The sequence below is a fragment of the Ischnura elegans genome, assembly GCF_921293095.1.
Source record: "Ischnura elegans chromosome 13 unlocalized genomic scaffold, ioIscEleg1.1 SUPER_13_unloc_1, whole genome shotgun sequence".
Classification (NCBI taxonomy): Eukaryota; Metazoa; Arthropoda; class Insecta; order Odonata; family Coenagrionidae; genus Ischnura; species Ischnura elegans.
In genome coordinates, this window is record NW_025791657.1 from 11,057,681 (window position 1) to 11,129,769 (window position 72,089).

The 72,089-nt window shown below is 36.7% G+C and overlaps 2 protein-coding genes across 4 annotated transcripts; one reads left to right on the forward strand and one right to left on the reverse strand.

Annotated features, from left to right (window-relative positions):
- Positions 1-12,665: 12,665 nt before the first annotated feature.
- LOC124172036 (zinc finger protein 2 homolog) lies at positions 12,666-31,375 on the reverse strand. Its single transcript, XM_046551438.1, has 6 exons — positions 31,282-31,375; positions 27,759-27,923; positions 26,690-26,809; positions 20,338-20,463; positions 17,976-18,039; positions 12,666-14,599 (listed from the first exon to the last, which is right to left on the reverse strand). The coding sequence occupies exons 2-6, from the start codon at positions 27,813-27,815 to the stop codon at positions 12,915-12,917; spliced, it is 2,052 nt and encodes a 683-aa protein (XP_046407394.1). The 5' UTR covers positions 27,816-27,923; positions 31,282-31,375; the 3' UTR covers positions 12,666-12,914.
- Positions 31,376-38,260: 6,885 nt separating this feature from the next.
- LOC124172037 (zinc finger protein 501-like) lies at positions 38,261-56,026 on the forward strand. Of its 3 annotated transcripts, none has more exons than XM_046551439.1 (3): positions 38,262-38,380; positions 39,897-40,034; positions 53,465-56,026. In XM_046551439.1, exon 3 carries the CDS (start codon positions 53,656-53,658, stop codon positions 55,126-55,128), a length of 1,473 nt encoding a protein of 490 aa, XP_046407395.1. In that variant the 5' UTR covers positions 38,262-38,380; positions 39,897-40,034; positions 53,465-53,655; the 3' UTR covers positions 55,129-56,026. The 3 variants fall into 3 exon arrangements, with proteins under 3 accessions (XP_046407397.1, XP_046407395.1, XP_046407396.1); XM_046551440.1 differs by lacking the exon at positions 38,262-38,380 and adding an exon at positions 39,131-39,780; XM_046551441.1 differs by lacking the exon at positions 39,897-40,034 and having other exon boundaries at positions 38,261-38,380.
- Positions 56,027-72,089: the final 16,063 nt, after the last annotated feature.

Here is a 72,089-nt window from a genome sequence, read left to right on the forward strand (position 1 = left end):
AGCGTTCTTGCCATCTTCTCGCGGTCACCTTCATATAACCATTCTATCGATGATCCAAAACATTCGTAATATTTAATTAACGGAGTCATAATATACCAAATATACATTTAGGACTTTTTTCGATGCAAAAACTTCAAAATTCTCTACTTAACTGGTAACAAAACCTGAGGAAGTATTATCGCCCTAGCCGACGAAAAATCATCTGAATTATTCTAAATTCATCTCCTTCCGTAGAAGTACCACAGATATTTACTCGGGTATACACTGATCTGCCAAAATAAATCCGTTAATTATCTGCTTTGCTAGACATTTTTCCATGAAATACTTCAGCCTCCTGCTGGTAGCACTTGGCTCGCCGATTCTCAAGTGTTCTTAGACTTTCAGCCATTCCCATCAGATGGCGAGGGGTCGACTTAAGCCTCTCGTTAAGAATGGGTTCGCGCTGAGCGATTAGGTTGAGCCAAGCCGGATGAGCTGATCCGAGCGTGTAGAACAGGCATTACTTCCCCAACACAAATAAAACAATTGTGCCAATTAAATGCACCACGCACCAATTGTGCCGCAAAGATTGAAACCGAGGTCGACATAAATTCTTTTATAATCGTGAAACATTGCAAGTGTTAATTTCAATATTTAAACTAAGTTCAACAGATTCAGGCTTCCATAGTGTGGTTTCCTATTATTTTTTATTGCCCTAATCGAAAGATCATTACTCCTGGAGTACGTATTTCACGATTTTAGATTTTTTTTAAATGACGATATCTATTTTTCGCCAATAAATGAAAAGTGAAAATTTTCAAGCGCGCGAAAACGCGACGGCTAAGTATGAACGCTGGGAAAAGTCCGTGTGACGTCGTTCTCGTTTCCGCTGCCGCAAGTGAGGTGACCTTGGGGCGAGGCTTTGAGCGCTGATACGACGCAGGATGCTAGCAAATAGCAGAGTACCCTGCCTGCTGGTAGCACTTGGCTTAAATATGGATTGTTAATACCTAATCAAACGAAGAAATCTTTCCGACCTTAGGCAATTTTAATAGGTGATGATTAAGAGACGTTGCCCTGAGCTCTGTGCCTCATGCATCCATTGGTAATCTTGGACGATGTATAACTCCTAACTACTCGTATGGAAACTAGGTCCGTGTGACGTCACGTGGAGTGCCATCGCATGGGCGCCAATCTGGGCTTTTCAAATGAGGACATAATTGACCATTGCCATTCGTCTAAACCGGTATTTCTAAAACCAAATAATTTGTATATTATGAAGACACTAATGGTGGGTAACGAATCGCAATCAATGCCTTTCGTTTTCTTTGATGAAGTAAACTATCCTATTGGTGGAAGTTGCACTCTCAATGTATGGATAAGCCGTTGCTGGTGATTAATAGTTTCTTCTATTGAGATGATACGGAATAATGTGAGTATAAACTTGCATCTGCTAGGAGGCATTTTTTTACTAGATTTGGATGGATTAAAAGATATTACCAAAGGAGTATATTGAAGTTTGGAAATGGAAATATATTTCCTTCACCCGCGGCGATATTTCTTTAGCTGTTTTTATATATCAATAATCTCGAAGCGTATTAACACACTGGAACACTTCGGTGTTGTCATTAGCCGTGGGATATCGTTTCTGAACTACTTTCATGGCAATCATCTTCGACTTGCAAACCCTACTTAAGGCCGAATGGAAGTCTGACCGCAAGATGAAGTGCCAGATGCTTGAATCTAACAGATGCTTGAATTGAACAGAATTATCTCAACCACAGAACCAATCAATTCGCCCCACATTTTTCGAACTTCGCGCGTAATTTATTTCTTTTATTTCCAATTAGAAGGGTTATTAGGTGTCTTGCTGGTTCATCTCAAAATAATTTCAACCATAACTCTAATTCTTCGCCCTTTTGCGATGGAATGATATATTTTATCATTGCGCTACTTTCAATGAAAAAAATGTCAAAAATAGCGGAATAACTCCTTGATATTTGGGTTAAATATGTATTCCCCTTTAACACTTCGGTTACCGGCTGCTAAAGTTAAAGCCCTACTGAAATATTCAGCCATTTTTTACTATATTCGTACATTTTTTAAAACATTAGCATCAAAAATATGTTTATATCAATGTTCATTTCAATAAGAATGGACTTTGTTCTTATTTACGAATGAGTTGAATAACATGTATTGTTAATTTTGAAATATATAATTTAGCAATGAAAACCTACTGTTTTTGAAAAATAAAAAAGTTGCAACGTATGATGTACCGCCATAACATGCATAATAATATTTTAATACGATCAATTTGAACTATTTAAAGCATAGAAATCATAAAAAAGCATTGTTCCAAGCAAAGCATTATAAATCCTGAATGACAAAAAGGGTCAATGCACCCTCAACGAACGATTCGATTGGCCCAAAGAATTGTCACACAAAGTGGCCAAAGATGAGGATGCCGGTTGCTACAGAGGGCTTTTCGTCCTCAAGACATAAAATGAACTCTTTTTCTATCGAGCAGTTGATTTTTGAAAAAAAAAACAGAACCGTTAAGCAGTAAACTGGGAAAGTACCACGGGGCAAATTTTACGGCTTCACCCATACAAAGCAAATTAAATGGAAAGACGTAATCTTACGTCCATGGCAATCCTCAGAAGGATTAGCAGAACGTAATATTACGTCCATGGCACGTAAAGTGTTAAATTGCACTATTTACCTTTTAATTTCACTTAAAAGTTTCGATTTCTTCATATGTAAGTATATCGACTCCACAAATTTTTCTGTTCTAAACTTCAATAGAAAGTTTAAAAACCCACGAAGCCCATAACTAAACCAAAGAAAGGAAAAATAACATAATCACGCAAAAATATTAAAAATAAAACGTAAGAAGTATGAAAAATGTTTAACAACAATGTTACTTCTAGTATTATCTTTAAAAAAGTTTTGTGAATTGCGTGCCATTACCCATTAACAGATGCCATTAACAATTCTAGTGGTAATAAACTCTCACGTCTGTAATGTATTCATATATTTGGTGCATTTTTGCAAGAGAACAAGTACAGAGAAAGTACTTTATGATACGATTTCTTCTCTCTTTAAAACCCAACTATACCGTTTCTTTAAAGTACTAATTCCTTGATTCATACCTTGAAAGTGCAAAATTTTCGCTCTGATTAACGAGTATTTTTCATTTTCCTTCAATGCGATTTGGCCGGCCTGCACCAAACAAAAGGGGTCGCTGCTTTGACTTTTTATTTTCCTGTGCGCCAGACTTCGCGGCGATACATAAGTGAATTTGTGTGTTGCATATACGGCAGGATGCAAATACATATTATTAACACTCGAGCTATGTAGCTTGTTGGCGAATATGGTTCGCCAGTCTTCGAAAACCAAGGATTTCATCATTGTACTTACATTCTGGTCTAAATTGGCCTCGTGTATTTTACTTCAACTGTCTAGAGTGTGATTTTTTAAAGGTCAAAGTATTGTAGCAGATTTTTTACGATCGGCAATAGGAACTCAACACCTATGGCCTATAAATTATGCCGCACAACCGGCTGTGTATCAAATCTGTACCGACATATCAGTCTCAACTATGAATGTACCAGCTTGAAGTAATTTCTACAAAGAAAGATAAATTTTAACAAAAATCGAGTGTTATCATATAAAATCGTGGTTAATGTACGCCAAGTGCCCAGCCATGTAAAAATATCAGGCTTGCCTGCATGAGGTTTAACGTACAGTCCCTGCATACAAGGACCATGACACTTGGACAATATCTGGATGGATTGTGCATTACACCCAGGTACTATGTTTTTCATTAAAAATATACCAATACTCTGAATATTCTCAGGAATTTCTCCATACGCAGTCTCAAAAAGATAAATCCAAGTTTTCAATAGAGTTACTATCACAATCAGGCAGGGTTGGGCAAAGCAACAGACTTATTTTCAACTTTGATTAGAGAAGTTGCAATCGCTAGAGAACAGACATTTTTGGCTCATGTTTGCTCTTGTACTTCATTCAAATTTTCCCCCTTTTCTGTAGAAGTGGAGGTATCATTTGTGTTGGAAAGAATGCGGTCCTCTTGCATCAATCAATTCGAAATATGCATCTTCATCAGCCTCCTCGTTACCGTTTCCGGGGATAGCATGCTCCATTTGCACGTCCTCGGGCTACATTCTTCATTCTCCTTCAGGAGCTCGAGAATTTCCCTCTTCCTAATCACGGGGCGATCTGGAGATCATGTGATCTCCTGTTACGTGTATTCTATTACCATTATTCTCAAAGGATCTTGCATCATTTTCCAGCTCATGTACTGTCTGTAAAAAAGCAAGATACCCGAGTTTGAGGAGCTCTAGCGTCTAAACAAAGCAATCAACTTCAATGCAACAAAAGGCATACGAAAGAGAATACATTTTTGTGTTGTAACATGTAGTTAAAAAATCTTCGGCTTTAATGTATTTCCTGTTCCTAATTTTTCCACCAAAAGTTCCCGTTTTATGCGCGTAAAATAAAGTTTCCTAAAATTGAGCGCTTGGCATTACCGTAGTTTTTGTTCCAATAACTACAATCTTGATATGAAGAAGCCACAACTATCACTAGTAGTTAGCCGAAAACAAGCTGATTATACCACTAAAATTAACGGAGTTGTTGTATACAACGCAAACCTCTGCTAACTTCTAGACCAGGGGATCAATTGAAAATTGATATGTACAGTTTTCTTCCGTAGAATGTTAGTAATACATATACGTATATCATACACGTTAAATGTCAGCAGTAAAACAAAAGTAATAAACAGGCAGCGAACCGACAGTGCAGTCCCCCACCTGTTGTGATGGGGGAACGTGCTGTCGGTGTGGCTGTGGTCCAACAAGTAAGGAGCGGAGAAAGCCGCTTCCGTAACAGGGAGAGAACAGTCCAAATAATATTAGCCTCTTGGTGCAGCTTGTCTTCCGACTTGCCCTCAGCGCCGATTCCTCTTTCAGCGATAGTTTCGCCAGCGTTGCTGCAGGCGTCTTCAGGTTTGAAATGTCGGATGCAGATGTTTTGCAGTCTTAAATAAGGCTTGATTATGGTAAGGTACGGCAAACTATGGCAATTGGCTGGTTTGGGTAAGAGTTTCTTCGAGACGTTGGAGAGCGAGTAGCTGTCCTCCCTGTTGAAGCTTGGTGTTTTGGCTATTTCGATAGCCTCTTTAATCAGCCGGGGAAATTATTGCTTCTGTCTGGTGATGAGTTTCCGAAGTACACGATGTACATTGGCCTTCCCCATACATGCTCGGTGATGGCGGATAAACGAAACTATCTATTCTTGGTAGCTCTTTGGTGTTCTTTCATTCTGCTTTTCAAGGCTCGTGATGTTTGGCACATGCACGAGTCTACGCAAGATCACTCAACTCGGTGTATTCGCCTTTGTATCTGAATGGCACTTGGCCTTTCATATAGGGTCGGCTGTCTTCTTGACACAGGATTCTTGTAAAACACGACATAGTCACACACTTGTGACTATGCCGTGTTTTGCCAGAACCCTCGCACCTTTTTCCGATGTCTCGGATGCATATATCATTGAAATGCAGAATGGAAACGCACCAAAGGCCCACCAAAATAGACAATTTTGTTTATCCGCCATCGCAAAGCACGCCCAAGATTGACTTCGAAAACGCTAAACACTAGGAAATTTTGGAAAACAAGTGGTTCCTGAACTGGCCGCTTTCAGACGTCACTACTTTTCCGCCACTATACCTATCTTCAAAACTTCATCGCAGGTGGCCATTAGAATCTCTCGGGCAGTCTCCTCCCGGACATCAGAATGGGGGATTTCTTTTACCTCCGTAATGTTTTGCCTTAGGGAATTCCATCGTGAGTGATAATTTAACGTTGGAGAGACGGCGACTCCTCGGTATAATAATGTGGTTGTTTCCCCTTGCCTTCCTCATCGCAGTACTACAGCCGTTCACGTAAATGATCTCAGTGAAATGTGTGTCGTTGTACTGACCACCGTGGCCCCTTCCTTTGCTCATATGAAGATGAGCTGCTTCCTTCTCCTCCAGATATTGCAAGGCACAATTAGAAGCCTCCCATCGCCAAATCGCGGCATTTCCAGAGGCTTTGTGTATCATTTAGTTGGCCTATCTTCCCCAGGGATAGGCTCATATCTGCTCGAATTACTGCCGCCTTTTCTCCACAACTGCTTATTCTACATTTAAACTTGCTTATGTCGCTGCTAAATTTTATGACTAAATATCAACACAATATCTGCATCCCCGGCGGACGCAGTCGGTGGCTGTAAACCTTTAACTGGGGGAGCGTGAAAATTTTTCTGCCACTGTGTGCGGGACATGAGCGGGGAAGATATTTTTCCACGACCCCGGGCGTGTGTCAAGCAGGTGGTGGACCCTCATAATCTGGGACTGCTCACCCTACCCCCTCACGACAGACCACGAATGTAATATGTCCTTGATAATGACGCAAAGACTGACCACCAAAAGTATAAAAAATAGGTACGAATGCGTTCACATACGTTTCCCCGGCTAATGTACCATCGATTTCTAAAGTATGTAGACACCCACGAGTCCCACTTAACTGATGTGTTAGGGTCGGTAAAAACCTGGAAGGTTGGCACATGAGGTAGCCTGCATCTCTGACCAGTACGCCGACAAGAGCCGACGAGGACGAACGCGGGGGCGACCGGGCTAGCGAGACAGGAGTCAAACTACAGGCTCAAATGCCCTAGCGAATAGAATACACTGAGGAAACTCACGTCCACGCACACGTTTTGGTGGTCTAGAGAGTTTTCATTTGGGCTCCGTGGCGAGGTTGTTCCTCTCTTTAGATTCTAATTTGGACTCACCGAGAACACGGAATGTTTATGTTGCTCCGTAGCTGAGGAGTACTTCACGCGCATTGGATGCACTGAAGTTATGGGGGGGATTCGAATCTGAGCTATTTGTATTTTTTTTATTTTGTGAAAGGTCTATTGATAACATCAACATAACAGATATAGAATACTCAATAAAAAAATTAACACCGAAATTTTTTAAATAATGACTCAATCTGCCTTAATACATTTATTTCTAAACATATTTATTCAAAGAGTGGAAATAAGCAGGGGGAGAGGCAGAGGTTGTAATTTGTCCTTGCTACTGTCCGTTGAAGAAATGGATGATATACATCCGGTCATAAATTTATGATTATTTATTGTTGTCCGATCAGTGCGGTGTGGTCAGGTTGGTTGGTCGGCTATCTCCGATGCCCCCGAGGTTATAGGGCCCCCACAACGCTCGCGTCTATCTCGAAGAGTGTATGAAAAGTGTAATAAAAAACTCGGGTTACTTGAACCAAATTCTTTTTAACAGTTATAAATGTCTAAGCTTTGATTATTTTTTATTTACAGCTTAATCAGCATACAAATTTTGTAAAAAATAATGAAATAAAGGCTTGAGAAGATAAAAGAGAACCTTTTGCGTTTTAAAAGGGTTATTCGAAAGTTATTTTGGAAGGTTTTTAGATTTCAGGGCAGTTTTAAGGTAAAAATATTCTAAATAGATAATAGAACCATCACACCTATCTAAATTTTTAAGCTATGTAATTTTCATTTTTCTTAGTATTTTTATTTACGAAATTGCAACCTTTCATTAACTTTAATATGAATCTTAAGAGCCAGAATAGCGTCAAAATCCATTTCTGGACGTGCGATTTGCCAAAATCTTCCAGTGGCGGACCCCCTATCATGGGCCCCAGCCGAAGTCACACAATCACCTCAGGCCGCCCCTTCGTCCGTTTTTAAGGGTGAAAGATTTCATGTACCAATTTACTTCAACTTGATCCTTGGAGATATTTGTATTTCACCCTCCTATTGGAAGCAAAGCGTTGGTGCTTTTATTACATAACTTCCCCCACTGGTGAACAAAGATTTTGTCCTGGAGACGTCGTTGGATGATCTCAGACGTATTTTTTGCTGATTGGATTCTGGGCTTGGATTATTTCCATCACGTCTAGTTTCATTGGGACAGCTGAATGTATGTTTTCCCTTTTACAAAAGTAGTAATTTATTTCATTTATGTATCATAATAGCATGAACAGGTAAAAATAATAATTTCCCGTCATAACATGTTGCCCTACGATGGCATGCCTACCTATCCCAACAAAATATATAATTAAATTTACAGTAACCTATCGTTTTTTTAGATGCAATGCATAATCAGCTTCCACTCCAAATAAGAATGTGACTATCGACGCGTAAAGACATGTGTTTGTCATGTGCAGACGGTTTGAGAATTTTGTTGCTCGCAGGAAATGTCAGCTTATTACATTGTAATCGTTGTGAAGTTTCATAGCTTTCATCGTGGAGTTAATCCCTTCCAAATCACTGAGGCAATGTTGCTCAGCATTTTTAATTGTCATGAATTTTTTAGCATTGGCTCTCTACAAGTAGACAATCACAAAACACCATTTGAAAAAATTTACAAGCCATAATTTTTTTGGTAGACATTTATAAAAGGGCGAATGGGCCTACACAGTGCGTGAACTACCACGATTACTTTTTTTACGTGTGCAGTCAAATTACTTTCAAGGCTCAAAGGCGGAATATAACCTTTTTGAGACAGAGTTTTAGACTTTATTTTGACTGTCCGTTGGGTGACCTGGATACAGGATCGGAGCCTTCTGCGATATGTCGCAGGTGTGAAAGGCTTCTCACTGGTTGGACTGATGGGAATATTCATATTAATTTTTCCGTCCTCATGATTCGGCGGGAAGCTAAGGATAATATTTCTGACTACTATTTTTGTGAAACAGAAATTAAAGAAATAACACCGAAGTCAAAACACACAGTAAAAGATCCAAACGCCTAGAATAAGCCCCAAACTTGAAAAATTTACCAGTGGTGTAACCACACTAAATGTTAATCTTAGCAAATATTCAGAAAGTATGCAAGAATGATGGATTCGAAAACTCGAAAGACTCAATTTTCGGACCAGATATATCTGATAGACCTCATTTTATGACGTAAGAGGATTTAAGTGATCAATTGCGCAATTTAAATTTGTCTAAAAAGCAGAGAGAAACATTAAGATCACAATAGAAGGGTTGGATTTTGCTGGATCCAAATACAAAAATTTCTATGCATCGACCTCTGAATGACGAATTTAAATACTTTTTTCTCATGAAAACAATCTTAATTTTTGCAATGATATTCTCCCTGTTATGGATACTCCTAGTTTTGAGTACAACACAGATGATTAGGTTCATTGATTCCTTTAACGTCAGTTTAAAGGCTGTTTTCTAACATAATGGAATTGAACTCCCTTCGAAAGCATTAGCTCATGGAACTGACATGCAAGAATATTACCAGAATATGCAGTAGATGTTTTATTACGCAATTTGTTTTAAGGAGTTAAAATGTTATAGTAGCTGCATTTTTACTAGGCATACAATTTGGCTGCACAAAATTTTATTTGTTCTTCTGCGATTGGGATAGCAGAGACAGAAAAAATCATTACTTGAAAAAAGATTGGCTATAACGTAAGCACTCATTACTGGACTCTTAAATGTCCTTTTCATCTTTTTTACGATCCTAAAAATATTATTTTGCCAACTGTAAGTATTAAATTAGAGATTTTTAAAAATTTTTATAAAAATATGTGTAACAAGGGTGCAGTTTTTCCTTATTTGAAACAAATGTCCGAAAAATCAGTGAAAACAGATAATAGAAGGATTTTTTAATGGGCCAACGATTGATAATATTTTTAAGAAGCGCTGAAGAATTCGGAATTTTGACCACAAGAGTTCCACAAAAAAGCGCGTGGAAGGCATTAAAAATTTGAAGGTTTTCTAGGAAAGAGAATGGCCAAATATCACCACAATATGGTGGTTAATGTAATTAAATTGCACAAAAAATGGGCTCTCTACCTATTCAAAACAAATCACTTCATTGCCTTGCACCGGGACTCTTTTCCTACAAACCTTGTCGCCGTTAGTGATCAACACGATGGGTGCTTCCTCCAGAATATTTTACTGATACACGAACGGCACCAACTAGTGAGTACCCATTTTTCACATTGTTTTAACTCACAATTTATTCACTTAAACTCCCTTGAATCCCCGCTGAATCCGATTGTCCTAAAAAAAACTTAACGTGATAGAAAACATCTGGGCCCAGTATCGGAATCAGCCCGAAAAATACCAGAGGATCGGCCAAAACATGGCTAGAACAGGAAAAATAATTTTTTGGTTGAAAAGTGTTATCAATTGAGTTGCAAACATCATGATCTACGGCTATCATTCTGATTTCAACAGCGAGTGTATCTGGCTATTTATTGAGTATTGTCCATAATATGAGTAGAGATTTTTATCAATGGAAATTGGACAGTAGCAAGGACAAATTACAACCTCTGCCACTTCCCCTGCTTATTTCCACTCTTTGAATAAACTTGCTTAGAAATAAATGTCTTAAGGCAGATTGATTCATTATTTTAAAAATTATTAGTCGCTAAAAAATTCGGTGTTAATTTTTTTATTGAGTAATCTATATCTCTTATGTTGATGTTATCAATTGACCTTTCACAAAATAAAAAAATACAATTGGTTCATATTCGAATCCCCCCCAATAACTTCAGTGCATCCAATGCGCTTGAAGTATTCCTTCTCAGCTACGGAGCCACACACACATTCTGTGTTCACCGTGAGTCCAAATATGAATCTGACGAGAGGAACAACCTCGCCACGGAGCTCGCAAGAAATCACATCGAAGGCCCAACATGAGCGTGGACGTGAGTTTCCTATCCACTAGGGCAGTTGAGCCTGTAGTTTGACTCCTGTCTCGCTAGCCCGGTCGCCCCCGCGTCCGTCCTTGTCGGCTATTGCTGGCGTACTCGTGAGAGATGTGCCTCATGTGCCAACCTTCCAAGTTTTTACCGACCCTACCACATCAGTTAAGAGGGGCTCGTGGGTGTCTACATACTTTTGAAAACGATAGTACAGCAGCAAGATAAATAAATTCCTAGGAAATGCAAGGATTCGTAGGAATGGTTTTCATCGTGAATGCGCCGCGGAGAGCAGGGAGCTTCCTCTCTCTTTAAGAAGGGATACTCTGGGTAGCGCTCCCCGTGGTGAGGGTGTTAAGTCCTCGAAAGACGCCTCTGTGCTCTCTGCCACTAGGTTTGGCCGAGTTCAAGGCACCGCCGAAAGGTCGGCAATAAAATCCAAGGAAAGGCTACCAATGATAAGAAATTATGGCCATCCGTAGAAAAACCTTTTCTCCGCACTCACCATGCAGACCGTTTAAAAACGTTCCCGCTCCCTAAGGGATAACCCATTAGTGCATAGCGTCCGACTCATCGGACGTGCGTCTATAATTTTACTATGGGCTCCAATTGACATGCTGTACATAGTGATACTAAATTAAGTTGACATGGATATCTCTCTATTCCGCTCTTCTAATATTTTAGTTCACTACTTGAATGTATCCACTTGAGAAGCATTTATGTAAGATATGGCATTCGAAGAATCTCAGTCGCCCGCACAGGGTAATTCAATTATTTTTATTGAAGATTTTTTTTCTTAATACATTGATTACTTACATCTCGTTTTTGTCCTTAAGGTTGATCTTATTCTTTCATATTTCCTCAAGCTGTTCTTCACTATTTTCTATCTATATTACCAAAATTAACAGACGTTCGATACATCGGGCGCCATGCACGGGGGTCAGTTCTCGTTGCTAAGCTAACAATTGCTGCTCGTATATTTAACAAAAAAATTTATTTTGGCATAGTAAATTTAATTTTAAAATTTATTTAACGATTGAACGCAACCATATTTTTAGCAACTATCCATACAAAATATTTTTCCCTTGGCGATAAATAATTATAAACACCCAATGGCACCTCTGGAGGCGAAAATGATGCAAGATTACCCTCAATTGTAACATCATATAATCTTTATGAGTGGAGAAAGGGAAATCCTCTGGTTACCCAAGATGCATTTCTTCATTCTGAAAATGTATTGAAATGTGAAAGTCGACTAGACTTTTTCTTTATTTTTCACAGATAAATTTTAAAATCACATATGCATACAAAGTATCATCAATTCTAAATATAAAAATGTCAACCTAGCTTTGTAGGAGGAACATATGGCATTCCTCGGCGATAAGATAATGTCAGGATACGCTTAATCTTTTTGATATGTAATCTTTAATGCATGTTAATCTGTCCGCTATGTGATTCCAGACGGCTGAACGGATTGTGGCCAAAGTTTGTACATATATGAATCCCTTGCTAACAAACTCCGTAGTACTACTTTTGGCTGCGTCCGACGTGTCCTCTGAATCATTTTCTCATTACCAAACACTGCAAGTGCGCTCAGCGCCACCTAGCATCCACTCCCCACCCTCTGCTTACTCTCCCACCCTCCGATAACATCCCCATGCACTCTGCCAATGCTTGTACATCTTCCACCTCCATTGCTGCCTTTTCTCGCAACTTCACCGTTCTAAGGTTAATGGTCCACGATTATCCTTGCTGTCCTATTGACGGTGCATTCCGACAAATAGTGTCGAATCGCTCAGCCGCGAGTGAAAACAGAGAAATAGGAATAAAATTGCATATATTTTGACAATGAAAATAAATAACATGCTGAATTCATTAAATTAACAAACTCGGCCATAAGCCTTTTATTGTGCACTAATATCACATTATTTACAAAATGTGGACAAGAATAATTATTTTAACAAAGAAAATTCAAAGAACAAATTATTAATTCTAAGAAAATTCTGAACCAATTAGAATATGACAATGAAGACTAGACTTAAAGCCAAAAACATTGGAAAACATTGTTCTTCACAAATGTACTAAGAGGCTCTTATGTAAAAAGAATTTTCGCACATTCTGCACGACAAAGGCTTCTCTCCCGAGTGAATACGAAAATGTGTCACTAAGTGGTTCTTATTCGAGAAAGAATTTTCACACTCGTGTCATGATTTAATGCCTCTCTCCCCATATGCAAACGCATGTGACTGTCGAGAGAAAATCTCTTTGTGAAATGCTTGCAGCAAATGCTACAAGAATAAGGTTTCTCTCCCGAGTATCTTTTAATGTGTGAGGTGAGGTGACTTTTCCTAGCGAAAGACTTTTCACACTCATTGCATGAAGAAGGCTTCTCTCCCGTGTGTGTTCGCATGTGATTGTCGAGAATACTCTTCCGAGTGAAACACTTGCGGCAAATGCTACAAGAATACGGTTTATCCCCCGTGTGGGTACGTACATGTGTAACTAAGTTGCTCTTATCCGAGAAAGACTTTTCACACTCGTTGCATGAAAAAGGCCTCTCTCCCGTGTGAACACGAATATGTCTAACTAAGTCGCTCTTATGCGAGAAAGACTTTTCACACTCGTTGCAGGAAAACGGTTTATACCCAGTGTGAGTACGAAAATGTCTAAGTAAGTTACTCTTATCCGAGAAAGACTTTTCACACTCGTTGCATGAAAAAGGCCTTTCTCCTGTGTGAGTACGTACGTGAGCGTAGAGACTGCCTTTCCTAGAGAAGGACTTGCTGCACACCTTACATATAAAAGGCTTCTCTCTTGCGTGTGATCGCAAGTGACGGTTGAAATGACCTCTATGAGTGAAACACTTGTTGCAAGTGCTACAAGAATACGTTTTCTCCCCTGTGTGTGTAAGAGTGTGTACGGTGAGGTCCCTTTTCCGAGTGAAGGACTCAGTGCACTCGCTGCATGAATATGGTCTCTCTTCCTTTCTCGGACCCACGTGATTGCGTAGATTTCTAATGCTAGATGACTTTGAAGATAAACTTTGTGAAGTTGATTTCTCTTCCAGAGTGAAACTTCTCGTCAATCGTCTTGTATTTGTCTCATCCCCTTTTCCTCCGCTGGTTTCCTTGTTGAGCAAATTTTCTTTTTGCATGGGCTCTAGCATTTTCCTATCCAGCCCACTTAAAGCATTTGAGATGGTAGGCTCGCAAGATCTTCTATGTCCGCTTGATGGAAGTGCTTCCAGAGACACATCTACGATTGATGATTCTGCTGCAGCATCAAATTTACGAGCAACAAAATGAATTTTCATGTGTTTCATTAGCTCCTTTTTGTTGTTGAACACATCTCTGCAGTTGAAACAACTATATGAATCTTCGTTTGAACTGTAACTGCTCCCTGGATTTTCGATCAAGCAATTAAGTATCTCCTCATTGCCTCCCATGATGGTCTCACAGCCACTTCTGTAATTTCTACTTATTCTGATAAACCTAAGGTTATGTGAGGTATTTGGTGCATCACAACCACTTTTCTCCCCAACAACAGACATTGCGGCTCCACCTCTGCTGCTTTTAAGTGATTCAATGTCTTTGGTATTACATTGTCTGTCATCAGGAATTGAGCAACTTGGTATCTCATCAGATTCGGAAGCACCACATTTTCCCAAGTCTTCATCTATCAGATTTTTCTCTATCTCTTCATGGGATGTTCCATCCTTCGAATCAATTTGTGTCACCAAATCTGTGGGACCAATGCATTCATCAATTGAATGATTCCTTAGATTTCCTTCTGCAAGCAGATATGAAGTTGATATTGATTGCTCGGGCATTTCTTCGGCAGCCGGGACCCCTAGAAGAAAATTTCAAATAGCAACCAACACAGTCAAACATGAAATTTAAGACTACAACATCTTCTATTTAAAATCCATGGAATGGATGGAAAAATGCACAAACAGGTGGTACAGTTGCTGCCCAAGTTGGACTTGAACTTAGAGACTCGATAAAAATATATGAAAGGGAAAAGAACACACAGCATAAAAATGACGAGGGCAACATGGGCGTAGTAGAACAAAAAAGACGAAATCATGGGTTAAAATGCTACGTATACAAATAATCAAGCACAAACATACGCATCACACATATGACTTCCAATTGCAGGAAAAGAATAAAATTAGACCCCTTTCAGAATTGATCCTTTAAAAGGGGAAAATATTTTTCTTGTAAATCGAATCTTTAATGGTTGGTGAATATTTTCTAAATTAAAAAGGTTCCTTACACTGGCAATCACAATAAATTTTGAGGTACTACAGATGAGTATCTAGAAAAATTATTTTGAATTTTTCCTGGATTTGTTTTCATAGAGGTAATTAAAAATTAAAAGATAAAAGCAATGAACAAACTGCCAAAAGAAACTCCCTTGAGTGAAATATACCCAACTGTCATGAGATGAGCAATCGTTTGGAGGGGCACTAAGGGCAGATATTCCAAGTATGGCACGCAAGCCTGAGCTCTTATTTGTGTTGGGATAGTAGCATTTCCACTCTTTTTCATTATATGCAGTTTAATCATTTCCCAAGCTATCTTCTGCAGAAAACCACTCCTAATAACTTGAGAAGATATTTAATGAACTTTTAAAATGTCAAGGGTAATGGAAGCAGAAATTTTCAATAATTAGTAAAAAAATGACCGACGGCTGCCATCTTGTATTAAGTCCTGCAGTATAGTTTTTGCACAGAATTGGACGTCCACTACATCAACGTCAATTTTAGTTGTTGTAGGATGTAAGCGTATCAGATTTATTTTGGCTTTCCCTTTCAGAATCAATGGCATAATCATATAACATTTTATAAAGAATAAGGACTAATTTATTATTTTGGGTTAGTATGACATTATCGTCAATTCTTCTGGGAACTAAAGAGAGATCAATTCCCTGCTTTGCTTTTGCAAGGGAAAATTTCTCTTCAAATTCACCTCATTTCTTTTTTTTGCACCAACGTAGGCCTATTCAGCAATTATTTTGCTAAGGGAACAATAGATTTTTCTTCCCTGCTGTTCATAATATACATTGATGAACTCTGCTCCCACATTAGCAGTAAAATACGTTTATTTGCTGACGACCCTGTCATCTATCGCGAAATTAGTGATCACTCAGACTATGAAATTCTATCATTGGACTGAAACAACGTTAATTTCTGGAGCCTAGAGAGGGGACTCGAACTTAATCTGAGCAAATGCATGACGGTACATTTCTTGCTGAATTCGTACATCTATAACCATGTTTATGCAGTCAATGGTATTAACATAGAGGCAATATACGAAGTGAAGTACGTGGGAGTAACGATAACCTTGAACCTGTTGTGGGGACCACACATAAGAAATATTTGTGGCATAGCCCTGAAGAAATTAGGATTTGTCAAGCGTATTAAGAGAAGATTTTCAGATGAGAAAGTAAAAGAAAGGTGTTATTTTGCACTCGTCCGACAGCACCTCGATAATCCAATGATCGTATGTGACCCGGCAAAGAAAGACTTAATTAGCGAACTGAAAAAAATACCAAGGAAGGCTGTGTGGTTCGTCAAAAACCGCTACCTTTGTACAGAAAGCATTACCCAGATGTTATGTGAATTGGACTGGGAGCCACTGGAGACTCGAAGGCTGCACGCTAGGCTTAGATTTCTTGAACAGTTGAGAATGGATTTCTTTAAAAGCAACACAAAGGACAAAATACTGGAGCCCCACTGTATTTTCAGGTCCAAAAGAAGCGATAAATTAAAAGAGTTGTTTTGCGGAACGGGTAGATATGGGAATTCGTTTTTCCCACTAGCCGTAAAGGATTTTAATAAATGCTAGTCCTAATTCCCATAGAGCATATCCTTTTTATGTAAGAACAGCGGAAGTCCTAACACACCCTACCACACGCCTTTCAGGGAATTATGCAGATTGAATGTAGAATTATTTGATTGATATCAAGAATTCGGCTGTTTCTTCGCCATACTGATTTCGTTTCTGGAGTATACCTATAAATTTAATATTATGTCAACCATATTTTCTCCTCCAAGGAAGCTTCATGCCTAGTTGTCTGCAAAACCTAACAAAGCACCATTGATAATCCCAAAGGACAAAACGGTGAATAGAAATGCACTCATTTAAAAGATTTTCGCTAATTTTCCCACGAATTCTAAATAGTCAAAAAGCAAAGCTAATTTTTGTCCTCATTTGACCAAGTTCCATGTTTACATTTTCAATGAACCCTGAAATTTACTTCTCATACTCAATACTCAAACAAAATGCTATGCTCTATTCTGGCTTTTTGGGTACAAAATTTTGAGGATTCGCACATCCCCCTCTTTCACCGGCATTTCTGGAAAAAAGGTGCGTGGCTACAATGAGTAAATTTTTTTCTTTCAATGAACTAGTCTCCAAGCTTATTTGAAGCAAGGCAGCATTCTTTTTATTCATTTGATATGATACTTTAACCGTCAAAAATGCCCAATAGAGAAAATTAAGAAAAAATACTCAGCCATAAATATAAATTCTTAAAATTAAAAAAACTCTAAATGTCAGTTAAATACCCAACAATTTCAGTGAAACAAAAATATTTTGTAAGGGAAGACCATTAAAAACGATTCAAATGACTACAAAAAAGTAAGTAAATATAAAACTTCTCCCCTATCCAATTACCACTTAAAATAAAGACAACAGGAAATATGAATGGATGACTAATTCAGGTTCTTCATTCTTCAGAATTGGTCACAATAAGGCCAATTTCAGAAGAGAGCACTTTCCGCATTCCTACATTCTCCGCATGGCACAAGGAAATCCAGAGTTTCCTCATCTGAAAGTGGTCTGAATTTCACGACCAGTTGACACTGTTGATGCTGCCGTGCCTGGCTGGTTAGAAATGGGCGCAGTGGAGAACACCGCATGATTTGACTGGTATGAAGGCATCGGTAGGGACATTAGATTATATTAAAGCACAGCACCTGTGCTTTACTGTCCTGAAAGTCTGAAAGTGATCTAAGCCTTACTGGAATGCAACTATTTGAGGCCCTTAAAAGCACTCATCCATTGCTTCCATGGTGGACTTATGAGACACGGTCAAATGTTCAATAATTGCTCTAGTCACAGTAAAAGATGGCTAAATAAAAGCATTTACTAGTATATCCTCCACATTAACATCAATCCCTCCAAGTACAGAGTTATTTGCAACCCGTAAAAGAACTCACCAAATGCAGACACATGGGCAGTAGCTGAACTCTCAAATGGGTCCCCATCCTCACTTAAGGTAGGCTGGAAGTAATCATCAAGATATTAATCATGCACGAAAAGAGATACAGGACTAATTTTGAAAGGATTGATTTAAATTTTTTTAGGCACCACATTATATCAAAATTTGGAATTCCACATAAATTTTTTCCTTACAAAATAAAGATATTTTCAACACTTCAGGGAATTAAATATTATTCCATTTTTTTCAACATGTAAACGGTCTTTGATTTATGCTCTGCCTGCATTGTAATATTATCTTCATTAGATAACTCTGTAATGGATGTAATTTAGTTCATGTGATACCATGTAATAATTAAGGTTTCTTTGGCAATGAATGAACCAAAATAACGTAATGGAAACTAGGCATCTGAATGAAAAAATGGGATAAAATCTGACACTGCATTGCAGAAAAAGATTTCCACATAGAAAACTACAAGGGGCGTTTTTAAAGTAACTACCATTTTGACATAAAAAAAAACGAGAAGTAAATTTTTTTCCAAAAATAATTTATTCACTTGAAAGGCCATACTTTACTTTTCTACATAATTCCCAATGCTATTGAGGCATTTATCGTATCTTGGGACCAGCTTTTGTATGCCATCGTTAAACACGCTTGCCGCCTGATTAGACAACCACTGCCACGCCTTTTGTTTTGAATAGCGCAGCGCAATTTTTGTACAGTCGCACAGTACGCTGCTGCATTGATTGCGTCGCTGCAAGTAAAAAAAATCCACTAGCAACACACCCTTAATGGCAGGACAGCACCATTCTGATGATGACGAAGGGAAAACGACCGTGAAACAGTGGTTGTCTAATCAGGCGGCAAGCTTCTTTGACGATGGCATACAAAAGCTGGTCCCAAGATACGATAAATGCCTCAATAATAATGGGAATTATGTAGAAATGTAGAGTTAAGTATGGCCTTTCAAGTGAATAAATTAATTTTGAAAAAAAATTACTTGCTTTATACGTCAAAACGGTACTTACTTAAAAAACACCCCTCGTAAAATTTTCAGTGAAAATCATGGAGATAGTGATGAACAGCTGACATTTGTAAAATATAAAGTAGAAACAAATTTTGAAAAGTGCTACATGTAAACATCATACCTAGGATATAAACACCGGGCTACCGCTCCTACTTAAAGGGAGACCATTTCTATAGGAATATATTAGGTATATAAATGTTGAACTGCATTCCACTTTTAAAACCATTGGTTGTATAACCTAATATGGGAGGAGATTTGTGGACAGCTCCCAATGAACTACAACACTACAGAGTTTGATTGAAATGTGAGACCTGATTTTCTAAATGAGCAATGAATTATCAGTCCTAGGATTTCATGTTGTAAAATAAACATCTTCACGAGGCATGATTTATTGGTCGCAGGACATTTTATAGTAAAATAAATATCATATTGATATTTGCTTCATCGGTACCAAGATTTAACATAGAAAAATATGAGGCAAGAAAACTACAACAATTAAATACAAAATAAAGAGGAAAATATGACTTACTCTCAGATAAGAATATGTACTTGTTCCAGTTATAAGTAACTTTGAATCAAATAGGTTACACTGTCTGTAAATACTTGTGCCTCAGCCTAAATAAGATGAAAGGAATTTGAAGAAGGGTCACTATACTTCCAATAAACAGTACCACTGGAAATCCACACTCTTGCGTTGCAAGAGTACCGCTCTTTGTTACTCACCACAGGGAAAAAAGTTGAGCTTGGTCACTTGTAAAGCTATAGCTTTAGATCATTTGCACCTCACACCCTTGCAATGAAGGCAAGCAAGTAGGCCACTTGTTGAGGTACCAATAAAAGTAGCATAAACATGCCAAACACTGTTAGCTCGTGGCCAATACATGCCAACTTCCTTTTGTGTGCTATAAAACGCCAACCATGTGCAGGTTAATAACAAGCATCTATGTGAGGCATTTGACACCAAATTAATGGGTAGCTCCTGACAATCACAGGTAATTTATGTCATCATGTGAAAAAGAGCAAACACATGAAACACTATGGGCCACCAAGGAGCCCCACGTCCCCACTGTAGGGCTAATAAGGTTTAGTTTATCCGTCCCAGGATTTTATAAGGCAAGAAAACTACAATACAAATGTACAACATGAAAAGAAAAAAAAACACTTTTTTTAAGATGAGAAAACTTATTCGAGTAATTAGCAACTTTCAATCAAACGGGTTACCTTTAAAGCTGTGTAAAAATCTAAATGTCCTAGCGTTTTCCTTGATAAACATTTCTGCCCAAAATCTCCTCCAACAATTCATCAAATTCCATAGCAATAACTCCACACATACCTGGGCACTCTCCTCAGGAGATGGTTCCTCCTTTGCCCTGACAAGCGCCCAGTCCCGGTCTGCCACCATGGCTCCTGTGCCCTGAGCTTCCCCCTTTTTGCCTTGGGAAGCAGTTAAGGTATTGGGCTGCAACATAAACCCCAATCATCATCATTGAGATATAGAAAAATGGAAAAACTTATGAGAATTCCTCACACGAATAAAATAAAAGTTAGTTTTAAATATATACATTCTTCATCCTACCCTGCAAGCCACCTCAAGGTAACTAATGTTAGGAATTTCTAACATTTATACTTATTTTGTTAAAATTATCACATTACTTTATTCCTATTACTTCCTATTTTCATCGCAAAATCCCTCCAAAAGGCACTTGATGATCCTCAGGGCAATCATTTCTGGAGATGCAGAACTCCAGATAAAATCTTATTCGTGACTGTAACTTATTTTACGAAAGAACTTTGCATGAGAATCCAGAGCTCATAGGTAATAACATACATTCATGGAAATACGGTCAAAAATGGAGGACAAATTTAGTGTATATTTTGGTTTATAATTCAGTTTAGAGACATCAAACATTTTGAAAGATAAATTAAACTTACTCAGACAAGATTTAACAGAAGGCCATTCTGAGTTAACAAAAAAGAGAAATCTGTAGATAAACTCCTTATAGAACAAAGCTTGCACAGGTTCAATGTAAAAATATGAAGGTTCATTTACTCTACATGGACAACTGATAAGTGGGGATGGGAAAATTTCGCCATCAAGAATTTTGCAGATTTAGACACAAAGGGTCCTGGTAGAGATAAGACATTACAAATTACCTCAAAGTAACTGAGGATAAGACTTTTGAACTCAGGAAATGTCACAAATTGTGTCCCAAAATACGAATTTTTATTTTTTTGGAGAAAATTTTGAAACTATAATTTCAAACATAGGAACAAGCATTACATTACACAGAATTATTTCAATTCTATGAAAATTAACACAAGTGGGAGTATTCCTTAGGTATGTGGACGAGTGCAGTTCCTCATAGCATAACAAATGTTGCGATACAATCGCGGGAGGATGGCATCGCGTGTTTTCGATTTGCTGCAATACTAGGCAATATATGGCAATCTCACATCCTAACTCTGAGGGAATAACCATCTATTTGCTCTCTGAGTTGAACAACAGAAGAGCAATGTATGCAATTTTTTCTTATCAACATCACAAATGGAATATTATATTAGCAGAGGAATCTGAAGCATGCCCCTAGAACTGTTGTCACTCCGTGAGCATAAAAATTTTCAGTAGTATATTCCGAGTAGAACTGTCCCCTAGCCCGGCGCTAGCTTGATGAATGCACCCATGGACTGCACCTGCCTGAATACCTAATGTTTCGATCTCTATCTTTAAGCTATATCTGTCAAATAACTGTTTTCCAGTGTCCATTGTTAAGTATTGCTGCTGGTGTGTCAGACATTCTAGTTATTTTGATGAGTTATTGTAAAGCCGAATGAAAAATTATGAAAAGGGACAGGGATTTTCCGTACCAAATGGATGGATTTTATTGTATCGATAAAGGTATGGTTATGTTCAAATTCTGCAATTGTCAGGTAGCTTAGGAAAGGAAAGACTCGATTAAAAAACATTGAAAATCTTCGAAGCATCTAACTGCTACAAAATTTGGTAAGTAAGGATATTATTTAAAGTTAAAAACATCAATCTCTATCTGCATCAACTGCTGCCATGAAAAACCAAATTGCTCATCATTTTGGAAAGTGGGTAGTATGAAACTTTCTCAAAACTGACATTCTTATCTACAAATTGGAAAATGAGCATATGAAGTAATTTTTGAATGACAGGAATAGAAGGATCAACAACTTTCCTATTTCCACATGGTAATTTATTGAGACCGACCATGGTTTCCTTGCAGCGTAAAATTATCAAGGTCGCTGTAACGAAACCATGGTTGGTCTCAATAAATTACCATGTGGAAATAGCAAAGTTGTTGATCCTTCTATTCCTGCGATTGTAGATTTCCACAAAGTTACACCCGCTACTGTAAATTATTTTTGAATGAATTCGTTGAGGGCAAGTATACGATTACAGCAGCTTTTTGTAAATTAAGTCAAAGCATTCTAATCCTTTCCGTAGTCATAGAAAAACTAACATTTTATTTACCCCTGTGAATAAATTTACCTCGCTACTGGTGCTGGAGAAATTACCTACATTTGCCAACTAAGGGACAAATACATTCCCGATTTAAAATACAACACGAAGATTCAACTGAAGGACAAGTAGGTGATAGTTTTTTGCGATAAAACAATGGAAAAGAGGGAAGAAAATGTTTTTGTAATCTTGCTAAAAATTGCTGCACTTCTTGATAGTGCATTGGACATTTTAATTGGTAATGTGTGTACTTGGAAACTGATAATTCAAAAACATGTTCAAGAGCAATTTTAGACACACGGAAGTAGTACGAAATACCACTCGATTATGTAACAGCATTAGACTCTGCTCACTACACGACAAAATGTTTTCATGCAATGGAGGATTTGTTGTCAGACAATGTTCTGATAATTCAGTCCTGGGCCCATGAACTTAATTTAGTACTGTATACTCTTGGGAAACATCTGCATATTTTGCATCAAGCAGTATCCAAAGTGAAGATGGCACTCCTAAACACATGAAAAAGGAAGCACCTTTATAGATAACATATTTGAATACAGCCTACCCTTAAAAGCAAGTGCCACTATTTCCTCAGCCATTCTTAACCAGGTGGAGCTCATGGTGTGAATCTGTGGCATATCTTGCAACACATGCAAAAGGCCATTGTAGGGTTTAGGCACAGTGAGGACATGACACGTGACAACGATGGGTTGATTTTCTCCATAGTATTTCAGAAGAAGACTAGGAATCAATCCAAATACAGGCTATGTTCATCACAGAACATGGCAAACACATTGTTGAAATGATCACATTTCTGGAGGGACACTCACAGCCAGCTGTACCTATTCTAGATGGGCAGCTAAGGGAAATTCAGCAAGCACTTGAACTCATTGTATGAGGGAGTTATGGGAGCAATTTTATTAAACTGCTAGAGGATTGTGGAAGGGCAGTCAGTAGGGGTAAAGTGAGTGCAGTCCTGTCCAGTGCAGCTTCCCATGCTGTAACCAAGCTACTGGAGTTTCAGGCTATTGACCCCCCTAAACAGTTTTGTAAGAATATCAATGTATTTGACCCAGCTGATATAGCACAAATGATTATCACTGAAGAACTTGAGCAGAAAATTAAGATAATAAGTTTGTGTTCCAAACTGGATGATATTGGTGTAATGCGATGTTACAAAGAACTGAAATCTTTTTTGAAGAATCCTGTAAGTGGAAAGCTAAAGGTAGACATTACAGCAGTGTTGCTAGGGATGTCACAAACATTTCTAACATTTAGTGAAGCTGTGATGAAATCGATTCGGATTTCTTGTGTAAATGTCGACTGTGATTGGCTCTTTTCTACATACACAAGAGTGTTGGATGATAAGCATCATCATTTAGCTCAAGAGAATCTAGAACTTTTCATTTGAGTATACTTTGAAGGTTGAAACAAACAAAATCTAGTAGATCATGTAGTGTAAGTATGCAAAATGTTGAGTGGCATTGACTCTCAGTTATCTTGGTGGCTTGATTTGACTCTGCAGTGTTACCTATGTTATTCTAGATCCAGTGGAATTTGTAAAAGAAGTAATCTAGACTGAAATTGACATATTAGAAAGAATTAATGCTAACTAACCACACAAAACAGCATGCAATTTTTATACATATCACATTCCCCATTTCACTACAGACAGGTATTACAGCTTACTTTGCAACTTAGATCAACTTTCCCGGTTCCGCCACTGAGGTGATTGTCTGCAGTCATAACACAGCTACAAGGGAAGTGTCACATAACCGAGATATATTTGGTTAAACTATGGTACTGACCCTTTTCTAGGTTTTGAAATAAAAACTAATTTAAGCATGTATTTAAACTTGCAGTTTTTGAGAAAACACCGAAACGTCTATTTGAAACAACCTGATTTCCAATTTCAAAGTACTGCTTTTCTCCCTCTGAAACCACCAAAAATTCATATCCCTACTCATAAGTGGTTTTCTTGAGGTATTTTTACATCCAGGGACTAAATAAATATTTGCAATGCAATTTAAGTAGAACATCATTAGTTTTCATGGAAATAACTGAACCATTTGCAACTTATTTTCTCAAAAAGCATAAGACAATGCTTCCAAACACGTGAAGTTGTTTCAGGTGGAAAAGGAATACATCCGTGATAAAATATAAAAAATAATGATAACATCACCACTTTCAAGTATAATTACACCACTTACTATGGCTTCAATAATATGCAATTTTAATGTTTCATAACCTTACAGACAGACTGATATGCTAAGCTACATAAAGCAGAGTGACCAGTTCATTGATAAGCCACAGGAAGTCCAGCTACCAGTGATGGATGAAGCAAGAAAGAAATAGACATTGGAATAGTAAAGGCACAGGGAGCATTCTACAAAACAGAATGTCCTACTCAAAGCTGAGAATACAAATACAGAGGTAAGGAAACAATGCATCAGATTCTAAGTATGGAACATATTTATAACTAGTGGCTTCAAAATTTACAGCTGCAGAACAGTAAGAGATAATTGTGAGTTTAAACTTCCACGCAATATTTCTTTGATGATCTCCATTTTCAAAGCAATTGACCTCTTTCAATTTACCTGTATTAATTTCTCTTCTAGGTTATGGTTTTTATTGATAACTTCTTGATTTTTCTACATGCATTCCTACTTTTGGCCATTGTTCTCTTGGTTTTCCCTCTGTATGGCTCCATCAAAATCACCTACTGCAGCACTGTATTCCTGTAACACAGAGGGCCTACGACTGCTGGGAGGGAATGATGCCATTGTGTTTGAGACTAAAGCAGGCCCTTTATGTGTGGATAATATTCATATGCAACTCGGCTACAACTCCATTTCTCCCGCGTGAATACCGATGACCTGTAGGGCTTTAGCATAGACCCTCTACCTGGAAGTCAATCGCCTGATAACCTATGATGGCAAAAATTACGTCTCATACCGTATCGCTTAAAAAAAAAACTCATTTACACTAGCTTTACGCATAATTAATGATTTAAATTAACTATTGTCATTCTGTTAAGGCGAGGAGATAAATAACTTTGGTAGGCTGACTATCTAGACCCAATGCCAAGTAATGCTATTGGACATTACACAGCAATGGATTTCGATAAATATATAGACAAAGATGATTTGAGGCAAGCAATACCATTAAAATATGCAAAATGATAGCACTTTTGTATGTACTGAGCGCAAGTTCACGTGTTATCATTAGAGCGATAAAGTTTTTTGATTAACTACACTGCATTATGATGTTTCCTCGAGTAACAAATCTGCACTATATCAAAATTGAGCTATACAAGGCATGAGTGTATGACCATCTAAACCAAAAATTTCCTATGGCAGTGGCAAAATATCAATGGCAATACCAGTAGAACATTACAAATTCATTTTCCTTGTATTTTTTGGACACATCGCACACAAAAAATTGAAAGAAAACGGTGGCGTTGGGAAAAAGCACATCCTGTGCAACCTGCATCACATGTCTATCCCACTGTACAGTTGACAGGAAGGAAAAAAAAACGGAAGCCACACAGGGGGATGATTTTGAGTTTTACATGGTCAGCGTTGAAAGTGTTAACATAACTTATCTTTTGGCAATCGACTTGCATCACCGATGCCCAACTCTCAATTCGAAAATGATAAAGAAGGTCTAACATATCCCTCGTCCCCATAGTAAATTCCTCTTCATTTTCATCACAAAATCCAAATCTTCAACAATCAGATTCCTGTGAACATCAATCTCTCATAAGGAATGCGAGTTATGTCGTGGAATCTAGCTAGCAGCTACATCATGATGTCACGATCAATGTGTTTCAGTGCACCTTATTATATAGTACTCAGTTTAACTCTCAATTCAAAACATCCCCCCTTCCGCTCCATACTAAACTGAAATGAAACTGTGTTTGTACGATCACATAACAAATGACTGCTTAGTGCCGAGATGACAGAGAGCTTACTTGCTCAGTGAGCAAAGTTGAGCTGTCAGTATGGCAAAATCCAAAAAATCTGTTATTTACATATAATTTAAATGATTAAAACATGAAAGCTCTTCCGTAGTTGTTCATGACTGAACAGGCAAGGCAAAATGCAGTACGTTTCAGATGAGAAGCAATTATAAATTATGCAGAAAGGTATGACATTGTGCTGTAGAAAAATTAAATTACACTTGGCAAAAGTACACTCACCAGGTCATCAGTGGCCAATGGGTCTACGGCATCACTTGTTATTGCAGCTGGATCTGACATGAGCGGCACAGGAGAGTTCCCTTCACTCAGAGGGTCTTCACTCTCATCTTTCACATGAAACTAGAAGAGAATAATGGGCGTCACTAAATAAAGGAAGAACAAAAATTTCCTTATTCGATAATGAAAACTCCTCGTTTAAGTGAGACCACTCCAGCTGGCCAAAATAATCATGAGTTTCTTACTACTCACAGATCAAACTCCAGCATATAAACGCTCAACTAGTGAGGGGAAAGCTACACCACCAACATCACGTGGTTAGAATGAGAGTATTGGCCACTTACAGTAAGGGAACAACAGTGGGAATGATACATCGAGGTTCCACTGCACATTGAATTGTCTTCATCATTTCTTCACCTAGGCTTACAAAAAGGATCCACAATAGTTTATGCTGGTTCCTCCGTTGAAATAATGGAGGATGATGGCTTGAACGAATAGAGGGCAATCATGAGACACAGCCTTGTAATAGCCACCACTAATGGCTTAAACAGAGATTTGACAAGGCTTTACAAAAGTATAGTCCACAGGATAAGAAAAATTTCTGTCAACAGATCATCAATGCTGTACAACTGCTATTGACTTGCATGAAAAAACATTTGTGTGGTTCCACTTCCTGCCTCATGTGTCACTACTAGAAAGAACAACATCTGAAGGTTGCATTATTGCAGTGACTTCCCACAAAAATTCTTAAATTTATAACAGACACACCCCCTAATGGTTTGAACAGAGATTTGACAAGGTTATACAAAAGTATAGTCCACAGAATAAGAAAAATTTCTGTCAACAGATCATCAATGCTGTACAACTGCTATTGACTTGCATGAAAAAACGTTTGTGTGGTTCCACTTCCTGCCTCATGTGTCACTACTAGAAAGAACAACATCTGAAGGTTGCATTATGCCAGTGACTTCCCACAAAAATTCTTAAATTTATAACAGACACACCCTCGAGAAATTTGTAAAACTGAAGGTGATTAGACTCAGTTTTCACTGTGAATGAGAATATAACTTACCAACTTATCGTCCCTGGGCAATAAGCAGTCTGGCACAGGAATGTATACTTCAGTCATTTGGGCTGAGCATGCAAACTCTGAAGTGTTTTCAATGGCATCGTGAATGCAGTCTTTAGTCTCCACACAAGGCACTGACTCCTCATCATCTGCCCCTCCTTCAAAACTCTGCAGAAAAAGTAACGGATAAACCTTTATCTCTTTAAAAACACAAATATGGAATACTCTAAGCATTGAAAAGAAGAATGTTACACATATTGCCTCTGCTATTATATAAAAAATAGCCTGGTCTCTGTATGCCTGTTAATCAAATACTGAAAAACTTCAGCGCAAACTGAAAAAAATTTGACAAAAAGATCCCTGATATTCCAAGTTCACACAGTGCCTTTTCAAAATATCTTGGGGACCATGGAAGCTTACCCTTTCACAGCAAAATACATGATGGAGAATGGAAATTATTTAGATGTATCATTTTTCCATTTTTTCAAATCATGAGAAATCAAATGAGAGACTGAAGATTAATTTTTTGCAATTAACAAAATGAATAAATCAAGTTCCTTATTTTTGCACTCAATTTCCTTCTGCAATTGTCACTTTGGTAGTAGTAACTGTTAACAGGCCAAATTCACTATGTATTCTTTTCTCAACAGTAGAATCATGGAAAAAAACATGTGGAGCATGCTTTTAATGCATTTGTTATGTTCTCTTACCTCTTGTTAATACTCAAATAAACTCCAGAAGAGAATAAAGGGTGTAATATTTATGCAGAAAGAAAACAGACCTCAAAATCATCCTCTGTTCCATAACTTTTTTATGAAATGGTTTTTTAAATTACCCTGTTGTTATTATCCTTAAAACATGCAAAACCAATCACACAGCAATTATGTATTATGCTCGAAACAAAGTTTCTACTGCCTTTCAATAGATGGCTATAGCACTGATTGTTGGTCAATTTTGAACTACCAGAATAATCATGACTCAAGCTTAGACATTAGGTTAACAAACTGCTCAACAACCATGATGAATACGTCACGATATTAGATACTTAGTGTTGAGAGAAGAGCGCCATAAAGTTAACTGAGATGCTGCTATAACAGAAACACTGTTACACAATTGGTATCATTGCTTCAAAGACAATCATTTCAATGATGACAACTGTCTATGTGAAGAAAGGCCAAAAACCTCCAGAGAAAATCAACTGGAGGCATTTCTCAATGAAGATCAATGCCATACTCAAGAAGAGACTGCTTTGTATTTGGAGCTGCCCACCAAGCCATTTCCAAGGGATTGCATGCATTGGGAATTTAGTGTCAAGCAAGGAAATTGTGTTTCCAACGATTCAACAGTAATTCCACAGCATGAAATGCTCAACCTCACATTACAAGCCTAGAACATTGTACTTTAAAACCAAGCTGGAAACAGTGCAAAGGCTGAATGCACCCACCAAATTCCCCAGATATTGAAACATCTGATTATTATTTGTTGCATTCAATAATACATGGTCTGGCAGATCAGCAGTTGCACTCATATGAATACATTTAAAAATGGCTTCATTCATGCATAACCTCAAAAGATGAACACTTAAACCATTCCCGTGTTCAAGCTCTGCCACAATGATGGGGAAAAACTCAAGCTAGCAATGGACAACATCCTTCCTTTTACACCTCACCCATAAGATATTCTAATAGCTACATTTCTATCATAGGGTGGGCAGAGCCTTATTAATTAACCACAATTATTAATTATCAATCACATCGTTCATTAAAATACAAAATAAATACCCATCACGAAGTAAATCTTTAACTCTACAGTTAGGTGAAAAAGTTTATCACCACAGTTACCTGCATAAACTCAAAGGTAATCCACAAAAATTAGCAAAAAACATTAATTACTCCTTATGAACTAGGAAACTATTTCTGTCAACACACTCCAAACTCATTGAGCAAAATTGATCCACAAATTAAAACAGCATCCCATTCCAAATATCACGCAATTAATACACGAAACGTTATCAAAACAAATAAAAAAAAAGGTTTCAAGAAAATACCTCAAAATAGATTGTAAGAATTAAGCTACTCTGAGGATGATTTATAGCCTTTATTTACATCGATAGCCCCAAAAAAATAAGAATGCAATAACCTTGCCAGGCATGCATATCATAAAAAGGATTATAACAGGTTTTTCCTTCATATAGAATCGTTTAAAGTTGCATGGGAATTCCACTGGGTCAGGTTCTCCAACTCTATCTTACAATCAGCCGAAGTTTCGATGTATGAGTTGTCCATCAACATCAGGGCACCTGGGCAACTCGTCGAAATAGAAATGTCGGCCATGATGGAGTAGGAGAATCTGAGAATTCTTGAGTAAGCTTCTGCATGTCACATTCTTTGCAAAGATTTTGAAGACCATTATGAAGGATGAACACCTCAGTACCTTAAAAGTGTATTTCCTAACACAGGTAACCTTTGAACGTATTTATGCTAAGGTCATACTTAAACTTGCTTACCATAAAATTTGTAGAAAACTTTCAAATTTTACAATGCATTTTTAGAAAGAAAAAAGTTTATCTAATTGATTGTGTAAAAACCTGTTTTTATAAGTACAAATGCAAATAATTTTAATTAAGGCATTAACAGAAATGGTTCTAGTCAAATATGCTGTAATTTAAATAATCAAAGTTGATGCAAATATAAAAATTATATTCCAATATTGGAAAATAGTTAATAAAAACAAACTTAACAAATACAGAAAAGATTTACCACATCCAAGTTCCTAATTTGCTTTCCATTTTTACATTTTTGATGAAAATGTTTTCTGTGTTAATTTTTCCGCACATAAATTAATTTCTAATACTTTGCCAGCCTTACCTTCATTGTAACCACCATCTATTCATACAAGATGACCTGAAAATAAACAATCAATTTCCGAAACTTCGCAGAGATATTTTTAGTTATACATAACCATAGCCTCATGAGGTCATAGTTAAAGGTAAGGAAGAGACTCGGAGCTAAAGAAAGATAATAAGTTTACGTGCACATGTGACTTTATTTGACAACGCATTGACAAACCAATTTATGGGTCTCTGACACTTCAATCTTTAGCAGCAATTCGTCAGGGATTTTTTGTTCACTTTAACATGCTCCGATTACCTAATCATATACTTAAAAAGGTAGCGTGGTATAGCACAGTGGGTAGATTGCCTTTTTGAGTTGATAAATATTGAATTTGAATGCTTTACTTTCCTAGTAGTTTAGCAAACACTTAATTTTACCAGAAGACAAAATGTCTTCAATCGTCGCAACTGTAACACCAACTGCAACATTAATAGGACCTTGCCTAGGATTGACGGGTGGGGAAAAACCATTTACGAGTAATTGGATTTGTTACACTTTTCCGTAAACCGTTTCGCAAAATGCATCTTTATTGATTCCTACTGCTGTCGACATAAGCCAAAGAGTTTCACCTTTAACTCTGTAATACTTAAACTACACCAGTCTTCAAATAAGAAATTACGATAAGTACTCACCTTGAAGCAACTTGTCGGCAAACTTTTTCTCAGAATGGCGTTTGATTCTAAACAAATCTTTTTGAAAACACTGAATTCCGTAAGTTTCTTCAAACACAGTGGACACATGGTAGTGGGCAGTCCATCTCCCACAGCAACCTGAGATGTTAATAAACAAGTTACACATCAATAGAGTTTGGCATTAAAACATAAAATGGAGTAAGCACCATAGTAAAGAAAATCGATAAAATTTAATGTGCTACTTACTTGTAAACCAACTAAATCATGTAGGGCATCCTTCACAGTTATTTTGCATCCTACATTCGAAGTGAATATGCTGTAATAACAATCATGTTTCTCCCTACAAAGTCTGCAAAGGTCTATTTCTGGATTCCCATCTGAAGATTCAGTGAAAATCCCGATGGTGCGACTCATGTTGTCGATTCAAAATCTCATTCACTCTTTCATTTAGGTTTATCGTCAAAGAAATCATCTACTCAGCATTGACATAGATCACATAATCTAACAAGGAAACTACATTCACTAAGATGATGAGTGAAAATGAAATACATTAGAAAGCTCAACGAAAGGAACACAAAAGCCAACACATGATGAATCGATGGAAAGATATATCACGACTCAATAGCATGGATTGAGAAAATTTTCAACAATTTATCACACGACTGTAAATTCTTCGGACAAACATCCACGACAAGATTAATCCACAATGTTAACTTGTTATTATATGACTATACAATCAACCTCTGTAGAGAACCGATGTTTTCTAGTTGCCATTTTATCCGCCAAGAGCGCACCTATAGAGCAGGCCAAACATCCGTGTGTGAAGAGTAATTTATTTCTATTTCAAAAAATAAAGGACCATTTCATTATAAATTCGTCAAATTTTCGATTGATTGTAGTTTAAAAATGTTAGGTTAAAAGTTAATCAATGACTTGGCAAGAAACGAAGTTTAAGCCCAAGTTCGGCGTCCACAGGTCACAGTACATCTACAGCCTTTAAATATGAGAAAGAGTTCAAAATTCTTAAATGTAGAATTAAAAAAGGTTAAAAATATTTTTGTTTTTCAAAGAATGTAATTGAGTAGCATAATATATCACTTATTGTGGGAAATATTTCATTTTTCGATTTTAGGCCAGTTGTATGCGCAATCCTATAGCGGTGTAAAATGCAAATGAAGTCCGGTAGGTAACTAAATCTTGCTACCATGGTCAGAGTTAGGAAGTCAATGAGCATGGTGTCCGTGTAAAATATTTGCTGTCTTTTCTGTCGAAAAGCGATTTATTTTTTAGGTCCAATGTAAATGTGAGCTTTTTATGCACTTTTCCTTGATTATTCTGAAGTTTTTGCGCTGGCGTAAGTCATAGAAATGAACGTAATGTATTAGAAATTTGCAAATAACTGAGTGCTGTGTGGATGGTTTGTTTGAGGAGTGAACTGGTTTTACAGATAGAATGAGTTATTGCTGTGAAAACATGAGTATTACCTCTGAGAATTTATCTGAGTCTTCAGAAAGGAATTCTGAGGGTACTCCGTGCAGACTGTGCATGAAGAAAAATGATTATTGTTACAACATATTCTTTTCAATTGCAGGAAGCCAGATAACTGGAAAGGATGCCTAAGGCGATTTTGTTGACTTACAAGTAAGTGAGGGTTTACATTTTATTGATCTCCTTAGTTATTGTTTTATTCCGTTTTATGGGCATGTTTTCCACAGCAATTCTGATCTCTTGCATATGTTTCATTCCTTTCGTAGGTTACTTGTGTTACCTTGGCCCACAGTTTTATCCCAACAATCTGCAGTGATGCCAACATTTAGCTTAAAACTCAGGTCACGGTATCACTGTACTATATTTACCATAACTCACAAATGCGTCCATTGACATCGCTGGTTTTTTTATATATGGCAAACAAGACATCATTACTTAGTACTATATACAGATATTCCGCGAATCGTCCCTGATTTAAAAGTTACAAGACCTGCAATACGTAGTAATTTCTCGCCGCGAAGCTGAGACTCGAGGGAGGTATACCTGTTTAAAACTCATCATTACTCTGTTATGCGTCCATTCATCTCTTTGGTTTTTTGATATATGTCAGAGAAGACATCAATACTTAGTACTATACTCTGATATTCCGCGAATCGTCCCTGATTTATAAGTCACATGACCTGCAATACATAGTAATTTCTCGCCGCGAAGTTGAGACTCGCCGGAAGGTATACCAGTTTAAAAATCATCATTACTCTGTTATGCGTCCATTCATCTCTCTGGTATTTTGATATATGTCAGACAAGACATCAATACTTAGTACTGTATACAGATATTCAGCAAATCGTCCCTGATTTACAAGTTAGAGGGCCTACAATACTTAATATTTTCTCGCCGCGACGCTTTGACTTGACCGACGGTATGAGTTGATAATATTCATCATTAAACTGTTATGCGTCCATTCATCTCGCTGCTTTTTTGATATGTGGCAGACAAGACATCAATACGTAGTACCATAGAAAGATAGTCCGCGAATCGTCCCTGATTTATAAGTTACAAGACCTGCAATACGTAGTATTTTCTCGCCGCGAAGCTGAGACTCGCCGGAAGGTATACCTGTTTAAAAATCATCATTACTCTGTTATGCGTCCATTCATCTAGCTGCTTTTTTGATATATGGTAGACAAGACATCAGTACTTAGTACATTTATCTGATATTCCGCGAATCGTCCCTGATTTATAAGTTACATGACCTGCAATACATAGTAATTTCTCGCCGCGAAGCTGATACTTGCCGGAAGGTATACCAGTTTAAAAATCATCATTACTCTGTTATGCGTCCATTCATCTCGCTGCTTTTTTCATATATGGCAGACAAGACATCAATACTTAGTACTATATACAGATATTCTGCGAATCGTCCCTGATTTACAAGTTGAAGGACCTACAATACTTAATATTTTCTTGCCGCGACGCTTTGACTTGACCGACGGTATGACTTTATATTATTCATCATTACTCTGTTATGCGTCCATTCATCTCGCTCGTTTTTGGATATGTGGCAGACAAGACATCAATACGTAGTTATGTAGACAGATAGTCCGCGAATCGTCCCTGATTTATAAGTTACAAGACCTGCAATACGTAGTATTTTCTCGCCGCGAAGCTGAGACTCGCCGGAAGGTATACCTGCTTAAAAATCATCATTACTCTGTTATGCGTCCTTTCATCTCGCTGCTTTTTTCATATATGGCAGACATGACATCAATACTTAGTACTATATACAGATATTCTGCGAATCGTCCCTGATTTACAAGTTGAAGGACCTACAATACTTAATATTTTCTTGCCGCGACGCTTTGACTTGACCGACGGTATGACTTTATATTATTCATCATTACTCTGTTATGCGTCCATTCATCTCGCTCGTTTTTGGATATGTGGCAGACAAGACATCAATACGTAGTTATGTAGACAGATAGTCCGCGAATCGTCCCTGATTTATAAGTTACAAGACCTGCAATACGTAGTATTTTCTCGCCGCGAAGCTGAGACTCGCCGGAAGGTATACCTGCTTAAAAATCATCATTACTCTGTTATGCGTCCTTTCATCTCGCTGTTTTTTTGATATATGGTAGACATGACATCAATACTTAGTACTTTACTCTGATATTCCGCGAATCGTCCCTGATTTATAAGTTACAAGACCTGCAATACGTAGTATTTTTTCGCCGCGAAGCTGAGACTCGCCGGAAGGTATACCTGTTTAAAAATCATCATTACTCTGTTATGCGTCCATTCATCTCGCTGGTTTTTTTATATATGGCAGAGAAGACATCAATAATTAGTACTATACTCTGATATTCCGCTAATCGTCCCTGATTTACAAAAGTTCAAGACCTGCAATACGTAGTCATTTCTCGCCGCGAAGCTGAGACTCGCCGGAAGGTATACCTATTTAAAAATCATCATTTCTCTGTTATGCGTCCATTCATCTCGCTGCTTTTTTGATATATGGTAGACAAGACATCAGTACTTAGTACTTTTATCTGATATTCCGCGAATCGTCCCAGATTTATAAGTTACAAGACCTGAAATACGTAGTATTTTATCGCCGCGAAGCTGAGACTCGCCGGAAGGTATACCTGTTTAAAAATCATCATTACTCTGTTATGCGTCCATTCATCTCGCTGCTTTTTTCATATATGGCAGAGAAGAAATCAATACTCAGTACTATACTCTGATATTCCGCGAATTGTCCCTGATTTATAAGTAAAAGGACCTACAATACTTAAAATTTTCTCGCCGCGACGCTTTGACTTGACCGACGGTATGACTTTATAATATTCATCATTACTCTGTTATGCGTCCATTCATCTCGCTCCTTTTGTGATATGTGGCAGACAAGACATCAATACGTAGTATTTTCTCGCCGCGAAGCTGAGACTCGCCGGAAGGTATACCAGTTTAAAAATCATCATTACTCTGTTATGCGTCCATTCATCTAGCTGCTTTTTTGATATATGGTAGACAAGACATCAGTACTTAGTACATTTATCTGATATTCCGCGAATCGTCCCTGATTTATAAGTTACATGACCTGCAATACATAGTAATTTCTCGCCGCGAAGCTGATACTTGCCGGAAGGTATACCAGTTTAAAAATCATCATTACTCTGTTATGCGTCCATTCATCTCGCTGCTTTTTTCATATATGGCAGACAAGACATCAATACTTAGTACTATATACAGATATTCTGCGAATCGTCCCTGATTTACAAGTTGAAGGACCTACAATACTTAATATTTTCTTGCCGCGACGCTTTGACTTGACCGACGGTATGACTTTATATTATTCATCATTACTCTGTTATGCGTCCATTCATCTCGCTCGTTTTTGGATATGTGGCAGACAAGACATCAATACGTAGTTATGTAGACAGATAGTCCGCGAATCGTCCCTGATTTATAAGTTACAAGACCTGCAATACGTAGTATTTTCTCGCCGCGAAGCTGAGACTCGCCGGAAGGTATACCTGCTTAAAAATCATCATTACTCTGTTATGCGTCCTTTCATCTCGCTGCTTTTTTCATATATGGCAGACATGACATCAATACTTAGTACTATATACAGATATTCTGCGAATCGTCCCTGATTTACAAGTTGAAGGACCTACAATACTTAATATTTTCTTGCCGCGACGCTTTGACTTGACCGACGGTATGACTTTATATTATTCATCATTACTCTGTTATGCGTCCATTCATCTCGCTCGTTTTTGGATATGTGGCAGACAAGACATCAATACGTAGTTATGTAGACAGATAGTCCGCGAATCGTCCCTGATTTATAAGTTACAAGACCTGCAATACGTAGTATTTTCTCGCCGCGAAGCTGAGACTCGCCGGAAGGTATACCTGCTTAAAAATCATCATTACTCTGTTATGCGTCCTTTCATCTCGCTGTTTTTTTGATATATGGTAGACATGACATCAATACTTAGTACTTTACTCTGATATTCCGCGAATCGTCCCTGATTTATAAGTTACAAGACCTGCAATACGTAGTATTTTTTCGCCGCGAAGCTGAGACTCGCCGGAAGGTATACCTGTTTAAAAATCATCATTACTCTGTTATGCGTCCATTCATCTCGCTGGTTTTTTTATATATGGCAGAGAAGACATCAATAATTAGTACTATACTCTGATATTCCGCTAATCGTCCCTGATTTACAAAAGTTCAAGACCTGCAATACGTAGTCATTTCTCGCCGCGAAGCTGAGACTCGCCGGAAGGTATACCTATTTAAAAATCATCATTTCTCTGTTATGCGTCCATTCATCTCGCTGCTTTTTTGATATATGGTAGACAAGACATCAGTACTTAGTACTTTTATCTGATATTCCGCGAATCGTCCCAGATTTATAAGTTACAAGACCTGAAATACGTAGTATTTTATCGCCGCGAAGCTGAGACTCGCCGGAAGGTATACCTGTTTAAAAATCATCATTACTCTGTTATGCGTCCATTCATCTCGCTGCTTTTTTCATATATGGCAGAGAAGAAATCAATACTCAGTACTATACTCTGATATTCCGCGAATTGTCCCTGATTTATAAGTCACATGACCTGCAATACATAGTAATTTCTCGCCGCGAAGCTGAGACTTGCCGGAAGGAATACCAGTTTAAAAATCATCATTACTCTGTTTTGCGTCCATTCATCTCGCTGCTTTTTTCAAATATGGCAGACAAGACATCAATACTTAGTACTATATACAGATATTCTGCGAATCGTCCCTGATTTACAAGTAAAAGGACCTACAATACTTAAAATTTTCTCGCCGCGACGCCGCAGGGACGATTCGTGGACTATCTGTCTATATAACTACGTATTGATGTCTTGTCTGCCACATATCCAAAAAGGAGCGAGATGAATGGACGCATAACAGAGTAATGATGAATATTATAAAGTCATACCGTCGGTCAAGTCAAAGCGTCGCGGCCAGAAAATATTAAGTATTGTAGGTCCTTCAACTTGTAAATCAGGGACGATTCGCAGAATATCTGTATATAGTACTAAGTATTGATGTCTTGTCTGCCATATATGAAAAAAACAGCGAGATGAATGGACGCATAACAGAGTAATGATGAATATTATAAACTCATACCGTCGGTCAAGTCAAAGCCTCGCGGCAAGAAAATATTAAGTATTGTAGGTCCTGTAACTTGTAAATCAGGTACGATTCGCAGAATATCTGTATATAGTACTAAGTATTGATGTCTTGTCTGCCATATATCAAAAAAGCAGCGAGATGAATGGACGCATAACAGAGTAATGATAAATATTACAAACTAGTACCGTCTGTCAAAATACCGTCGTTCACGTCACAGGGTCGCGGCGAGAGACTGTGCTCTTGTGGGTTGGTATGAATGCGTGGGTTGGGAAAACTGTGGGCCAAGGTAACGCGACTTCGTAGGTTGCTGTTGGAGATGACCTGCCTGCCAGCCCACTGTGCTTGAAAAGGTTCATCGAATTCAATGATTTCATAAATATTTGTCTGAAATCGGTCGGAGAACTGAGAAATTTTTCGTGTAGAAAGTACCTCAGGGTGAGTGCATCTTATTTTTTTTTCATTGGAAGCCTCGTATAACTTTCAAATAATGTGAACTCATTCACGTAACCAGATATTAACTTGTTCGTGTTAACTTAACGTGTAGCCCGGCCTTAATAGTTTAAAGTTAATATGGACTGGAATGGAATTTTTTTCAAATGTTTGTACTTGTGGTTTCAACAGAATATAGCAATAACTTGAAAATGTAATTAATCGTGTATTTGATGAATCCCTTGTCAAGGCGGGCAATGTATTTGTTTGCACGGCACATTAACACGTACGGGTTAATGTTTAAATGTATGAACACGAGAATGAACGCCAAAATACACCGTGTAACCACCCAACTTGTGCGAATGCATGCACAGAAAAGAGAACTTGTTCTAATTTGGTTCATGCATTCGTACATTTACCGTTCTGGTCCACAAAAATCATTCATGAAAACGTACATTAACTCATACCTGTTAATGCATCGTGTAAACAGGCCTAAATGCTTAGTGACTTCATCAATGTAATACATGAAAAAATAACTGAAAAGTACTTCTTATTAGAGAACAAAACTTAATGTAGCATTAAATTTGTTAGTTAACAATATTGAATGTTATGAAAGGACCCCGCCAATGATCGACGGAGCAGTGAAAAAAGTCCAATTTCCCACATTGTGTTTCCGAATCCTGACGAGGCATTAATTAACTAGCTCTTGATACCTCAATGGGGACGACCGAAGTCGCTTTTTTTTTTTGGTGTAACAAGTGTTTACAATTCATTCAGTCATAAAAGTGATACATTTGAATTTACCAATGACCAACTCATAACACACATCAATGAACGTGAAGAATTTTGAGGAATATGTTTTCGATGTATTTTTTTGCCTCTTACCTACTCTTTGATTTTAGAACAGAATAATTCAGCTGCAAAAAATATCGGCAATACAGGAATTTTGGGCAAATGACGATCGGAGCGCACGAAGACAATCGTCCTTATGTAGTGTTCTTGTCAATAACCTTGAAATTCTTGTAAAATATTTGCTGTTTATCCTGCTGCTATGTTATTTCTTTTTGGGGTCCTATTTAAATGTGGGCTTATTACACCCTTTTCTTTGATAAGTCTAATGATTTTGCATTGGTGTACGTCATGGAAATGATATTAAAGTATTAGGAGTTTTAAAAAAACTGAGTGATACGTGGATGATTTGTTGGAGTGAACTGGTTTAGTGATTGAATGAGTTATTGCAGTGAAAGCATGAGTATGATTTCTCGGAGTCTTCAGGAAATCATTCCGAGAGTACCCCGTGCAGACTCTGCATGAAGAAATATGATTATTATTACTATGTATTTACCTCTATTGTTTCAAGCGAGATAACTGTCGAGGATGCCTTATATGATTTAGTCGAATTAAAAGTAAGTGACGGGTTATATTTTATTGATGTCCTTAGTTCTTTTTTTATTCCGTTCTATGAACTTATTTTCCATGATAGGTCCAAAGTCTATTGCATATGTTTTCATTGATTCCTTAGGTTGCTGTGGGAGATGGCCTGCCTGGCTCTTTATGTCCACTGTGCCTGGAAAAGCTCATCGAATTCAACGATTTCAGAAACATTTGTCATAAATTGGATGCAGAACTGAGAAATTTTTCATGTATTAATTACTTAAGGGTGAGTGCATCTTATTTTTCATTGGAATTCTAGTGTAACTTACAAATAATGTGAAATCATTCAAGTAAGTAGATATTAACTTGTTCGTGTTAGTTTACCGCGTATGCAAGCCTTAATAGTTTCACGTTCATATCGACGAGATTGAAAACTTTAGTAAGATGTTTGTATTTGTGGGTTCAACAGATTAAGATAATAACGTGAAAAAGTAACTAAATCGTGTATTTGACGAAGCCTCGATGGGCAAGGTATTAAGATATATGTCTGCAACAAATTAGTACGTACATGCAAAATTTATTAAAAAGCATAGGATACAAAATTTATTATCAGGATCATTTGTTTAGGACACAAAAGTTAATGGGGCATTAAATTAGTTCATCAGCAATATTAAATGATATTAAAGGACCTCTCCAATGATCGACGGAGTAGTGAAATAAGTCCAGTTTCCCATGTAGTGTTTCCGATTTTGGTTATTCAGTGGTGAGGACTGCAGATGTTTTATCTTTTCGTACAACTGTGTGTTTAAAATCCAATCCTAGCAAAAAATTAGTGGGTAATTGGAATTCAACTATGACCTACGAATTAAGGATATCAATAGATACGAATAATTTTTTGGGGTGTGTTTTCGATATCTTTCTCTTACTTTAAACCTCCTGTTTGGATTTAAATTTGAACTCTTTAAGTTTAGGTCGTTTATAGAATCGTATTTGCGGACGTTTTCAAAGTTCATTTGCCAGTTTAAAGTCGTATTAAACATTAAGAGATGAGAGAAATGCATAAGTATACAAGTACTAAAAGGTAAATTAGCTACTCAAAAAGTATCCAATAAAATATTTCAACAAAAAGATTAAAATTTCTAAAGCATATTAAGAAAAATGACTTAACACACCATGGCTATTTAGTGTACTTGTCCATTGTTATGTTAAAATATTATATATTTGGTTTTTTCATATTTGTATGATATTTGAGTGATTTGATAACAATTTTGTTGGCTAAAATTATCTATGTCAGTGCTTTATAAATTTTTTATGTGCTTGATTACAAAAACCTTTATTCAAATTATCTTGTGGTAAATAATATGTTTTACATAATAGGGTAGTTTCCTTCATCAAAGAAAATGAAAGGCATTGATTGCGATTCGTTACCTACCATTATTGTATTCATAATACACAAATTATTTGGTTTTTGAAATACCGGTTTAGACGAATGGTTAGGGTCAAATTTTATCCTCAATAGTGTAGTTTCCTTCATCAAAGGTACCGAAAGGCATTGATTGCGATTTGTTACCCACAATTACTGTATTCATAATATACAAATTATTTCGGTTTAGAAATACCGATTTAGACGAATGGCAGTGGTCCATTTTATCCTCATTTGAAAAGGGCCAGATTGGCGCCCATGCGATGCCACTCCACGTGAAGTCACAGGGACCTAGTTTCTACACGAGAGGATAGGAGTTTTACATCGTCTGAGATTGCCAATGCATGCATGAGGCGCAGAGCTCAGGGAAACATGTCTTAATAATCACCTATTAAAACTGACTAAGGTCGGAAAGTTTTCTTCGTTTGATAAGGTATTAATAAACCTTTTTTAAGCCAAGTGCTACCAGCCAGCAAGGTACTCAGCTACCCGCTAGCATCCTGCGTCCTATCAGCGCTCAGAGCCTCGATCAAGGTCACCTCACAAGGTGAGAGGGGGAATCAGAAATGCGTCGCACGACTCTTTCCCATCATTCCTACTTATGCGTCGCGTTTTTGCGCGCTTGAAAATTTTTCACTTTTCATTTAATTGCGAAAAATAGATATCGTCATTTAAAAATCTAAAAGCATGAAATACGTACTCCAGGAGTAATAATCTTTCGATTTAGGCAATAAAAAAATAATAGGAAACCACCCTATTAAGGTGTGGTAAGTGCTGAGGTTACCAATGCATGCATGAGGCACAGAGCTGAGGGAAACATGTCTTAACAATCACCTATTACAACTGGCTAAGGTAGCCTGTTGACTGACCCTAGATAGCATACATCAACTTTAAACTACTTAAGAAAATTTTTCTAGGCTCGTTAAAATTCTCAGATTCATTGTAAAATGCAGTAATAACCGAAAAAGAGTTTTGGATTTACATTCCTCTCTCTGTAAAGTGGTAATTTTATAATTTATTTCTTAAAGCCTTCTTAAGGGATCACACTTTCCCCGTGCTTGTGGTCACGTCTATGGCCGATGTGCAATATATTTCCACATTACATAGCACATGGGCTAAGTGCGATTTGCCCAGATATTCAGCTTTACATTGCTCTTGATGGTACCAACTTATGTTTAATCGTTCTTGAAAAATTCAATTACCACTTCCAATACCTTATCCAAGGTATCAGAGTTTTTGTCTATTACTTGAAAGAACTTGATTGATTATTGTAATAATCATACCTACCATAATCACACTATGTTTTTATCCATGAATAACTTATAGTGCATTTACTATAAACAATATATCTACAATTTGAATAAATCAGAACAACAATAAATCAATTATATTCATATCAGGAATGATTTTAATAGCGGGAATTCCTCTAATTGTTGTAATTAATTTATATTAAGATCTTATGTTCAGTAAACAAGTAGCCTTCAAAGCCTCAATTAAAAGTAATAATCTTTTAGGTCTTAGTTTAGATAAACAACTTTAGAATTGCAGTCTAATATCTTTTCTTTTGACTATAAACCCAATGACTTCCAATAACTTCCCCAGTGACAGTATTCAAATTGCGTGCATACATTAATTCACAAGCGTGTTACAAATAGCTTATGAGTAGTAGCTGAATAATTATTGATAAAAATAGCATCAAGTTTGGATGATATCTATGTATAAATTAGGATAAAGAAGGAAAGAAAATCCTGGATACGGCCTTGCTTGTGCCCCCCCCCCCAGAAAGAAATCCATATCCAGTAAATTCATCCTATGGTGCACAGAATTTAAATTATAATGTCAGAAATAATGCATCTCTCACTTACCATGGCACTTTTTGGGACGATATCTGCAGTGTTAAGTGGGAATGTCTGTTACAGTTATGAATATTAGCTTGAAAGAATTATTTGTGGGTGACATTGATTTCGTTTTTAAGAAGAAAAGGATTTCATGAGGCTCTCAACCGTTTGCGGGTTCATTAATGTCTTTTCTCCCACGTGTTGCCATCCTTATAGACAATGGAGGCCTAACACCTAGTACCATGAGCTTTGGTAAAATTGTTCTGGAAATATGCATTGTGATCTGCACTGTCAGCCAGCAATGGTTTAATTTGCAGCAGTCCAAGGGAATTTCTTCTCATTAAAACTCATGTGTATTTCATTTGTAATGGGAACTAAAACTCAATGATGCAAATGTTTTTGTGAGCATGTCCTGATTTGCTGATAGGAAGGAAAAAATAGCATTAGGGTAATTAAGTGTTCAAGTAGCATCAAGCATCACTCTAGAATACAATTTCATATTAGGTTTGTTGAAATTCTGTCCATCAACAACTCAAAATTTGTGCACAGGTAATTTGGAGTTTATTCTGTTACAAATATCATGAGTGAATGGAACTCTCTGCAGACATTTCCATGCTGCAGACATTTCTCTGAACCGTTTACAATCCTCCTCAAATGACAACATCAGTCAAGCTTGTGTGCAATGGAATTGGGCCCCTTTTATGTTGTTGCGTAGTTAATAGTACTGAAAATACTCTTATCTATCATCCATATCTCATTCTCAATCTCAGAGAGGAGGACCGTTATAAGATAATAGGAGAACAGGAGAAGCTGGCAACCACTTCCGTTGAAACATGTGCCAATCATATGCATCAAGAGAGTTAAGAATAGTTATTCTCCAGCAAGCTCCAGAAGGAAAATTGAATACCTCCTGTTATAAATAAAGTATGAGTATAAAACTCTAATTAGTAGTTACGTATAGTAATATAATCATTTTTAATACAAATGTTTTCATTCATTGCCTAATATCATTATTTTATGGCTTGAAGAAGTGTATAAAATGTAAAAACTGTGAATTGCATGGCAAATGGTGTATAATTACTTAAGATTGGTTAGGTCCCCTATTGGCAGAAAATTAAACCCTTGGCAAATTTGAATGACGGCATGAAGTTTCTTTATGCTATGAGTTTTTCAAAAACAAATGCATCCATCCATTTCTGCTCGGAAAATAAAAAAAAGAGTTTGATAGTAGTACAGTAAAAATTAGGTAATGAAGAAAAATTAGACACATTTTTTCTAGATTATTTATAAAGACATGATAAATAATAAATAAAATGGATATAAGGGCTTTCTGCAAATAGGGTGGTTTCCTATTGTTTTTTTATTGCCTAAATCGAAAGATTGTTACTCCTGGAGTGCTTATTTCACACTTAAAGATTTTTAAATGACGATATCTATTTTTCGCGATAAAATGAAAAGTGAAAATTTTCAAGCGCACGAAAACGCAACGCGTAAGTTGGAATGAAGGGTAAAAGTCCGTGCATAGCATTTCTGGTTCCCCCTCCCACCATGTGAGGTGACCTTGATCGAGGCTCTGAGCGCTGATAGGATGCAGTATGCTAGCGGGTAGCTGAGTACCTTGCTGGCTGGTAGCGGTTGGCTTAAAAAAAGTTTATGAATACCTTATCAAACGAAGAAAACTTTCCAACCTTAGCCAGTTTTAATAGGTGATTATTAAGATATGTTTCCCTGAGCTCTGTGCCTCATGCATGCATTGGTAACCTCAGACGATGTAAAACTCCTATCCTCTCGTGTAGAAACTAGGTCCCTGTGTCGTCACGTGGAGTGGAATCGCATGGGCACCAATCTGGCCTTTTTCAATTAAGGATAAAATTTGACCCTTGCCAATCGTCTAAACCGGTATTTGAAAAAACCAAATAATTTGTGTACATATTATGAATATACTAATGGTGGGTAACGAATCGCGATCAATGCCTTTCGTTTTCTTTGATGAAGGAAACTACTCTATTTTAAAATGATTATGGAAGGGGAATTTTTATAGGTAAGGAGAAAGAACTCCATAGATTACATCCAGAGATAAGTAAAGGTTCAGAAATGAATTGCGTACAAACGATTGTCACTGATCAGCATTGACACAGATTTCAAATTCCCACAGGTAAACTGCATTCACTGCGATGATGTATGAAAATACTTTGCAATGCTCAACGAAAAGATTAAGAAAGCAAACAACTCAAAAATGAACTTAAAAATAAGTTACATTGCAACAGCTTAAACACAATATACATAACAATTCTCATGCTCATTGACACGTAAACACCACTTTATAATATGAGACATATGGAAAAACTAGTGTACTTATTTAGAAGGATTCGTAGTTGCGGTTTTCACCACTAGAGACACATCTACAAGAGGCCAAATATCCTCCTTTAAATATTAGCCTCTTTCCCCTTCAATACATGACAATTTCACTAAGTGATATGATGTTTGTGTCAAAGTGGAATTCAAGCGCCATATCGGCAGCATCAGTGACAAACATAATTCCCAAATGTCTTTAGTATGCAGAAAGGGTTTTCTAAATAGGTATTTCGGAGTTCATGCAAATAAACTGTATATTATATCAATTTACGTTTAGAATGCAAGAATTCATCACTTTTCGATGGTATACAAGGTTCAATAGCGGGAAGAATTGCAGCTACAACCCTGGAATCTAAACCAGTCTTTGCTTACCTTGTCCGATATAAAATAGGGATACGTATACCATAAAAAGGGGCTATTAAAAGCACACTTTTAAATATCACCTAAAAATCACATTACAACAGATAGACATAAAATACATAAATGCTCATTGACACCCTAGCTTATAACAGCCCAATCAAGCAAAGATTAGTTTAGACTGAGGGCTTTAAGTGTGTATCTTACCATGAGAAGACTACGTATACAATGGGCCTTTCGTCGAAAAATGAAGAATTCTTCCATTTGCATTAATTTAAACTGATATATTGTTGAGGTTTATTGCATGAGTCCTGACGTGGCTATTTTGAAAAAATACATTTTTGAACTCTAAAATGAAGAAATTCTGGAATCGTTTTGCCGAATCGAATGTATGGGAGCTGAAATTTGGCTTAAATTCCTTTCTGGTCTTATATATACATAATCTTAACAAAAAACTATAAAACCGCGATTCTAAACCTACCTTGTATACGTGGTCTTATGTCAACATGGTTATTTCACGGGTGATGTGACGGCGTCAAATGATCATGAAAATCGTAAATACTCTACACTTATATAGTAATGTAAACTCTATGGTGAAAATTGTTGATAATATTCTCTATTCATGCTGTTGCATCGTGATATATATTTGAGGTGATTTATTAATTGCTGACTTTTATGGACCATGCCTTGAGTATTCCTCAGTGTTTTCACTTATCATCCAAATGAAAGTAGTTTCCTTCTGGGATTTTGTGATCATAGTCTCCCTCAAATGCATACGTCGTATTGCTTTTAGCTAGCTAATCAGCTAAGGCCTTGAAATTCATGAAACGAATAATTGTTGAAATAACCACAGATTCAGTAATGAGATTGGTAATAACAGATGTTAGCACCCAGGCTATCTTAAGTTTGATTTGAGGCTGCAATGTTTATCCATTCTGAAATGACCGCCACGGGAATTATAATATCGATGTGTCAATGCGTTTTGAATTCGAATTTTGAGTCGATAACGTCGAGTCGAGTGGCATATCGATTAGTTCGTGAACGAGAGCATATCGGGAAATTGTGTTTATGAGGGAAATTAGTAAACTCCCTATTTTATGTGCTTTGAGAGGTAGTACTGTGGTTATTAGACATTCCTTTTGTATTTATTTTGATTCCGGGAATCCTTCTTGTCGAGGATAGTAGTTTTTTGTTTGTAAAGATGGTAGTGGTTAAGCTATATAAGTACCTATTTGAATGTGTTGTTGTTTACTCTAAACTAAAACGTTATCCTGCATATTTGCAAAATAGGTTTAAAGTTGCTGCTGGATCCTTTTTTTCCTGTCGTGTAAGTTGAGGAAACTATTGGATACTTTTTTACTGTTAGGCCCTCGCCCTGAATTCGTATTCGTGTATAATATCCATATTTTTGGCGGAGATTGATGTGTATTTGGTAGTGTGTTTGTATGATGATGGGTCCATTAAAATGCACAATTTCATGTAAGAACCTCATTGTGAAGTAATGTATGCAATTAATCTCGTACAAAGATTATTTTCTTGGAGTGATTAGCTAGTCTATATAGCCTATATGTATGGGTATGATGTGAAGCGACGGTTCGATTATTTAATGAAAAGGAGTTTGAAGTAGCTTTGTGTAATCCGGAGAAGAACAAAATCTGTTTTTTTTTGTGTGCGTTATAAAAGATAGTGTTCTCATAGTTAGACATTCCCGTTTGTGCAGGACTTCCTTCAAGTCGATGTTAGTAGATTTTGTGGGTAAACATGTTAACGTAATTATATACATGTGTTAATTTTGTCTTTAAATAAGAGGACTCAATATTTCCGACGTATTAGAAAAATAGATATTGAGGTGGTGCCAAATCCGTCTTTTTTGTGTTTATATGGAGATATTACTAGATAATCTTCTGTTTCCATGCCGGTGTCACTAACCTCTTATTCGTGTATCATATCCAAGAACCTTATAAGTAGGCTTCTTGATCATATCCATATTTATGGTGGAGAATACTGCGCGACTTTCTAGTGTGTTTTGTTGTTTATGGTTCTCATTAAAAATGCATAGTTACATATCACCACCTCATAGTAAAATCATGCAACTGGTCTCTCATTAATCAGGATTACTCTCTTGGTGTGATAGCAAGTATTCCATCATCTAGGTAATGTTATATGCATTTCGGAGTTGTTTGGCCCTGTCGTAATGATATTATGTGTTCTAAATGTTCGCAGGTATATGTACTACATGCTGTTATCATACTGTTTTGTCTTATCAACTTTTGTGTCCTTAAATATAATTATTGGTAGGCATACCGTGTGTATTAAAATCCTCTCGCGGCATTTGAAGTATCACATTCTTCTCTGTCAACGTCGCAGAAATATTTAAACCCTCGCAATTTAAGCCTTAAAAGCTTAATATATTTTTGTATATTGGCTTTGTATGATCTTTGGGAAAAGTAGCGAAAATATGAAATTCTTAACCGGAAACCTCTAACTACAGCAAATGTAATTGTTTAGAGGCATAAGCCTCTATAAGAAGTTTCATATGTGATTCTTTTTTTTTAAACATGGAGGTTTGTAAGTACGTAGGATCTGTTTTGGGATGTGACATCCAAAAATATAAAATATAATTCGAGTTTGTTTTGAAAGTTGATATCTGTTTCTCCAAACATTTGGCTTTAACCTCTACAGTTTTATGAGTTACATGTTTTAGGACGACTTAGTACTTAATTCTGGGTGTCATTCATGGAGATATAAGCTTTAAATATTCGGTTTAATGTATCAAGATGCTTTTAACGGATAGCATTGGGGTTCCGTAGCGTATCCCTTTTAAAAGTATCTGCTGACTTGATGTCAAATAACCAGCGAACAGAGATGACGTAATTGGTGAGGGTATAAGTTCGTTTATTTAATACTATTTATGGCTGACCTGATTTTACGTTTCATGGATTAGGATGCCTGTTTATTCGTGGCAAATCATTAGGGAGTATCTTTTCAATTGTCACCATAGAGTGCCTATTTCCAATTGTTTATATTGCTTCTTTTAATGTTGAGTTTTCTGGTATCACCATGACATTTGCTTTTAAGCTGCCCATTATTATTTTGTACTTGTGACTTTGCTTTTTCGAGTGGTGGTAGATGCTCTTTCTAATTCCCATCATGAATTATCTATTCCCATTTGTTCATAATGCAATATTAGTGTTGAGTATTGGGTATTCTAATGACATGGCAATTCTTGTATATATCACCGCCGTTCACGCGGCAGGGTTAGAAATATTACACGTAAGTGATAGTTGCGCCTGAAACCCCCCTAGCCGTAATTTCTGGCTGTGCCCCTGGTACATATTACAAATGGATGTCCATGTACCATGCTGAGAAATTTGTTAATGCAGTTTTCCACACTTAAAAACTCTTTTTACACATGTGTATACTCCTGTTCAGTCATAGTTAAGCCCTTGGATATAATTGAAAAAAGTTTGTTGTCTGTTATCTTAGTACTCATAGTGATATAAGGGACGTGGGATCGTTTTGAATTGAATATTCTTGTATTGTAGAAAAATATGAAATTAATAACAGATGAACTTGTGAAATGTGGCTGATTTTTCATTTGTTAGCCCTAACCCTAGGATTTTAGTCTCCATTTCTGAAAATGAACGTTTGAATGCAAAACACTCAAACAAATTAAAAATGGCATTTTTGGAAAATTAAAGGACTGAGGCTAATTAACCCATTTACGGCCAAAGTTGCGAAAACGCAACATTATTGAGAAATGCAAAAAAAATGTTTCAATTGAATTTTATTAATGTAGAATTCGCTTTTTTCGATAAAAATAATTTTAAACTGATTTTTAGTGAGATTATAATGACATTTAATAAGTATTTCGATATTTATAAAAATACTCAAAATGTGTCAATTTTCGAGTCTCCTGTTAAGCAAGATAAATAATTTTTCCTAAGAGTAACTATTCCCTTTATTAAGTTTTTTATTCGTCCATATGGACGTAGAAATTTCAATTAACAGATATTAAAGCTTATATTTCGTCATGGAGTCAACATTAAGCGAAAATCAGATCCGGAAATAATGTTGCGTTTTCGCAACGTTGGTCGAATCCGATATCTATAGGCAGTTATGCAACCCGCATTACCACATATTTCCGTCTCGTAGGAATATGCCGTTTTTGCTGTCAGATATAATCCTACGCATTTTTATGCCTCGAATTTGACAAATATCGTCATATTTGACAATTAAAATCCTTAGATACTATATTTCCAATGAGATGCTGCATTATTTCACCAAAATCCAATATAAAATAGAGATGCATTACGGCTTGAAAGAAATGAGTCAAAGTGAATATTTTTTCAGAAGATAACGTATTTTCCAGTTTTCAATTGACATTTTTATCACAACAGATTGAATTACAACAAATAATGATTATTTATGAATAACATGAAAGCATTTCGGGTGCAATGGAACACAAAACTTTGTACTTTTAATCCGAATTCATCCTTCCTTACTTCACGATTCACCGACCTCCACAACAGGATATTGGGTGAATGACGACGATAAAGCGTAGATTTGGTTCGGCAATGATTGAACCACAACGTATTTAGATTAATAAAAAAATAATCTACACTTTTCAGACAGTTCCTGTCTGGACAAAAATGACAGATTTGTAAATAATGACCTCAATTTGACGACTTGAATAAAAAATTAATACAATTCGGCATATTTGCGCATAAATTTTGAAATAATGAGCAAATGGTACCTTACTTTGGTCACTACAGTGCATAAATGTTCTTTTAAAACAAGCCTTGAAGATTTTGCTTTTAACTTTGGTGCTTATGTTATTCAGACGGTTTTATGGTTCAACCAGGCGATAGAAAATTGGAAGCAAGTGTTATTCTGGAATTTGTCAAGGTTATCCCTGATCCCTCGAATCATTGTATGCTTTTCGATAACTTCTTTTCACCTTGGAGACTATTTATTGTTTTGAAAGAAAAAGGATTATTTGTCACTGGAGCCATCCGTGAAAACACGAGTAAATACGTATAACGGAAGAGTGCCTGATAGAATATAATAAAACCATCGACGTGAAACCGAGAGGAAAATGAAAAAAAAACATTTGATAAAGCCCAAGGTCTTAGTATAGCTCGATGGAATGATAACTAGATTGTCTCTGTAGACAGCAATACAAGTTTTTCGCTTCCATTTGGCACAGGGAAAAGTTTCAGCAGAAAAAAGAAAATACTATTTCACATACTATTCTATGTCAATAAAAGAAAATACTATTCGTGTCATTGGGGAATATAGTAAATACGTGAGAGGTGTGGACCTACTTGATAATGCAAATGCAAATTACCGCACAAGAATTCAGGGGAAAAAAGATCCTAGCTTATCAACTTACTGGACAGCGTTTGCACTAACGCCAAGAGATTGTACAGGTTATGCAACGGAAGTAAATTTCACTGGTAGACTTCAAATCGTATCTAGCAGGGACGCATCTAAAAATTGAAGTGAATAAGTCAGTAGATGACGTACCCCTATTCAATTCGCGTCCATAAACATGGAAAAAGTTAGGCCATATAATTCATCGCAGATTCGTGAACCATGAAGGGACGAATTTGTTCATAGAGTTAACAAAAATTCAGTAGTTGCCGGAACAGTGTAAAAGCCAAACCATGTTTGAATGTACAAAATTTTATGTTCCATTACACCCAAAATGCTTGAGTATTTCATAATTAGCCATTAATTGTTGTAATTTTATCTGCAATGATAAAATTAAAGTCAATGAAAAAATGTGAAATACATTCTCTTTTGAGAAAGTTTTCGCTTTGACTTATTTCTTTCAAACCGTAAAGCATGTATATTTTATAGTGGATTTAGGTCAAATAACAACATCTCGTTGGAAACATAATATCTAAGGATTTTATTTATCCAATATGACGATATTTGTCATATAATTGGCATAAAAAGGTATAGGATTATATCCGACAGTAAAAACAACATATTCCTATGAGACGGTTATGTATTGTAATGCGGGTTGCATAACTGCCTATAGATACCGGATTCGGCCAACGTTGCGAAAACGCAACATTTTTTTTACCGTAAGCAAATTTTTTTGAAGGCCCATATTTTCAATTTACCTTATTTAGCATGTTATTAGGTAAAATGAAAAGAAAAAAATACATATTTTCAAGTATTTCTTTACTCGGCCGGTAATGGGTTAATTTGATAATCCAAATGAATATGTCACGAATATTGAAGTGTTCGAAATTCACTTACAACTTATGTATCTCAATGTTTTCACGGTGTTTAAAAGGAGGGTTTTAAACAAACAAAGTGATATATTTACAGTTAATACATAAATATGGTTAAGAAACATGAATTGGAGAAAAAGCCAAATATTTTGTTGAATATGTTATAATATGAGAATTCCTTACTTTAAAAAAATTGTTGATATTAATTTATTTTTAGTACTTTTAAAATTGACTTACGAACTGAAAATAATTCATTTTGCATAATGTCAGCAAGTACTAAAATGATTTGAAGAAAATCGTATATAATAGTATTAGATTGTTCTTTCTAAGTTACTTTACATAGAAAGTATGAATTGTAATAAATTGATTACAAAGGTAAACACTGAGGCTTACAGGGTAATTACTATTGATACATTATCAACAGAAAAAATATTCCGAAAATTTGGACCTGACAGGCCATCGATTGATGCATTTCTGTGCATTACAATATCCTTTGATAGATATCATCACATTTTTTCTCATTACCTTTTCCATATTATTATTACCCTGGAATTTACTCTAAACTCTGTCCACTTTAAAAAGCACCCTCATTGATTCAGCATAATCAATGGTAAAGGTGGCAGATAGCAATTGTCCTCTGTCTCCTTTTTCCCAAGAGCAGCCATCACTGCAATGGACTACTCCCAGCTTTCTTACTTTACATTGCTTTGCTTAATTGCATCTTCAAATTTGAGATAAGGGAAGCGAATAAAATGCTTCTGCATCTTACCATCAGGAATTACAATCCAGTCTACTTTCTTTATCTTATGAATACCCAATAGCTTATCCTATTTTTCCCTGTTAAAGTTTTCCAGGTCCATAAAGCCAAAGCCAACATCTTTTCCTCTTCCCCAGTGCATTTCTACAATGTTCTTATATGTGCAATAGTTTGTATGGTGCTCCTACCTCTTCTGAAGCCAAACTGCTCGTCACCAACATTCTTTTCCGTTATTCGTTCAAGTCTCAGATTCAGAACTCTCAGCAATGCCTTAGCCATATATGAAATCAGACTGTTTGGGTGTTCCTCTTACTTTCTGGTGTTTCCTTTATTTGGAATCTGTATCATAATTGTCTTTACAGGTTCCCTTGGCACTGTACCTTTATTGTGTATTTTGTAACACAATTTTACAACTACTGGTTGACCTTCCTTCTATGCACATAAATAATTCAATAGGAAGCTCAACTATGACCATTATTCATGTACTTCATTGTTTGTGCTATCAAGTTTATTGAGTACTGGCTCCAAATTTCAGTTTTATTGTAGTTGAAAGACACAACACCGTTTTGTTACATCAAATGAAAAATGAACATAGAATAAAAAGGGCGGCCCATCTTGATACTTTGAGGCCGGTATATTGCTTTCTATCAAATGTCATTAGTTATCAACTAAAGGGATTTTATAAATCAGACCAGCATAGCTTTCTTTTGTGATTAAAATATTAAAATTCTTTTCTAGGGCTTCCAGCTGGTGAAAGGAAGTTTAGGGAAACATCTAAGTGGTGACTATTCCTTCCTCGGCCTCACTGACTGTTATTAATTCGGCGAATGGAGCATCTTATGCAGGGGAATGAAGGAATGTGATTATTGAAGACTTGGAAAAATGTGGAGCTGTTCTTGCTGATAAGTCAACATCATGCGGAATTCCATATGATGGACAAGCAGGCATCCAAAATCAGTGGAGGCAGAGTGGGTGAGGTGAGGGGTGGAAGTGGTTGTGATGCACCAATAATCCCTAATGCCCTCAGGATGATCAGAATTAGTAGAAAAACGAGTTGCGCAGAGCCAGTCATGGGGAACAAAGATGAGTTCAGTAATTTTGAGGCGAAAAATTCTGTAAAGGGACAAATGTCAAACGAAACTACGTATAATTGCTACCACTGCACAGGTGGATTCAGCACCAAAAGTGGGCTCATCAAACACCTTGAAACTCATTTTAGTGCCAGCAATTTAGTCGTGGATGATGATTCATCCATGGTGCTTGATATAAAAGGGACAAACAGTGGAAAACAAGGGCTGAGGTATGAAGGAAATGGGCATCTAAAGGGAGTATCCGGAGGGACTCTGGAGAAAGGAAAAGATAGAAAAGGGGGAAGGTTTGCTGTAGGAGCTGACACGTGTGTAGAAAGTGATTCCTTAAATTCCTCCTCTTGCACTAGAGACATCAAAAAGGGAAAGTGTTCAAGCGCAAGAGGGAGGCCTTATTCCTGTAGTGTGTGCTATAAGTGTTTCGCTAAATCTTCTACTCTCAAGAATCACATGCGTGTACACACAGGGGAGAAGAATTATTCCTGTAGTGTCTGCAATAAGTCATTCTCTCTGAGGGGCAACCTCACCAGACACAAGCGTACCCACACAGGAGAGAAACCTTATGCATGCAGTATCTGCAATAAGTCTTTCTCTGTGAGTGGTACCCTCAACAAGCATATCCGTACCCACACAGGAGAGAGGTCTTATTCATGTAAAATATGCTGTAAATCATTCAGTCATAGTGATGTCCTTACCAAGCACATCCGTATTCACACTGGGGATAAGCCTTATACCTGTAGTGTATGCAGTAAGTCTTTCTCTCAGAGGAGCAACCTCACCAAACACATGCGTGCACACACAGGAGAGAGGTCTTATTCATGCAAAATATGCTGTAAATCATTCAGTTGCAGTGATTCCCTTACCAAGCACATGCGTATACACACTGGGGATAAGCCTTATTCCTGTAGTGTCTGCAATAAGTCTTTCTCTCAGAGTTATGACCTCACCAAACACATGCGTACCCACACGGCAGAGAAACCTTATACATGCAGCATTTGCACCAAGCCTTTCTGTCACAGTTCTGACCTCACCAAACATATGCGTATACACACGGGGGAGAAGAATTATTCATGTAAAATATGCTGTAAATCATTCAGTCGCAGTGATTCCCTTACCAAGCACATGCGTATACACACGGGGGATAAGCCTTATACATGCAGCGTCTGCAATAAGTCTTTCTCTGAGAGTGGTACCCTCAACAAGCATATGGCTTCACACACAAGAGACCGGTCTAATTCATGTAAAATATGCTGTAAATCATTCAGTCGCAGTGATGTCCTTACCAAGCATATGCGTATACACACGGGGGATTAGAATTATTCCTGTATGGTCTGCAATAAATCTTTCTCTCTGAAAGGCAACCTCAACAAGCATATGCCTACACACAAGAGAGAGGCCTGATTCATGTAAAAATGGTGTAAATCATTCAGTCATAGTTATCACCTTACCGAGCATATGCATATACACCCAGGAGTGTCTACAGTGTCTGCAGGAAATCTTTCACTCAGGAAAGCACCTTGTACAACCATATGCTTCCGCACACAGGAGAAAACTTATTCATGTAGAATACACTGTAAATCATTCAGTCACAATTATGACCTTACGAAGCACATGCGTACACACACACACACACACACACGGAAGAAACACTATTTCTGCAGTGTTTGCAGGAAGTCCTTCACGCATACTATTGCCCTTAAAAGCCATATGCACATGCACACAGGAGACTGACATTATTCACGTAACATTTCCTGCAAATATTTCTATCACAGTAGCCAGCTAACTACACACAAACATACACACACAGGAGACAAACCTTATGCATTTAGCATTTGCTTGAAATCCCAATAGGGATGGTGAGACGTAGTAGTGAATGCATGAAGAAGTCATGGATTTTTGATTTGTATTTTGAAGGAGCTGGGTGGCAAAATAGTGCAAGGCCACCCACTTAGCTCACTCTGCATTAAGACAATATGCCACTTACTTTCACTCGAATTTGTCTGCTCAAGGTCTAATATCTTTTGTTATGTTCCTCTCATTCCTTGGTATGTCTCAATGTGAATTAATAATGAAATCAATGATGTTTTCTGGGTTGAAATAGTACAAATTGTGCCAATAGCCTAAAAATATTGTTACACTTGTGTCATGATTGTTCTCATTTTACCGTTAACTAATCTATATATAGGCGCATAATTCATTGTCGTTTACACAAGTATTGTTAAAAAATGATGAGGAAATACACATTAGGGAATGGTAATAATGATAATTTTTCATTGGTAAAATAGTCTTTTTATATTGTAAAATGTTGTCATACAACTGTCATTATTCTTTCTAACTGAAAATTTTTCCTTTCGCAAATCGTAGTTATTTTAATGTAATGAATCCTTTGTTGGTCTATTATTTGATTTTTGTGGACTGTATCTTAAGAATAATTTTCTCTTTATAGATAAACTAAACTAGATGGTAAACTAGGATGGCCATGGAAAGTGTCTAACCTAAGGCATATGACTTAGGGGTCTGTGTTATGGTTGCTGCTACCATGTGCTCCCCAATAGCCTTGTGATTGTTGTGTTTTAGGGTAACCTGTTTCTTACTGTAATTATGCACATGTATGTGTTAAACAAATGACAATAAACTGCATCTGTATACAAAACATTGCCGGCCAATATTACCTAGTACTTAACCGTGAAACCACTAAGAAATGTAGGGAATTTTATTTCCATTAGAATTACCAACAATTCCATTATATCTATGTCTCATTGGTCCCTGTGGTATTTAGAAATTTGTTACTGCAGATTTTTGCTTATGTATGGCTAGGACTATATCCAGAGATGATATATTCACTCTCGCTAAACATTTTCCGCCCGATAAAAAAAAAATGAAATCGTACGCAAATTCATCGGAATTACTTCATTAATGCTAGGATACATGGTGCTTATTATTTCCGTTAGAATCCATTTCGTAAAACAGAAGCGATTGCACGTTACCTGCATTCACGGAAGATCCGTGATCCTGTTTTTTAGGCCTCGCAGTGCGCAACCATGCTCTGTGATAACTGATACACGTCCCGCAGCAGTTGCAACCCATAGCATTGTGCCTGACTAGTTTCCGACGTCGAGCAGTGGTTTTTAAGCATTTGTGCAAACCAATTTTCTGAATCCGCGAACACAGCCACGGATGTGTGGTTTTCGAAACCAGGCCTTACATGGAGCATTGATAATACGAGTACAAGGATGTTGTCGTCGCTTAAAAGATAGCGAACCGGCGAAGAAAGCTGTCGATGAGTCCGGGAAGCTTTAAAATAAAAATAACGGCATAAATGGTAACAGCATATTCCCGTTTTTGGTAAATTATGAGTAAGACATTAAAGTGAAACTTTGGGTTATCCGTGTTTTCTCTCCCCCATCATTTGCCCAGATAATTGATAGTGTACTGTAGTTCCATTTCTGTTCCTTCTTGGCCATTACTTCACTACAAACTAATATAAATACATTGAATATACATATAGTCATAACACTTTTTACCCACAAAAGTTATTTACCCTCTCTCTACACTTCAAAATATTTGTTTTAGCATTTTGTTTTGCTATCTACCATAAACCGCTTACGTCAGCAATTATCCGTCTCATCTGATGATATTTTTGCTTACGTTCCTCTACCTTCCGATGAAAGAGAGTGCCCAGCATATAAACTAGGGGGGCAGCCATGGTTGTTCAAGTAGTAAAATTTAAGCGTGGAATCAATATTTTAATAAAATATAACAGTGCCTAAATAATTTAAAAAACGGAGGGGGCAGCTGTCACCTCCTGCTTCTTGCTGGGTACGCCCTTGTTTGTCGGATCTCCCACTATATGCCTTCTAGTACATTCCCAGGCCATCTTGTCTATCCTTTAAACTCTCTTATATCTCCATTAATGTCCCATCTCTCTGTGCTTGTTCTTCTCTTAGCTGCCTATCTCACCTCTCCTGTTCTTCTACGAATGTTTCAATAGTACCTGTATTTCAATTTCTCTCCTCTGTTCAGTCTCAATCATAAATTCATCCATTTTTATATTGAGGCCTTCTTTCACCAGTTTCAATTAATTTGAAGTTTACCCCTGAATCACTAATCCTCGTTCCCTCAGCATGTTTTTCAAATCTGATCATTTGTTTTTCTCGTAAAATCTCTAGTCATACCTGCTATTAAGAAAGTTCCACAATCTGCGCAACTATAATTCAGCTTTCCAATGGTATGTGTCTGAAGTAGTAGTCGTACCCTACATGTTGCGGTGCCAATAGTAAACGTTTTAATTAATTGCACAAATCAAATAAACAGAATGGATAAGTTTTCGGGGCGAATTATCTGGAGCGACAATGCATTTGTCCTTAACACCACAATTTCCATTCCTTGACTCCAATTTTGTTAATTTTTAAGTGGACAACAAGAATTGTAGTCAATGAAATTTGACTCTTGTTTTTTTTCTTCCGTTTGACAAGGAGAACTTTAACAATGTTCAATTGTTTTTATCCTAAAACATGGACATGCACCCCATCATACGCCACCCATCACAAAAAACCTTCCATTCTTCCAGGAAAATATGAAATCTATGGAGGAGTATACACAGAATGCCGAAAGCAACTAATGCCTCAAGAGAGTCAATATTGAGCAGTTCATTCTATCTACGGGGACACCTCAGTGAAGAAATGCCAGTGCATTACTCAAGCTATAAGACTGTTGCTTGCTGTTCAGCTGTCTAAGCTGTAGTGGTTTCATATATACACCTCCTTCTGCGTGGTGAAACCAGAATCATCTATGTGAACAAACTTCTAGGGAGTACTTTCTAACACAGCCAACTACCACGGCTATTTGGCTTTTCGTTCTAGCTGAACGTCTGCGTGCTTCATAAGTATGATGAATAAAAATAATTTGACAATGCACAAGAGTTGCTCAGGGTAACCACCATTGTTTATAGTGCTCTAAAAAGGTTTTTTCCAAATGTAAAACACTGAGAAAACTAATACATGGAGTTGTGTACTGGGGTGATAATCACTTATTAAAATTGTCTAAGGTCGGAAAGGTTCCTTCGTTTGAATCATGTAAAAGGAATATCGTACAAGCAGTACATTTTTGTAGCTTAGAGGTCTCACCAAGGGATTTTTCCGGGATTTTTTCTCGTGCATTGATAATTATTTGTAATTGAATCATGAGTATTTGTAGGCTTGGCTTCTTTCTTGGCTGCATACAAATGAAAATGGTATTAGTTGAACTTTCTGGTGGATCTCATTAATCTACAGGAGCAATTTTTCTTGTTTATATGCTAACATTACCATGGGTTCATGTTGGATTTTTAAAGCTGTGGATAATCCGATGGGAATGTTGTTATAGATACAAAAAAATCACTAAGGATCATGTAAACTCTGTTAAAGTATCTCCAAAATGCCCTAGATCATTACTGAGCTGGTGAGCATCAAAGCCATATGATTATGGCATGTTGTGCCCCATCGTAACTTTCAATAGCTCTCATTTTATTTTTCCAGCGGAGGTAAATTGGCAGCATTGGTAAATGTTGGAGACTTGATAATAGTACAAATAATGTAATAATAAATATTCATGCAACAGAAAAAATAAATATGATAATTTAAGACATTTGATAATTTAAAAATCTGATGGACAAAATAACCAATTTATAATTGCACTCTACCAACCATTGAATTACAGCTATTGAATTCATCCAACCATTTGATTACATTTAATGAAAAAGAGTCTGTGAGATAGCTTTTAAATACATATCGTTATTTTCATGACTTGAGGGTAACAGAGAATGTTTTATACCCAATCTAACACCAATGGCTAAAGGATTAATTATTGTTGAGATGATAGTTCTTATGAATACGCTCACAAGTGCAGGTGTAATGATCATGGAGATGTTGTTTGAAGGGGGCATAGTAAAAGTGTAGCTACATTAAGAGTACTAAGTATTGGATATAAGTAGGAGTTAATGATATGATATTTGGTTAATGAAGTGGTGTCTTCATGATTTCCTGTGGGGCAAGTTTTGCAAGATACGTATTACATGTTCCTGAAGAAGGAAAATCTTATTAGTTACCAGAGCTTGAACTTATATTTGCTGCCGTAAAAACGTACTATGAGGTTATAAAGTATTAAAATGCTATTATAGGGCATGTATCTTGTAGGATCATTTCTACCTTAGTGAATTACATGTCAATCGAAATTTTATGCAGTCTTGAAAATGTCCATGAACGATTAAGCATTCATCAAGCAAATAATAATGATTTTAAATCACCTTAAGAACTAGTACCATTTTATAGTAGGCTTTCAATATCTACACGACGGGTATGAAAAAGGGCCATAAGTTATTAAAATGTATAGTCTCCGTCAAATACTTAGGTCGTGAATTCAGGTAGCTAAGCAGCTAAGGCCTTGAAATTTATGAAACGAATAAATGTAGAATTTACCGCAGATTTGGTAATAACAGATGTTAGCACCCAGGATAACTTTTCTTTGTTTTGGAGCTGCAAAGTATATCCATTCTTAAATGTCCGCCGCGCGAATTCTAATATCGATGTGTCGATGCGTTTTGAATTGGCGCATATGCGTCCCTTAACTGCTTCGATGCCCACCTGCTGCAACGATTGATGTTATGTTAACTGTGTTGTGTTCGTCGTTAGCGAAATTGATCCTGCCGAAGTTTATCAACCTCTAAAGCTCTTCTTTTACCTGTTTCACCAGCACCTGCGTAATCATCTACCGTTACAACGAAATTTGTAGTGTTGTTTTTTTCGAAACTTCTCCAACAAAAGTTTATCAACCGCTGAAGTTCTCTTTTTTCTTCCTTCATCAGAATCTGGGTAAGTAGAAGTGTTGCTCATTGCAACAATTTTTATTTTAAGTGAAGCGTATTCTTAATATTTTCAACCTTCTTACACTTCCTGAGACAGCTCAGTCAATCATCTTTTCAATCCATCTTCTGTGGATTGAAAAACGTTGCATATGCTTAAACTTAATTTTATTTTTATGCTTGACGCATTTTATCACTGTATGGTGGGAGGATTATGAAGAATAACTTCCCGGCTTACCTATTTATTGAGTCATTTAAAGTTATTTCCATTTTTTTAATTCGCTGTCGAGTCATAAGTTTAGCTTCCTTCAAAATGTAATCATATTTGTTGAAGGGGTATTTTAGTCTTTAGGTTGGTACACATTGGTTTTAAGTTATTGCGAATTAAATTCTCACATCAAATTAGTACTTCGAATTTTCAATGTGAATAACTTGTCAATTTTTACACTTAGAACTGATTTTTTTCGAAATTTCCTTTGTTGACTGTTGGGGGATTTCATCTCAAATAAGGCAGAGGGGTGTCAGGTGACCATCACCGATTTCTCTGAAATTTATATATGTGAAAGCAGTATCCTTATGATGAATAATGATGCCTTTATCTCAGCTCAGAACCGAACCATCATAAAGTTACCTTCCTTTGAACATTGCAGTGTCAGGCCTCACAGTAAAAAATGAAAAATCACATAAATGCTGATTACTAAAGAACCATGGCCTGTAATGCTGTGGTTATTGTTTCATTTTGAAGAGAATTCATTTATGCACATTATGGCATAACTTGAAAGTCATTTAAATCAATAATAAACAAATAGGACTTGTTTAAACAATAAAAATTAGTCATTATTTAACAATTTATTACTAAAAAAAGGCCTCCTTTTATTTTCTTTAAAATTTCTCAGGGGGTAGTTTAAATGTTCTGCTTTCAATAAAAAGAATAAAAAAAGGTAGTATTTTCATACTTTTTGTTTTAAGGCATGTCAAATTTAGGCATGTTTTCGACTCTTTTACACCAAGATTGCATACCTTCATGGGGATAAAAAATGAAGTTCCATTCTACTTAGCATTCATAACAGTGAAAAGTTCATATCTGAGTGATTGGTTACATCTATTGAGTGAAAGCAAGTTCAATCTTGTTTACTTCCACGGCATCCAATGTGTGCAAACACCCACTGCTACTGGCTGGAAACTGTGAATGAGTCGCAACTTGCACAGAGTGTTTTTCAATGGCACTTCACATAAGTCTTCTACTTTGGGCCATGTGAAACAATTCGATGGACCTTGTGGATGTATAAGCAAGACACTAATGTCATTCTCTTCTAAACACACTGCAGTGATTTTAGAAATTCACCAGGTTTTTCGGAAGCACACGATGAAGTCATTCATGGTGAGATTTTGAGTACTGTATGTCTTTATATCTGATTTTGTTAGTGTCACAGCCTGTTGGATTGTGTGGATTACAGAGAGAGCTGTAGTTGTCCCATGTCTGTTAACTACCAAGACATGAAAGTGTTGATGCCATGTACAGGTGCTCCTTTCACCTAATTATTTTTTGTCTAAATTGAGCTAATTAGCATGTTTGAATGCAAGTTTCATAGTAGGCAAGAATTTACTTACTTAAAGAAAGTGATAAATATCAAACATATACTTCATGGGAAAATAATGTCTCAGCAGCTTTTGAAGAAGTGAGAGTGAAATGTCTATGAGTTGCCATGTTTAAATTTTATCATTCTTTACACAAGTTAATCTAAACAACATAATATGGCTGATTTTCCAGTTTCAACCAAACATACAATTGACATATAATGCAGAGCTAAAAAACTACCAAGACATGAAAGTGTTGATGCCATGTACAGGTGCTCCTTTGACTCAATCATTTTTTTGTCTACATAGGATGGTTTCCTATTATTGTTTATTGTCTAAAACGAACAATTATTACTCCTGGAGTGCATATTTCATGCTTTTAGATTTTTAAATGATGATATCTGTTTTTGCAATTAAATGAAAAGTTAAAATTTTCAAGCCTACGAAAACGCGACGCCTGAGTATGAATGCTGCAAAAAGCCCGTGTTACCTCTGGCTGCTTGCTGCCGAGCATGGCGGTAGCGTAGAGTTCCCTTCTCGCAGGTAGTGCTTGGTTTAAATAAGGATTATTAATACCCTATCAAACAAAGGAAACTCTCTGACTAAAGACATTTTTAATAGGTGATTGTTAAGGGATGTTTCTCGGAGCTCTGTGCCTCATGCATTCATTGGTAATCTCAGATGATATAAAACTCCTATATACTCGTATAGCATCTAGGTCCCTGTGACGTCACATGGAGTGGCATCGCATCGCCGCCAATCTGACATTTTTCAAATGAGGTTAAAATTGACCATTGACATTTGTCTAAACAAGGATTTCGAAAAATCAAATAAATTGTAAACATATTATGAATGCGCTAAAGGTGGGTAACGAAACGCAATCAATGTCTTTAGTTTTCTTTGATGCAGTAAATTACCCTATTTGGCTAGGTTAACATGCGTTAAATGCAAAAGTTTGATATTAGTCAAGGAAATACTCACATGTTATACAAAGGACTTTTTTAAATTTACTTGCCACAGTTGAAATATCTCAGGTTTTAGTTTGTGACATAATTTTTGATCAATTCCTACAACTCCATCAGATGGCCCCTACTCATAACCAGTTGCACTGAACAACCATCTATGTCTTGCTTCCCGTTTAAGACCTTTCCCCAAGTCAAATATCTGAAATGTTTTTTTAATTAGCAGCTGACTTTTATAAAATATATATGATTTATTTCTCCATATGATATCTTTTTACACTATTGTTCTTCTATATGATTCATCTTAAGAAAAGCATGTGCAGTGTCATGTGAGAAATCATCTGAAGTGCCTGCATACCTTAGTTATTATATTCCATACAGGTAAATATTGATATCTGTACTTTTTGCCAGCGATAGGGTTGTACTTAATCTGGAAGAATCGCACTCTAATTCTTGTAAAAGTCAAAATGAAGCATCAATGCCACACCAATTAGTGTTACCAACTTATCTTTTTGAATAGCTTCCCTTTCTATTTTACGGATATAGTGGTGATACACACCTTTCTTGGTTAAATCCTAAACTTCAGCCATGAATTTGTCTGAATGATTCTCATTAGCAGTGACCACATCTTGCTGATAAGGAGTTACACAAGAACAATCTTTATCATCATGCAAGTAAAATGAGAGCACAATGTTGATTGAGCACTATGAGGAAGAGGATGCCAACAGTATACATCAGCATTGGCCCTTAGTCCTAGTTTTTTTTTTTTAGCTCTGCATGATATGTCAATTGTATGTTTGGTTGAAACTGGAAAATCAGCCATATTATGTTGTTTAGATTAACTTGTGTAAAGAATGATAAAATTTGAATTTGAGGCCTGGCACTGCAATGTTCAAAGGACGGTAACTTTATGACGGTTCGGTTCTGAGCTGAGATAAAGGCATCATTATTCATCATAAGAATACTGCTTTCACATATATAAATTTCAGAGAAATCGGTGATGGTCACCTGACATGATTTTGCGCAATCTGCCTGATTTGAGATGAAATGGCCCTGTTGGCATTTATATAGCTTTAGGGAAAATCCCATTAATAGAGATTACTTTTTAACAAAATGACTAACTTTAATTAGACAAATTAGATGTATCACTAATAGATTTTAATAAAGTGTTTATCTAATATTGCTCACAGGTGTAGTAAGGAAGAATTTTCCAAATGCCAATTATGAAGAAATACGAGGAAAAGTGAGCTGGTTCTTCATGGATTCTGTTGACCTTAAGGAAGGATGATCAGGCAAAAACATTAATATTGATCCTATTGGCCTTTATTTTTCGTATATATTGAACAAGGGCATTTCTTACGGTATCTGTTATTTATCAACACTTATCAAAATATTCAGAAAATATTTGGCTGGTTTTATTTTTAATCGAAATTCTGACTACTTCTTGAACTGACTTTTAACTTACTATGCTTATTGAATTTACTCATGCAATACGATCGTTTTTTTACATTTGATGATAGACTGATTAAATAATTCCGTGAGAGGATCCGCTAAAACCTCTTGACAATAATTAAGCACCAGAGGTGGAATACCATCTGGGCCTGGCCCCTTTGTTGTGTCTAATGAATTCAATTTCTTATATATTTCTGAGATTGTGTGGTATATTTGTAAAAGTATGTGTAATATTTAGTTAAATAAAATTGTTTTGTCAAAGCAGCACTCTATGTGTCTTCTATTTTCTCCGTAGACCATGTTAAACCAGAATCTCACTGATTTTATTCTTTATTCAATTATTTGTCAGGTAGAAGTCTAAAACAAACTGGTAAGTGTTCCCACAGTGTTCCAGAACAATGCAAAACACATTAGCAAGTTACATTATGTTGATGAAGGCTCTCTACTTCCTAGACAGGATGTTCTCAAATGCATGTAAACGCCTCAAAATGCTGAAGCTGTCCCTCACACTAAATGGCACAATGGATGCACTAGTACTTCCATGATTGCACTAAATACATACTGCCACCAGAACAGAGTTTTTGTTTTGCTAATTTCGATACTTTTTGGATATTCATGCAATATTATTGGATGAAAATTGGGTATTAGGTAATATACAAAAGGATATTACATAGATGGCATTTGGCGGCAACTTCGGATATTATGTGGAGATCTAGGCAATGTTGTTGGATGAAAATTTACATTCCAGATACATATATAATTGATATATTATTTATGTATATCATTTACGTAAATTGACGTATTGGTAATACGTATTATTTACAAAATAAAGTGGGACATATAGACGTATTATTCATGTATTCAATATCAAAGCAATACGTATCATTTACTTAAGATTTACTTTGGCTCAAAGTAAATAATACATATTATATACTTCTGTGTGCTGACTGGGGTCCTTGCCCAAAACAACGTTCAAATGGGTTTAGGCTTTGCTCATGCGCAAGGTTGTACTTCCTCTCTCCTCTTTATACAGGGTGTCACAAGGTGGTTAGGAGGTATGACCTGAAGGGATAACTGCCATCACCTTATAAATAATCATCTGGTATATATGCACTTTATACTTCAGCCCTTAAATGAAAATTTTTGAAAATAGTGCTATCGTGAACAGACCCAAGCCACCAAATTAGTCAATTATAGGGTAGGGGAGAAAACTTCCTGGACATTGATAGAAAATTTGGACTTCTTATTTCCAAATAATTCCACTTTTTTCCTCCAGATGAAGTTGTTGGGATATGCATGCAGTCTGTTGCCCCAATGATGCCTGGGAATCCAGCAATCCCAAAAAATTCTTCTTCCATTCTCACAAATTCCTCTCTTCCACTAGGAAATTTTATGAATTCTAGATACAGCATTGCTTTACAAAATGGGATCTTTAAATTAGAGTGGTTGATTTACTCACTATAAGTAGTTCACCAATTACTATGTATCTGCAAAAACTTATAAATCTCAGGAGCATCATAGCTTCCTCTTACCTAATTACATAAATGTATATTGCAGCTTGAGGCAGGTTAAATGACTGTCAGCTACATAAAATAAACCTCAATGTGAAAAAAAGTCAATTAATCTCATTCAGATCATAGTTTGTTAGTTTATTTACAATGGCGTGTAAAATATTTTAATGAGACACAATCAAATCTGCATTTTAAGATATACTGGAGCATGCATTTAGGAATTTCAAAATTTATTTTCAGCATAAATATCGAGTCATTTGGTAACCACCGCTATCATTGAATTATTTCCACCACCATTGAATTATGGTGAAAAATATATCTGAAGGATATTATATTGCCATGAAGAATTTATAAATATGTACATAAAAGGTTGGTAAGAATTTCAATCGCCTAAATCAGGTCAATTGCTCCCTAGGGAACTAGCAACTGACCTACCGGTTACATTTGGTATCTTATTATTGTTTAGTGAGAAGTTTATTGCAATACATAATAGCAATAATCTTTATTATTCATTTTAGTAATAGTTTAGCTACTAGCTATGAGATGAGGTACACTTTAAGGTGTGCATAATTATTTCCAGGCCTAACGTTAATCAACTCATACTAGCATTACAATGGTCCTAGCATCAAAAAATTCCAACAGCAATTTTTTTCTTTTTATTTTATTCACGTGTATTTTATCATGATAACATGTGAGGATTATAGACCAAATGAAGAAAGAGATTGCTCCAATTTAATGCTTTGAATTTAAAAGATAATCCTTCACTTAATTTCCGAACATGCATACAGAGGATGGTAATGATGAAATGATAACAATAATGGCACAACAAAATAAACTAATCCAGTATATTTTATTATACTATCAAAGCTGCGGTTTATATCAAGCTATAATTGATGGGTGAACAATGTAGCTTGTTAAACTTTATGCTTCCCATACCTAAATTGTTGTGAACCATCACATACTATCCCAGTCAGCACAAAAGATAATTTAGACGAAAAATTTTCTGATAATTTGGGGCGAATTTACCACAGTAAGCTTTAACCCTTCTTTACCACGTTATTACTCGCGTGAAGAATTGCCAACAGCGAAGTGTAAAAATATAAAGTGAGTAATTAATTTCGTTGTATGAGGTTGAGAAAATTTAAATAAGAAAAGTAAAGTTCAATATGGCCACAGCGACGCTGTAGTGATATTTTGCAAACTATTTTTGATTTATTTTCGCAAATAGTTTCACTTTATACACCTACACGCTATCGATGAAAGGCTTTGGTCATTAACAAAAATTCAATTACTTAAAATTTACCTGATTATTTTCGTAATTAAATAGAGTAGAGTACTAATTTTCATCGGATAATTATTTTCGTTTAAATTTTATGAAAGGCCGAGTTCAAATCTTGACCGTTGGCTGTTCTGGATCCTCTTCGATTTACGACTAGTGGATTGTAACGTACGAGTGAACAAGTAAACAATTAAGAAGGAACATGAACGCGACTACAAGTGCCGAAGTAACGTGCCTGGTAATTATAATTTCTATCTATTACTGGAGCATGAAGTAAACTAAACTAAGTTGCCTTATACAATGCTTAACCCTGCAGGACTCGCGCTCCTTTTTGGAACGCGGGTGCTCGCGCTGAGCCTGTCAGGCTCAATTTTCTTTTTCAAGCCCTCCCTATTGGAAAAATTCAATGGGAAAAAATTCAATTGAAATGTTCCATTGAAAAGTGACAAATTTCAATGGAACATTTCAATTGAAAAATTTTCAATGGAACAGTTCAATTGAAAAAATTACAAATACATTAATACATCCAATATGGTAAACTTATTATTAGGTAGAATATACTTAACATCTAAATTTCACGAATCCCGAATTCTGAATAAATAAAACATGTGAACAAAAATTAAAGTTGAAATACTTTTAGAAGCAGTGTCATGAAAACTTAAATTGGGCTTTTCCACATCTTACATCACTTCTCACAATCATGAATAGTTATCGAAAAGCAGTATAGTTTTGCCATTATTATCAGAACAACAACTATACCATGAGAGCCACATCTTTTACCAGTTCAAACAACGTTGAATAGTTGTCGAAAAGAAGACGTTTTTCCGCGATTAGCGATAACAACTTCACCAACAAATATCTCACACGTCTTTATCTAAGAAAGGCTTCTTTAAAATACTGATAAATATACTTCTGGTTTGACATGAAGCCAAAATAACTTGATTTTCACAACAGAAACATGTCACTCATGTTTATACCAGAATACGGGAATTTCACTTCACACAAACAAACCTGCGTGATACACACGATTCCGATCGGAATAACGTTAGTAATTGTTTCACAATTACTATTGTTAGTAATTGTCAAACAATTACTCAGTGATTTTCCGCCATTTGAAGTGTCAAACAGTGAGAATTGGTTTAATTTCATGTTAAAAGTTAATGAAATCGTTTCTTTGTCTTTGGTTCCTCTGTCAACGTTATTGTACCTTGTAGTATCTAAACTTCCTGCCAGCTCTCGTCATTTTTGGTTGTCTATGTTAAACTCGAATCTCGCATGGTCTCAAATCACAGAAAAAGTTTGGGCTAGAATTGTTAGTGACAGAGAGTTTGATCGCTTGATCACTACGAAAGTTAAGAGATTTCAGTTCCCTCGCGAAACGCCCCACGATTTCGTGTGTTCTGTGCGTAATGCCACTCAGGTGCTGGGTTTGCAGTATTCCGAGTCTTCTATTGTGTGACTCATTATTCAAGGGTTAAATCCTTTAACAAAATCTGCAATTATGTTCTCAAATCAGCCGAACACATTTGTAGAATTGGACTCTGTTATCACGCAGGCTTCTAAACATTTAATGGACTGTGCTGAATATTCCAACACTTTCCATCGTATCTCTAGGAACACGTCTTCTGTTGCCTCTTCCAGTGCGTCTAGGGAAGTTTCTTTTCCTATTAATTGTTCTTACTGTCATAAACCTGGCCACAAAGTGAACGAGTGTCGCAAAAGACGACGATTTACTCAGCCTGCCGTGAGTTTGATGAGTGTCCGTGACAAGTGTTCGACTCGATTGCCAATATTATCCATTAATCTTCATTCTATGCCATGCCAGGCTTTAATTGACACTGGCTGTTCAGTTTCACTGTGTGATGAAGATTTCTTTGCTTCTCTAAAATGTTGCCGGAGAAAAATTATTCGTAAAAATGTTGACGTCGATTTAATCACGGTGTCGGGGCAGCCTTTTCATATTAATTCCTCTGTCTCTCTCAAGGTTCAAATAGGCAAGTTTTCTTGGAACCACGTGTTTTATCTAGCCAAAATCCCGTTTCCCGTGTTACTGGGTGTGGATTTAATTTGTAATTCGAAGATGATCATTCGTGCGACGAATGTCAGTTTTGAAAATGCCCCGAATTCTCTTTTTTCTTTTACGGACAATTGCGAAGCGTTTAAATCGGCGCCAGTTAGTAACTCGTCCGAATCACATGTTCTGTCGTCCACCGAAATTACGTTGTGTGATAAGTTGAAGGGTTTATTGTCAAAGTTTCCTGATGTGATTTCTCAAGAATTGGGGGTCCTTTCTGTTATGACATACGAAATTGAACTGCTAGATTCAACTCCGATTCGATCCCATCCTTATTCGTTGTCATCTCCAAAGGCTAATTTAATGAAGAAACACATCCAATCTTTACTTGATAAGAAAGTGATTGAGGTTTCCAATTCAAACTGGTGTTCGCCAGCTTTTCTAGTGCCTAAAAAGGATGGATCCGAAAGACTAGTGGTCGATTACCGTAAGTTAAACAAAGTTGTTAAATCAGACGGTTATCCAACACCTTCTGTTGAACATGCATTCCAATATCTTGCTGATGCTAAATATTTCACTGTTCTTGATCTCAATTCTGCCTTTCATCAAATACCATTATCTGAGAATTCTAAGAAATTAACTGCTTTTGTGACGCCGTTCGGAGTGTACCAGTATAATAGATTGCCATTTGGTTTTGTAAATTCTCCTCAAATATTCACTCGTCTCATTAATGAAGTATTGGGCGATTTGAAAAATTCATGTGTCTATCCATATATTGATGACTTGTGTATCTATTCCAAGTCTGCTGAAGACCATGTATCTCATGTTAATGCTGTCCTCAACAAACTACGCAGTGCCGGTTTGACGGTGTGCGAGGACAAGGTTAAGCTTGGTGTGGAATCACTCACTTTTCTGGGCCATCTCATCACAAATGGAACCTTGCAAGTTGATCCTGAGAGAGTGAGACCAATTGAACAATTCCCAGTTCCCAGAAACGTGAAGGAAGTGGCCAGATTCATTGGACTTTGTGGGTTTTACTGCAAGTTTATTCCAAGGTATTCTGAAATTTCTATGCCACTGAATCGCTTGAAACGTAAAAATGTTCCTTTTCAATGGACCGCCGTTGAAAATGAGGCTTTCTGCCAGTTGAAGAAAGCTCTCACCAATCCACCAGTATTATCTTTCCCTCGATTTGACGAGGAATTTCATTTATTTGTCGATGCCAATAATTTGGCGGTTGGTGCCGTTCTGAATCACAAAGTAAATGGTGATTTTGTCCCTGTGGCTTTTGCTAGTAAGGCACTCTTGGAACATGAACGTAAATTTTCTTCTTATGAATTGGAGTGTCACGCAATTCATTTTGGAATTCAAAAATTCAGTGTTTAGTTACAAGTAAAACCATTTCACTTGTACACTGATAATGGTGCCTTGACATGGCTTTTCTCTCATCCTAAGCAGTTGGGCAAATTAGGCAGGATGGTGCTTAAATTATCCTCTTATAAATTCACTGTGCATCATGTTCGAGGATCATCTAATTCTGTCGCAGATTGTCTTTCTCGCATTGAGCCATCCTCATCTACAAATAGTCATTTAGATGTGGAATCAAACACTCATAAGGAGTCAGCTGTTCCTTATTCTTGTGTGTTACATAAATTGCCTTTGTCATTTGTCGACATTCGAAAACACCAACAAACTGATCTCGTTCTAAAGGATATTTTCAATCAGATTAATAATAATTCCTTGAACGACAAAAACTATTTTCTGAAGGGACAGCTATTATGTTATGGGAATTCTAAAATTAAGCGAGGAAGAGCTGTTTTGCCTACGGTCTTGAGGCCTATGATTTTTCAATATTTTCACTGCTCTAGTCTGTCTGCTCATTTGGGCATGGCTAAAACTTATGATAAGATTAGCAGGCATTTTTGGTGGAAGGACATGAAAAGAGAGGTTTATGACATGGTCAGAAAATGCCATCTGTGTCAAACTTGTAAACCCAGAAATGCTCCACCTCCTGGCATGCTATCGTCGCACAATCCTTCTGAAGATTGGGAAAGACTTTATGTTGACTTTGTGGGACCTTTACCTCTGACTAAAGGTGGACACCAATATGTACTTTCTCTTATTGATGGTTTTTCTAAATTCTGTTTTCTTAAGCCAGTTCGTAAGGCTACGGCTGATTCGGTTGTTTCAATACTCACTCAAAGAGTGTTCCCAAAATTCGGTTTCCCTATATATTTGGTTTCTGATAATGCACAAGTTTTTAAATCTCATGCCGTAAAGGAGATGTGTTTGCAACTGGGGGTTAAGCAAATTTTTGTTTCTCCATACTATCCCTGTTCTAATCAGGTAGAGAGATTGCATAGAAATCTAAAATCTGCACTTGCTATTTTGTGCAATAATGCTCACCATATGTGGGACACTATGCTGGCTGACTTAAATTTTGCCCTGAACACTGCCTCACATGAGAGCAGTGGATTTTCTCCTGCCAAATTAATTTTCGGCAGAGAACTTAAGCATCCTTTAATTAATCAGTGGGACATTCCAAAATCTTTATTCGAGAATGATCTCAACGTAAATGACAGGCAAGCCTGCCTGACTCATGTTATTGCTAATTTAAAAAAGGCCAGAAATAGGTATAAAG

What these genes read in the sequence shown, in the direction of transcription:
- LOC124172036 (XM_046551438.1), bottom strand. Translation starts at nt 27,815, where the DNA reads ATGACTGAAGTATACATTCCTGTGCCAGACTGCTTATTGCCCAGGGAC. An exon ending in TGCCCAGGGACGATAAGTTG is followed by an intron (nt 26,810 to 27,758) that starts GTAAGTTATATT and finishes ATTCTCTTCTAG; the next exon opens with TTTCATGTGAAAGATGAGAG. An exon ending in TGCCCATGTGTCTGCATTTG is followed by an intron (nt 14,600 to 17,975) that starts GTGAGTTCTTTT and finishes ATTTTCTTCTAG; the next exon opens with GGGTCCCGGCTGCCGAAGAA.
- LOC124172037 (XM_046551441.1), top strand. Translation starts at nt 53,656, where the DNA reads ATGATGGACAAGCAGGCATCCAAAATCAGTGGAGGCAGAGTGGGTGAG.